We start from the raw sequence: 60,948 nt of genomic DNA, 5'->3' as shown, positions 1-60,948 counted from the left end.
TGATGAATACTTGAACAGCTCAGAGGGGAACCAAAGGCAGATAATTGAGCCTAATATAACATCCTGCAGTAACTACCGGTTTGGAGAGATGGATCAGTAACTGTTGAGGGTCATGCAGTTCCCGAACCCTAAACAACAACATAACAGCTGTCACATAGTATTAGGTGTCACAGAATTATTGCAATATCCACACGTCTTCATCTCAAGCTTATGGCTCTATGGGAACTAAACAAGGCAATGTTGACATTCCATCATAATCTTTACTTATCTTGTTTTTCCCCCACAAATGGACAGTCGCTTTCTGTGCGTGGATTACTGGAGCCAGTTTGTGATGGCAGAAAACAAGTAGTACTTTCTCGGCTGGTCGAGAAGGTTAACTACTAACTGCCACCGCTGAGAGAGGAAAGAGGTTACTATGCAAGGCAAGGCAAAGTTTATTTATATAGCACCATTCAGACACAGAGGTAATTCAAAGTACTTCACAAAAGGCATAAAAAAAGACATTTAAGGTACAGATTAAACTTTAAATTTCAGCGTAAGTTCAAAAGTTCCAATCAGACTTTTGAGCCCAGCGATTACTGAAACATTCATATTAATGCTCAGAGTACTACAGAGCATCGTACAGTAACGTCAGGGAGGTTCAATTACTCTCAGGTGCAGACCAGAGAATGTTACCTGCAAGAAAGAGACAACTTATATGACTGAGATGACTTGTGGAGTTCCTCAAGGTTTCATTCTGGGACCTCCTCTTTTTAAACTGAACATTAACACTGAATACTAAGAAAGTGAGGTTATTGTTTTAAGTCAAAAAGAGGAGCAGGCTCAACTAAAGGAGCACTTATGCACACTTACTTATCACTAACATATCAACACTATGTGTATGTTTTACTTATACAATCTATAATGCCTTTCTGTAAGCATGTTGAGTTACCCTGGCTATGAAATGTGCTTTAGAAATACATTGGCTCTGCTGTGTCAGTATTTGAAGCTTGGTTTTATTTGAATGAGACTGTATTTAGCTTATTTAGGATTTCTTACATTAGTAAAGTTCCAACATGTTCCTGAAAAGCTTAAGTGGCCACAGCCTTCGTAGCTGAATGCTGAAGCCAATGCTCAAGTGTGCTTACGCTGGATTCTGTCATCAAGCAGAGACTCTTGGGTTACAGGTTCGGGTTCGGAATTGGGTTCCAACCTTTAAACCCCATTCAAGCTCTTAACTAACCAAATACTGTTTCTTCAAAGAGATATTAAAGTGATATACAGGCAATTGTGAGAAATTTAACGGAATTTCAGGAAATTGTGTCATTTGTGTTGCACCGGGCAACTAAGCAGATCTGTTTAGCTTTTATTATGGCGTCCATAACTTCTGTCTTTGTGTTGTTGAAGAAAAAACAGACTGGGGTCCATTATACAGACTTACAAACCTGTTAAGTGAACACAAAACATCTCCACAACGATCCAACTTACAAAACAACAATGTTAGCCATCTAGTTAGGACATGAATTTCCTGTCCAATCACAACTTTTTATAAAATTGATACACATAAGGGTATCAAAGATGCTACTTCATATTTTTTTAATCAAAACTACAACACTAATAAAATCATGAATTATAAACTTCTTGACTGTTGCATGTGAAGGAAAATTACATTTAACATTTTCTGTAGGATGAGCAACAATCTGGTTTCCCTCACATCCCACTTTTACCTGCAGACACCAACAAACAGGTTTCTACTGTGGAGGTAAACCGCTAAAGCTTCGAGTTGCCCTTGTGTGAAAAACCCCTTTTTTTTTACATTACATTTTTCTCTAACTTGTGTTTTTTGAAACATTCTTCAAACCGTTTCCCAGCCATGACGTTGCTTCTTCAAAAGTGCTGTTCCAGTGTTCGCCACTTAGCCGTCAATCGCAGTGACAAAGTGACAAAAACACGGCCAAACTCGCGCCGCATCAAAAGGAAGCGGGTGAGCCGATGACCTGAGACACGCGGTACAAGGCTGAAGTTCAAAAACTATGTGCAACTGCCAAAACGTCCTTGTAAAAGACAAAAAATTAATCAACTCTGTAAACTGGAGGTTGAGACGTCCTCTGTTTGCAAAGATTCCGTCTGTTTCGTGCAGCTTCCTTTGGAAAGTCCGGGAGAGGACAGACTGGACGGGCATGGCTTCAATAACAAAGCAGTAAGGCTCCGTGGAGGTGGTAAGGTGCAGTACCGTCACATGGCAGAGAGTTTCTCAGGAGGACAATCAAAGGAGGAAGACTTCACAATTTCACAGCAGCAGCTTCGGTCCTGCTCCGAAGTCTAACCTCTTGACGAGCCTGCACAACACCGCAGAGAAAGCCAGTTAACGCTCATTACCTAGTTTGTTTATGATGGAATGTTTGCTAAAATGGACGGCAGCTAAGTGCACGAAGCCATAGTAGGTTGGGAGTTTTCCCGAACCATCTGGACCCTGAACCTGCAGGTCTTAACCCTCCGGTCCTCTCCAGTGCCGGCAGCTCACCCTTTGTTGTAGAGGCCGTTACTGGAGGGGCTCTCTGATGAGGTCTTCTGGCCTGATGTCCCCCCCTGTCCCCCGCGGTTCACTGTCTGCTCGTGGATGTATTCTCGACATGATGCCAGCTTGGACTCCAGGTTCTAGAAATAGGGAGGTAATCATTCATTGTTAGTTTTGTATCACAAAGGTGAAAGAAAATGAGATCTGAAGAACAACCACCTGAACATTTGTTATAGACCCAAGCACAAAAACTAACATGAAAGTCAATTCATAGCTGCACTGTTCACACTTCAATAATAAAGCCATAGATTTTGATGAGCGCTGCCTTGTTCTCCTTTAAGCTCAATATCAGTGCAGATTTCTTAAACACACAGTGAAAGCAGCGGCTCCCTGCAGCGCCACACGATGCTCAATCACCTCCACTAAAGTGTCATTGATCTTTGGAAATGAATACTAAATGTGTTCCACCCAGACAGTTTAGTTTCGTCCTGTGTCAGAGATGAGAGTTGAGCCTTTACCCCAACTTTCCTCAGCAGCTCTCCCACGATGTTCAGAGCCGAGATTCTCACCGCCGTGGTGAGAGGCGTCGCTGAGAGGCTTTCCCCTGCACAGACAAAGCAAAAGAGTTCAGTCCCACCATGCACCTGTGCATTCTTGCCCTGTTTTATCACCTGCCCGTTCATGCAAACTCAACATTTTCTCTCCAATTCTGTCTTCATTCATTGCAGAATATAAACATTACAAACACGTGAAATCATTCTGTTAACATGATTGCAGCTCTGTGGCTCCATGTTCCATCAAGTGTCCTCATCTCTTCTGCATAGAAGGAGGCAAACATGACCCAAAGATTATTTTGAACATGATGAGAGAAAATCTGACTAATGATAAGACACACATTCTGAGCCGCCCACAGCAGGGGGCGATGTTTACAGTTTCCATCGGCAGTAAACACAACTATTCCTGATACAAATCAGTTCAGTCCATCGTTCTTCTTTTACAAACTTCAGGTGTGTTTTGTAACAATCCCACACACTGACCTCTGCTGATGGACGGTGGAGGCGTGGCGAGGGAGTCGGCTGAGACTGTAGGTGTGCTGGGTGCGGCGGCAGAGGGGAGGAGCTCGCTAGAGGAGGAAGACGTAGTTTTGTCCTCTGCCCTCTTGTCGAGCGGGGTGGGGGGCGGCGTCAGGAGACCGGCCAGGGAAGAGGGGGACGGTGAGGGCTCTTTGGCCGCGGCCCTCAGTGACGGCTTACTGTCCTGTTTCTGCTGCACGGCCAGCTCCTGCTTCAGATCTGACACCAGCACACACACACACAATTCAGAGGTGTGTAATGTAATGTCAAGCACTCTGCCATCCATCCCTGTGTTGAGTTTACCTCTGGCCTCGTCCTTCAATCTCTGGACGGATTCCAGGAGGTTCTCCTTCTCGTCCAGCTCGCTCTCCAGGAAAGCGTTCCTCTCTATGACCTGGTTCATCCTCTGCTCAAAGTCCTCCAGGGACATGATGGTTGCCCTGAGAGAGTGCCAGAGAATTTGAGATTTTATCCTTGGGGACAAAAACTTCACTTAAACAGTAAAGTGAGAGTGACTTCAGTTAGACGCTACGCTTTCCAATGCAACTTCAAAAGGATAGAATGGCGAATCTATACCATGACACGCAATCAAACACGGCAGCTCTACGATAAACAGATCTATTCAGAGTCTGTTTCTTGTTGTAAAAGAGACGAGAAGGAGCAAACATTGATCAGTAAATGGTGCACTGTCACTTTAAGGTTGCATTGACCTGTTATGCCTGTGTGATCACGTGTCACATTTTCAGTATTGTGACGCCTGGACTGCATTGGATTGTGCAGGTGTACCTAAACCTCTGCGTATTTGTGTGTTTGCCCTCTGACCTCTTGGCTCTCTCCAGGTCGTCGTTGGCCTGCTCCAGCTCCCTGATGTATTTGTGAAGCTGGTCCTTGATGGCCGTGGTCTCGGCCAGGTCGCCCTCCAGGCTGGAGATCTGACGGCAGGCCTCAGAGTGCTGCGTCTCGTATTTATCCTGGAAGGGGAAAGCAGCGTGACACAAGCCAACAGAGAAACATGATGTAAAAGGGGAATGATGAAAGATGGGGGAGGTCAGAGAGTTCCTTCACACAAACAAGATGACGATAAGCAATACATCAAAGTGCACCGCTGAAGGCATATTTAATCTTTTCATGTTTGAAATGACTCTTTTAAACAAACACATTATTCATTAGAATGCATATAGCCGGGGGTGCGTGCATATCTATGCATGCATTGCTGCATTTAGCTCCAACAACACACCGTAAATAAGTCATACAGCTGTTCACCACACTAAAGGACACCTTGTAAACATTTCAACTTTGGTGTTTTCAGCTGGAGGTGCAGTTTGACAGCACGTGACTGCAAGAAGATGAAGGAAATCTAAGGAAGTGACCATGGGTCGAGTTTCAACAAGTCTGACGCCAAACACCATGAATTCCCAGCATACTGCACGCATTCATCTGCTCCAACTGCTGCCGTCTGCTGAGGCCCCGACGCACAAACACAAACACGCAGCTCCACTCTCACAGTGCATCTACAAGAGCAATCACAGCATGTATTTGATAGAAGTGAGCCGTAATCATTTCTGTGTGACGGAGCCGGAATGTTCTGAGAGAGAAGGTTGTGAATATTTGGAGAAACACTGTAACTGGGACGGGGCTTCACAGGGAGAGAACAGCCGTCCCCTCCAGACACAGCCAGAGACCTCAGCTGCTTTTTCTGAGCTGAATCAATCCACTGTGAACTGGCGTGTGAGTGTGTGTGCGCGCGCATAAGTGTGTCTGTGAAGCCCTATTGTCGAGCAAATGACAGCTGTAAGATCCTTTGCTATATCAGCTGGTGGACACGGTGAGATCCTGGTCAGCAGGGCCGTCTCTAGGTGGAACGTGATTAAAATAACTGTCTGGGTTATTTTAGATTCAGAATGACCTGTGACCAAACAGAAGGCCCGTGAATGATTGATGATGATAACAGAGATACATAAGACAAGACTGTGGACAGGTAAACAATTATACCCGAGAAATGTTCACAAACAGTAGTGTGAGTATTTTTCCGCTGAAAGTTAATTCTGATATAATTCCTCCATTCTGCCTGCAGTCAGATCAGCAGTGTGTTACCTTCATCCACAGTTGTTCTCGTGTCATAGAGGGTCATATAGGGGTGTGTGTGTCATATTCATTCTCTGTTGGTAATGATGGCCTCACTCCTCTCCTCCGTTACCTTGTAGTTTTCCAGTTCCATACGCAGGCGGTTGTTGGCAGTGAGGAGCTCTCGGTTTCGCGCCTCACACTGCTTCAACTCCGTCTCCAGCTCCACCTCATAGTCACGACTCATCTGCTGGAACTCCTGTAGCTCCTCCTGGGCTTCCGCCGCACTGCAGACACACACATACACACACACACAATCACATGCTGCCTTTGGGCATTTTCACTTGAATTTCTGTGTTTTGGCGTGGCACTGTTTGATTTGTAAGCATCACAATCACACTATTTGGAGCAAAACAGTCAGCCCACGACCTTATGACCCCTAAATGATCCCTGAAGGTCTGTTTGGAGCAAGACCATACACTCGACATTCCCTCACCCAACTATGCAAAGGATCAGCTATAAATAGTTTAACACAAGAACATCAAATTGCAGATATCTGTTTTACAAGAAAACCCTGAATGCATCACCGCTGTCTGTATGGCAGGAATGTCAGCAGAATTCCATTTTAACAAACTAAATTTGGGAAGAAGCTAAATCCAAGAAAACTGAATGTTATTGATTGAAAATTTCATCATGCAGGGTTAGAAAATAACCAAAGTGAAACATTATTGCTCATCTTCCATCACAAACACAAAAGAATTCCTCAGTTTCACAGCAGAATTATCAGCTCAAATAAGAGAATATAATATTAGAACAAAACAAATTCTGACTTGTTGGGTCTTGGTATTGTTTGAGGTATGTCATTAATTGTGATGTGTGACTTCACTTGAAGTTTATTCACACACATACACACCTCTGCTGGTATGTGGCTGCTTGGTCCTTCCAGTAATGCAGCTCTTCTTCCAGGGACCCAAACTGTGGAGTCTCTGGATCCTCCATCTCTGAGCCAGGCAGGAAGCCGAATCCTCTTCTCCACAACCAGACCGGGCTGCGATCCAGAAAGAAAAACTTGAATACATACTATAACACTGTTTTAAGAGCAAATATACACAAACAGCAGTACACAATTTATATCAACCAAGGCTTCTTGTAAATTCGGCATAAGAAACCCCATTCATATTTATACTTTACATCACATTTAATGTTTCTAGCTTCCGCCATTTTACGACGTGTGAATCAGGGAGATAACGGGTGAATAAAGCGAAAGTTTGCGGCTGACTCAAAGTTTCGCGGCGCATTGAAACATACAGTGAAAACACTTCATATCTAAATCGTTAATCTTAATCTATAGATCGTCGCGTTAACCGAGTCATTAGTTCGACTGCAACTTGCTGAACTATACAGAGGAAACTTAATGTACCGCTACCCTAAAGATAGCGGCTAACTCCACTTGTCACCCCCAAATTAGCAGCATCTGCTTACATAAACACTCCAATAAACTGTATGTTTTTTCGCTCCGGTTGACATGAAAGAACTTCTATCTTAGGTATAAAACATACAGCGCTCGTAAAAGTAAATAAATGACCTATTTTTTGCTAAACTGGTGTAGCGTTAACCATTTAAATCCCAGCTGACATAAACATACCATGCACGTTCAACAGTTAGCTTCTTCCAGCGTTGCTAAACCTTTTCCCCAGAATCCGTTTCGCGTGTTGTTGGTGTTTCAGACAAAGTTTATATGTAGAAATCTATATCGTAACGTTTAAATCAAAAATATGACACGACTTGTCCGAAGTTGGAAACCACAAAGTTGCTGTTGCTTTGAAAGACATCGGACAATACAAGTTACATTTCACATTGTCCACAATGAAGGACCATTCAGAAACTAGATGAGGACCCTGTCGCATCTTTCTATTGGTTAAGAGCCTGTCAGTTAAACATGGGAGGGCGGGATCCGGATCGTTGTCCAATCGGAGTGGCGGTATTGGTTGCAATGGCCGGGCTACATAATCCCCGCAGTCTGGAGGTTTTGATGGATTACCACAGATTGATGCTGCCTTCAGGGGCTGTCGGAGAAATACCCACTTTTTATTTAGTTCCATATATGTAACATGAAGACCTCTTAACTGAGAATATAAATATGCTTGCAAATGTAAAGAAATCAACTCCAATGTGACTTAATATTTTAAGACTGAAATGAATTATTGTTTTATCAGCATAAACTGTTGTATATATACCTACATTGCCTTATTCTGCATAAAAGTGTCAAAACTAAAGGTGAAACAAACAGGCAGAACAACAAAGTGAAAAAACACTGTAGTTTTATTTGATTCTGTATAATGTTTCATGATACCGAAATGACTAAATGTGTTTAACATCATATGCATCACACTTTTAATGTTCCATCACCTACCACCCAGCAAGTGTCCCTTCAACTCACATTCGGTATTTATGTCTGAGGTGCCAAGGGGAAATTGAGGAGGGCCTGACTGTTAGAGCACAGCAGTAATCTTCACTATGATTGGAGCGTTTCACTTCCTGTTGGTGGGGTCGGAGGTCAGACTGGGTCCACAACTTCCTTTTCAGAGGGATTAAGACAGGTTATCTGATCCTGCTTAATCCACGCACACCATGACTGCAGAATAAATATAACACACACACACACACACACACACACACACACACACACACACACACACACACACACACACACACACACACACACACACACACACACACACACACACACACACACTCCAATCCTGTGTGTCCTTGCTTTACATGTGGGCTGCGTAGCTCCTGTTTTGGTACCAAACGTTATGTCTGAACTGACAATAAAAAGGACGTCTCTGACCTTAAGTCATCAGACTGAGAGGATTTATTTTGTCATCATCCAACCGCTTTAAGAACAAATCATTCCTGAGTGTGTGTATGCATTAGGACTGGAAGTTTAGTTAGAAATGGAAGTTAACTAGAATTGACTGTCCTTGATATTATGAAGTGTGTTTGATTTCATGATTAACATAGAATGGGTTAATACTGTGATGGTTGTTTGTACAAGGTCATAATCTGAACTTCACTCAACATGTATTTGTTAATTATGGTCATTCCTGAGACTAGAGGCCAAACTAGGGGGGCACTCATTTGAATGAATCGATGTAAGTGGACCGAAGGAATACTGGGAAGAATAACTTTGATTTCAGGATTTATGGCTCAAAAAAAATTCCTTCAGTACCAACCAGTACCAAACTTCCTCACTGGATCATGCTCAAGCTGCCCAAGCTTCATTGAAATTGGGTAATAATTGTTTTCATGCAGATTAACAGACAAACGAAAGCAGGCTAATACATCTCATTTCATTTCAGTCAAACTATACTGTGCGAAGGGGACACTTAACCAATAGGTGTTTTTGACTGTCCAGTCTCACTTGAGGTATCCAGATGCAAATCCGGAAAATATATTTCTCAGTTGTCCCTCTGGGTTCTGAGCTTTTTACGGGCCAGCCGGGCCTCACGCATCTCCTCCAGGGTTTTGCGGGGGTCCATGACAAAGGCTAGGGCCACGGCCGCAGTACCATCGCCATCCTGCCGTGAGAAACACAGGAAAGTGGCCCAGAGGAAGGCGCAGCAGCCCATGAAGGCTGTCCGCAGGTACAATGGCATCAGGGCAAAGTTCAAGAACTGTGGAGAGCCAGCAGGGATGAGAAGGTAAAGACAGGGACAGAGATGATTCGTTCACACACAAGTAATGTTTACAATAAAGGCAACCTGCCTGTGATTGGTCAAAAATAATAAAGTCACTGTTGGCCAATAAGATGAAAGATGTTTTGTGTCATTCTAATGAAGCTGCCTCACCGGTGCTTATGGTTACAAACAGTGTATTTCCCCATTTCCCCAATACATAATACAGTACAGTACTTTAAGTAGGATCTTTTATCGGGCTTTTCTTTAGTTTTTATAAAAACCCACACAAGACTAAATGAGACATTTACCTGTGCGAAAGGCCAGTACATGAGTCCAGTCTGAAAGTGAAAATGGGACATGATCAGTGTTTCAAGGACTTGCAGGACTTTCTAACTCTCATTTCTTATAGTGTTGAACTGAGGGATTTAGACTGGAACTATAAATGTAGTGTTGATCTCTGTCAAGATACTTGGTTTAGACCTGGATGTGCTCAGTTTAATAGCATGTTGAATTGATTAATGAAAGGTTCTAATTTAGAGTTAACATAGTTGGTAAATTTCATCATCATGACCTTCATCTGGCTGTAATCAGGCAAACACATCTGGGTGTGTGAAGGAAGGTGACTTTCCTTTCCTTCCTGAGGTCTCTGTTACCTTCCAAGTGTTGAAGAACTTCTCCCTCCAGTCTTCAAACACGTCCTCTTTGCCTTCCAAGAAGCTCACACCTGTTGGACAGGAGACAGATTTATGCAGAGCTTCGGGCTCGTCATTATGCACAATACACAGACTTTTTTCTCCTAGTGTTGGCAGAGGTGAAGTGTCACTAATTGGGAGCCATTTGCCATTTGGAAGCTAACAAAATTTGCCTTTGTGATGAGATTACAAATATTTACTGACAGGTTACAAATGATCATTGATTCCTTCAGTTTCTTGTTAAGAGAGTGAGATGGAGAAGATACTCAATTCCCTCCCTTCTTAGATGGGCGCTGGTATGAACCTTACCGGTGTAGAAGACACTGGTGGCCAAGGGTGACGCAAAACTTTGATCCAACAAGAGTTTGCGGAAAACCATCCCGGCGGATTTCCCCGGGAAACGTCGCTCCAGCGCTCGTAACCAGAAATAGTTAAAGTTGCCGTGGAAACTAATCGCCACGATGGCCACATTGCGCGTGTGGCTCCAGTCCATCCTCTCCTTCTGCGCGATCAGCTGGTGGACCAGGTCACCGCCAGCAAATAAGCCCCCGTACAGAGTGACATTGGCCAGCCAGGGGAACCTTTTGGCGGCTTCCTTCAGCACGGCTCTCCGCATTTTGGCACCGGGTGAATGGTGGGGAGCAGCCCGACAAAAGTGGCTTCAATTCAGCGACCTGCACGTAAACATGTCGCGAAACTAACCAACAGTGGAACCTGACGTCAGGCAGTCGCAGACATTTCGACTCGATCCATGGTTACACTCCGGTCATATGGCCTCTCAACACTCTGGCGTCCTGGAATTACGCGTGCGTAAATCACGTCTGACGTCTTTGTGAGAAACTCCATTCAAAAGAAGGTCCGTTGGTCTGAACGCTGAACGGCTGCTCCGGTCTCACTTTACTATCCGGTTGGGTCAGGTGCCTTTCCAACAAATCCTGCTCGTCAATCGCTAATCAGACGGATTGTCTCTACGTGTGCGTGTGTGTGTGCGCGCCCCCGGCTGCTTCACTGACATCACCGAGCATCACACCCTTCTGAAAAGCCTCGTTCAAACAATCCGCTGTCCAGGTTTACCATACTGGATCTAATCTCACTTTCACAGGAACTGGAGGTACATGGAGGACGTTTGGCTCCACTCGTGAACAATACAACCAAATACTTCATTGTAGATATTACAGACTCACAGTATGAGTAAAACCAACCTAGACGCAGTTCGTTTGTTATATCTGCCCCACATAAAACAATAGTAATATTAAATCTTATCTAGTTTACTACTACATATGTATATATATATGATTTTCACGATGAGTTGATGTTAAATTGGAGTTTAAATCGAAATGTCAGACAAAGTGTTTGGATTTGACTCATTTGACTCAGACAGTTCACAGCAGCTTCTCTATGACGCCATCAGGCCAGGTAGGGGGTTCTTCTATCTGACGTCATGAAACTTTAATAGGAGAGTAACCATATCTATCTGATCACTTAGCAGTTAAGAGCGCGTCCTCGTTTCTGCTCTGACCTCTCTCATCACTGTTAGTAGCCTTCTGTTATCCGACACCACCGAGCTCCATTTGACTGCATTCTTTCTTACTTTCCAGAAATACGATATCATGACAGATTTCTTTCTGTGTTCTTTCCCAATTAGAGTGGGAAAGAACACTGCTAAAGGTTCTTTCTAAAAGGTTATAAGCCTAATGCACTTTGAACTTTTCAGATTTTCACACGCTTACGTTCTGTTTTTCAAAAGGTCGTTCGTCTGCCAAAGGTTTCAGTTCAAAACCATCTCCAAATTTCACCAGATAGAAGTTTGTCGTAAATCATTGATTAATACTTTCAAAAGAAATAAATAAAAGATAATGGTTATGATGATGATTGAGAATATGCTTAGTTGCTTGCTTACTTCGTTCTGGATATTCATTCACTGGTCTTTTTACTGTTTAAGAACAAGCGACGTTTACTGGACAGGACGAGTCAGTGCTCATTCATAGGTCAGGAGCCCCCCTACTGGACGCTCACGTACACTACACCAAAGGCTTGACAGCCACCTGAGCCAAATGAAAAGACGTCATTTGATCTCCAACAAACACATTCGATGTATGTTACAGATTCATCTGTGCTCCACAGCGCCGCCCCGCTGCCAGGACCTAGAATTACACCTGCAGGACCACCCAGGACCAGCTGAGGTCATGGCGAGCTCAGACCATCAAGAGATCGACTTCTCAGCCCTAGAGAAAGAACTTCAGGCGATGCTGGAATCCGACCAGAAGCACCAAAGAGAAAATGAAGCTAAACATCGCGCCGTCAATCAGAAGGTGGCGTCATACAAGGAGTTCAGGTACCAGCAGAGGCCCTCAATGCTACAACAGGGGCCTTTAATGGCATTCCAGGGGTCCTGGAAAAAATTCCAGGAGCCATTGTAAGAGTCCCAGATGCAGCTTGGATTTAAAACCTAAATTAATGTTTTGAAATTAATTTGGTAGAATTTCAAAACATTTTTCAATTTCAATTTGACTTGAAAAAGCTCCTACTTACAATACTGACTTTCTGTGTTGTCTGTGTCTGTGTTCTCTCTCTCTCTCTCTCTCTCTCTCTCTCTCTCCCTCTCCCTCTCTCTCTCTCTCTGTTTTAACCGGTCTCTCTGCGTCAGAGACCTTGTCCTGTGTTGCCACCTGAGGCCTCTGGATCGGAAGGATCAGAAGGATCAGGGCGGAGCTCGTAGGAAGTATCCCTGGAATCCTCTGGTTTCCCATAGTAAAGAAAAATGAGCCGTAGATTTAAAAACTTGATATTAATAAATATTTTGACATCACAAAAATATTTGAAGTGCCAGTGTCATTGAGGACCAGTGACTGCAGATGAAGTACCTGCAACGTCTCAAGTAATGTAGTTGTTCACTTCTCTCAGACATGAAAGACTTGAGTTGAGCAACAACACCACAGCAAACAACACCGCTGGCAAAGAAGGATAGAACAAACAGATGAGAAAACGGGAGAACACACAAACACACAGAATAATGGGTTATAATAGATAATGAGTGTATGTGTAGTGTATAGATAATGTGTTGTGGAGTTTATTGTTTGTACTGTACACTTTTGTTTTGTACATTTATGTTATTAAAATGAAAAAAGCACTCATACATGTATTCATGTTTTTCAAAATGGCTTTACATAGTCGTTCAATTGGCCAGAAATTCTGAAAGTAACCTCTAATTTCTTAATTAAAACCAATTTCTGACCAGATGAAATAGCCATGTAGTGATGTAGGAATAAGCATCAAACTTAATGAGAGGAGAGACAGCACTTTCAAGATGTTTAATTCGCTTTATTGCAGGTGCGTGTACATTCACTGGAGTTACATTTAATGCAGGATTTTGCCATTTTACAAAACAATTGAGGGATAACGGCTCTCTTTCTACTTGGCAAAACAATTGATTTTGTTCCCTAATAGTCTTAAGGCCACACCCTACATGTTATTCAGGTGATATGTTCTGCCCTTACATGAAGGAATTTATCTTGGGATTTTACATTTAATGGGTTTCTTCTTTTCTGTAGTGTTAGTGATTCAGATAGTTGAAATGTAGCAATGCTTGCAGATAAATCTAGACACTATAGTGAATGAGCTTGGCCTCCCCATGCAGTTTAAGCTTTCCAGACACCCAGTCAAAAACATTGCCTCCGTACCCTGCAGGACCTTGACAGGACTTTTCTGAGATGAAACCATCTGGGAGGGCAGAGTCCCACATGTTTATATTAGTGAGTTCCCCAACAAAACTCTGTTTAGCATCAAACCTTCCCAGAAAACTGTCTGCATCTTGTCCCACGATAAGTTTTCCTCCATCATGCAAAGTGTAACCCTTCCTGAAGATCTTCATCAGGCTTCTTGTCCCATCCACATAGAGGGAAGTAGCTCCATTAGCAGAGTTCCAGCTGACACACAGGTGGGTGTGAAGGGCTTTGAGCTGAGGGACTCTGAATAAGACAGCCTTGTGACCATTGAAGAGGCCGAGTCTAATTGTGACCACACACACACACACACACACACACACACACACACACACACACACACACACACAAAAACACACACACACTGAAATTAAAAATGCTTTGTACTGCAAAATACAAAACCTTGTGGATGTTTTAACATTAACATTGATGTATGAACATTAGGACTAGAATTTGTAGTACCAGTAACAGTGGTAGTATTGGAATTATCATGTCATATTATATATGAATAGACAGGGTATACTCAGTATGCTGAGTCGGCAGCATGTTGTGTGTGTCCTTACCTGCCGTCCTTTAAACGCCACAGGGCCATCTCATCTCTGTGTTTTGTGCGGTATTCAAACAGGAGGACCTCCCGCCGCCCTGTGAGCTCTGTGGCCACAGTCATACACAGGGTGAAGGCTTTCAGGTTCATCTTCCTCATAGGAACCATCTCTGCATAGCTGGTACTGGTTGCTCTGGAGAAAACCAGGGACCTTGTTTTCATTTGCCCTGAGACCAGCAGCAGAGAAAACAATGAGCAAAACAAATAAAACCAGCAGAAATGTCAGGAATATTACATGAACAACAATGAAACATTACGGAAATGTAACCATGCTTCAACATATGTGACACTAGTACAATATCTCGTAATTGTGGTTTGATAGTAATGTGGAATAAACAAATTCCAGTTCTAACCTGACACATAAAGAAGTGAGCAGGGGTTCCAATGTTGTTATTGCAGAAGTAGTATAATGCTTTAGGTTTTACAGATGGTCTACAATGATTTGAGTCTCAAGGGTCTGTGCACAGACCTGAAAGTGGCGTAAATCGGATCTTGCATTTTTGGCAGAAGTGTGTTGAAATAGATGAATATTAAGTTTAGAAATATCACACATGTATGTTAGACTCGGAACTTATCAATCAACCCCTCATTTGACCCATTATTGAATGTTGGGAAATTCTCTTTTCTGGTGGCTCCTAACTCCTTTGTTTCAGCACAGATTAATCACATCTATTTATTTCTTCTTCTGTCTACATGTGATAACTTAAGTTATTTGCAGGGATATAATGGAGTACAAAAAAATCCACATGTTGTTTCATAAAATTACACATTGATGCATGCATAGATATGAAAAATAAATAATTGATTACCTTCCACAGCCATGGAGAGGAGCAAGATGGCACTGGCAAGAATTATCGGTGACGGCATCATTTTGTCAGAGCGATTGTTACAGCAAGGTGTAAAGACAGGTTCTGAAAAGTAAAAAGAAAGAAGCTGTATACCAACCGGTGTGTAGGCTCTGCAATAACAAGTCAGAATGTGAGGGTTCTTTTATAGGTCTATCCCTCTGATCCCTCCCTAATAGAAAATGTTGGCGTGCAAACTTTTCTGGCTATATTGGAGAAGGTGTGTCTTCTTGTTTATTTAGAGCAAACAAGTTCGTTATAATATTCCTCCAAGGAAAGGTGATAAAAAGTAATTGTAGTTGTGGCTGTCTTAAGTTATGTCATTTCATTGAGCCACGAAGAGAAGAAGTGGAGTGGATTAGCTGTCAAAATTAAATAATACTTGATCAAAAAAGCTAATGGGTAGTTATTTGTAATTGTAATTGTAATTTGTAATTTTGGTATAGTTTCTGTTTTTCTTCAGTGTTCTTCAAAGGGCTTTACATCGTCTTTAAATCATCCAGAAATTACAGAAAACTACTTAACCTTCAATTTCTAAGGAAAGATTTCTGAGCAGATGAGTTAGACCGTGTTAGCTCTCAACCTGGGCCGGATCATGGTCCCATGAGGCCCTTTGGTTCTGTGTTTAACTCATAGTTTGTTTGTTTGCTCATAGTTGACACCAGAATATTTCATGCTTTCCTATCTGAATATATACAGTATATTATATATATATAATATCTAACAGTTGTGTATTTGATGTGCTAATAAGACCATTTACATTTACTTTATTTACAAAAACTACATAACAAGCTTATACAATACCATTTATTTTCCCCTTCCATTGCTCTTTGACATTGTTTACAATTACAATTACATTACTGAACTTGTGTACCACCACTGATACACACACATTTTCTATCTCTGTGAGTATTAGAACTTCTGAAACTAAATATTCTGTTTGTTTTTTTGCCCCTTCAGGATAGTGAATGGCTTGTCAAAACAATTGCTTGAAGAACCGGTCTTAATATCCAAAAGCAATAAAATGCTCCGGGCAGCATGGCGACATTGATGATGAATGTTGGAGACTGCCTTTTCCCTTTCTTGATCTTATCTCAGCTCCTTTTTTGAAAATGTTTTTGAAGAGAGTTTCATCGTATTTAAATTAAGATACAGAAATGTATGACTGTAATATGTGAGCAGATCATAAACTACTGTAATGTCAACAGTTAAACGGTTCAGTAGTGTCGTATAGTTATTTCTGATAGATAATGACTTTTTGATGGCCCTGAGGTTTTCAGGTCTAGTCAACACATTTCTCCTTGCAGTGCAACTGGTTGTAACATGTTTGGCCCATGAATCCTTATTTTCTTCTATAGTGTATGTAGCCCACCCCTGGATTAATTTAAAGCCAATTTAGTCAGGTTAAATCTTGGGATCCAACTAGAAAATGAGATGCTAATATTCAAAGGAAAGATTTCTGAGCAGATGAGAGAATGTTTGATTAACAGTGTTAGTTCTGAACCAGGGCCGGATCATGGTCCCGTGAGGCCCCTGGGCATGTGTGTTTTGAATCATTGTTTGATGTTCAACACATTTCATTGTTCAGCCAGAGGCCAGAAATAAAAAAGAAGGTAGATTAAACATAAAGTGAAAAAGTACAAAATGTTTTACTGTTGTTGCTGCACAAACTGATGATCATAACCTGTGTGTGTCTGAATCTGTCTTATTTTATGTCATTTTATTGAGCCACAAAGTGAAGAAGTGGAGTTTTTTGGCTGTCAAAATGAAATAATAGTACCTGGTCACAAGGTCTAGGTCTAACTCAATATTTAAGATCACTGGCAGGACAGGGTCTTTATCTCTACTTTGGGGAAGAGGTAAAGTTAGTGAAATTCAACCTCAACTTTCAGGAACCTTTTGAGTATTGCTGTCCCTTCGTGTAGAGGCTTCGAAGCGTGTGTTGAGTAACCCAGGAAGATTTTTGCAAGCGCACATCGAGGCTTGTGTTGGTGACGTATGTGGTGACGTTCGAAGCCTCGGGAACGGTTTGGCTCGCGATTTCGAAAAATATGAGGGGCAGCGAAACGCAACCGATCTCCCGCTCTCACATGTTGTGGACTTGGGATTGCGCGTTTGCTAGCGAGGACCTAAAATGTCACTGTGGTCGCATCAGTAGAGGTCCAAACGGAACTGGGTGAACCAAACATTGTAAGATTGGAAAACCCCCTAGAGCAGGTATGGCGAACCTGTGGCTCTTTGCCAGCTGACGTGCGGCTCGAGTGCTTTTCTCTTGGTGTACAGAAGTTTCATATTGTAAAATAAACATCTAAAATGCATATGCCTTTATTTGGCAATACAGACAAAAAGCTGTCTGATTTTTATGTCATATTTATTCAAAGGTATTTTGTCATCATGCGATCTTGACAGATGTCTTTAAGTATTGTTCATGTTCCAAACATGAAACATTCTAATGTGAGCGCGCAGTCGCAGAGTGCTACTGACAGAATCACCATAGATGCAGGAAAACGTAAAACTAAACGAAAATATGAAGATGAACACCGGAGGTTTTGCGCTGCTGAGCTGTTGTCTCTCTGTCCCCCGAGGCCGTCTGATTATGGGATGGGTTGGTCTCTTTGTCTACAGTTTGAACATTCTTTATTAGTTAACCTTTAAGCACCCGTGTGGGTTATCAAATGAAGCACAGTGAAGCTTCGGCCCATGAGTGAACCAATCGGATGGAAAGTTTCAATGCTTTATGAAGCTTCATCTTGCCATCACTAAACAACAGGTGAACCAGATATGACCAGGAGTGAAGAAACAAATTAAAGGAGCAAAGTTGACGCAGGAAACATGATGGACCAGCACAAGAGACCAAGAGACAAACTGATGAAAAGGAAACAAGATAACATGAAAACTGGCAATGGACAATGAAAAACAAAGAGTATACATACACTTACAAACAAAGGATAGAGGATCAGGTGATTGGGACAAAACAGACCCAGGTGAAACCAATGAGCAATCATGAGACACAAAGGCTGGAAGTGAAGTAACAAAAATAAGATCAGAGGGGAGAACCAAAACAAAAGAGAATCCAGGATCAGGACACTTGTTTGCACTCACCAATTGTTAGTTTTATATAGCTTGTTTCTATTTTGTTATATATGAATGAAATTCTGTGAAAATGCATACATTGGCAATCTTCAGTTTTTCCATCTGACGAAATAGTGCAGCAGTTTAGAAGTTAGTAGGAATAAACCTTTTTTCACCACAGCAAATGACGCACGACACCGCTGGCATAGAGGGATAGAGCAAACAGATGATAAAACGAGAGAACACACGTTTAAGTTTCCAAAACTTCCCTTCCCCTCCCCCTCAACTCATTTGGGAAGGCCTGCTAACGTTCAAGACACCACTAAGAGGGACCATCTCTGAGATCTATCTAATTCTAAAACAGTGGCTGCCTGGGAGACCGAGCTTGAACTCCATCTAGACAGACTGGTGGGACGTCATACGCAATCTACATAGTGTCTCGTCCTATGCACGTCTCGCGCTCATTCAGTTTACTGTAAGGATGTACACAGGGTACATTTTTCTAAATCCAGATTGCCCAAAATGTATACAGACGTGGAGGACAAATGTTATAGATGTTCGAAGCCTCACTGTAATCTAAGCCACGTGTTCTTTCTCTGCCCCATGCTCCACAACTACTGGTCCAGTTACTTCAACACATTGTCTACCATATTGGGAATGCAAGTTCAACCCTCCCCTCATATTGCCATCTTCGGCACCCCATATGATTCACTCCAATTTATCACCTCACAAAAGGCTTTTTCAATTTCAATCGATTTGTACCTCATATTGCCTAGTTTACCTCAGGGTCTATGTATAATGTTTAACAACAACAATAGTAATAATAATACAACCTTCCCTCGTTCTTTCTCTCTTTCCTTTTCCCCCTCTTTCTTTATAAAATGATCTCCAAAATATCCTATGATTGTATGCGCAATGTCATGTAAAACGGTTGCTTCAATAAAAATATATAGTAAATAAAAGGATGTGTAATTTGGCCTGAAGTGAACATGGCGATGCACGAATTAATGATTTTTGCATGCAGTCATTATTTAATGTCTCATTTATTTCATTTTCTCTTGTATAAATCACAACAGCTGATCTCAGTATTAAATATACAATCAATACAGCCATTAAAGCTTCTTGCTGTTTTACATTAAGGGGCAACTCCACCAATTTCACACATCCAGTTCAGTTCATTGGTCATGGCGAGAAAACAATTGCATGAAGGCGAATCCTGATTTTGTCCTCCCAGATTGAAAATGAGAATTATCTAGCAAGTTTGTGGTTTTAATAGGTAGCTACTGTGGCAGCGACCTGTGGAGCTCCTTGCCATTTTGTGAAACTGACTATGTCAATAATCTCTGTATTGAAATGAGAATCCATTTTTAAATTTTGGATCAAGTATGCATGTCCACACTAACTCCATCATTTAGAACAGAACCAATGTAACAATGTGATATGTACACTCAGTGGAGTTCCTCTTTACAAACAGCAGATATAATGCAGATTATCAGTGGAGGAAGAAAGATTGGTGAATGGTGAATTTACAACACAAATCAGGGAAGGGAGAGAGCAGCCTGAGTCTAGGCTGAGTTCGTCTGTTTAGATGAATGAGGTTTTATTCTGATCAGTTAAGGCGATAATTTTGTACTGCCCAAAATGCCCACAGGTGTGTTTAAAATCCCCCCAAATTCAGTGGATGGGGGCAAAAATTGCCCCATAAAAGTAGCTGATTTCCTACCCCTAATACTAATAATTTGGAACACTAAGCAGGAGTTTGTTTTAACCTATTTGTTTTCTACTCAGGGTTGTAGAAGTAGGCGTCGCCCTGTGGCTCCGGAGGGGTGGTGCAGGCAGGAGGAGGCATGTAGAGTGGCCCCCCCTGCTGGACGTCTTCTGAGCTCTCATTGTCGGCGCTCCTCAGACGGATTCTCCCTCCAGGCCTGAGGCCTCTGATGCTGCCGCTGCTCCGGGGGCTGAATCCTGCCTCTCCACCACGCCTGGGCACCCACACACCAGCAGAAGGAAGAGGGGGAGGAAGAGTAGGGTCAGGAGAGGTGAAGGCCACGCAGAATTTAAAGAGAAACAGTAAGCCCTCAAAGAAAAGGAGAATATCACCAGGAAGCTTAGTTTTAGCTGAGGAAAGTTTGAGGATCAAAAGTTTCTGAGGATGGGGTGGAAAACAGGAACAGCCAGACATAAAAGCAGGAAAAGGAAAATCAAAATCACAAAAGATTAAATTCCTTCATCGTCATCCAAGACACTCAAAGATTAAACTGACTGATGAAGAAGATCGGATGAATGTGATCTGTAACAAGTTTGTGGAACTGTTAACCCTAATTAGAAATGAAAGTTGTTTTTCAAATTTTGGGTAAGAGTAATTTGAGGTAGAGATTCACTTATCCAATTCTGGAATACTTTGGAACGATTTTTAGTCGCATGTCCTCTTGTCTAACATCCCTTAACCCCAGTGTGTCTTCACTTGTTCCGGATGTCGCTGACGTACCTCAGCTTGCTCCTGAGTGAAGCCGCCTCTCTGCTGACGACCTCGTTGACCTCGCCGGCCTCTTCCAGCTCCCTCTGCAGCCTCCTGCGGGCCGCAGCTATGCGCTGCGCCTCCTCCTCCGCCTCCTCCAGCTGAAGCTTCAGCTGTTTCACCCGCACAATGCTCTTCTCTGCCTGCACAGAGAGCAGAACCGGGGGTGGGGGGGAGGATTGTACTGACTGCTGTTGGTCATCACTGTCTTCAAAGCTCAGTTTTGATGCTGATATCAGATTGTTACTGCAATCTGCTCAAATGTCCTTTTAACTAAACTAACATTTTCTCAGTAAATATTGAAGTACTAGTAATATTCAAGCAGAATAGAATCTTACACCTTCAACTCCTTTAGGGGAAAGGCGTTTGTTGCTATTGTAACTTGTGAAAAATTATTATAGTTATTATTATTATAATAATTGTTGGTGGTTCTGTCCAGTTTGGTATCTCAAAGCATGATGGGATGCTGGTTCATTATTGTAAGGACCCCCGTGTACAAACAAATGCATTGTTCTTAATCTCAGTGAAATCTTGCCTTTGTCATGATTGCTATTCTGCTGTTACCTGGTCTTTGTATTGCTGCGCCTGCTTCCTCTCCTCCACCATCTGGGTGGTTACATCCTTCAGCTTCTTCTCTTGCTGACGCGCATTCTTGGCGTTGGCTTGGCTCTCTCTGCACAGCACATTCAACACAATGACATCATCAGGTTAAGTCATACCAAAAATCTTCCTGCTTCTTAGTCTTATAAGCAAAAAGCACATCTGTATCTAAAATACCCTCCTCCCTGTTCTTCTTAATTGTGGGTTGGATCTGAGTTCCATTTCCCATCATGCATCGTTACCTGCTCTCAATCTCCAGCTGCTCTTCAGCCTCCCTCAGTTTGATCTCGAGCGTGGTGACAGAGGACCTGAGCTTGGACCGGCCCTGCTCCTCGCTCTCCTGCAGTTTGGCCTTCAGTTCTCTGTTCTGTCTCTCCAGCTGATGTCGGGCTCCGTCTCTGCTCTGAGAGGAAAACCTCTCTGCTGCCAGCTCCGCACCAAGCTGCTCCAGCTGAGCGACAGCAGCCAAATGGTAAACACACAATGACTTCCAGATAAATGTAATATTTCCATTAAAGTTTTCATGACTTTTCTGATTAAGTCTTGAGTCCAAGTCATTTCTGATTGTGGTTGACTCTTTTACCAGCTGCTGGTTCCTCCTCAGCTGCTCGTTGAGGTTCTCCACGTTGGACTGCTCCTCCTCCAGCTCCTCCTCCATTTGGCTGATCTTGGTCTCCAGATGACGCTTCTCATCAGACTGCAGTGACCTGGACAGAGGAAGGAGGGGGAGGAGGAGGAGGAGGACAGGACAGCACTTTTGGGTGGAACAGTAAATGATGTGTTAGCTTATAAACGGAAGGCATCTTCTCTTAATGCAGGAAAATCTGGATAGAGACCCACTTCCCAACTCTACTGGTGAGCTCCTCTGTCAGCTCGTTTCTCTCCGTCTCCATCTGCTTGCGAGCTCTCTCAGCTGCTGTCAACATCTGGACAGAAATAAGCATTGAGCCAAAAGCACACAGAAGTGGAAGAAAGTTCTCCACAACCACAGTAATCAGTCACCAGTTGAACACACACCTCCTGTAGCTGGATAACATCACCTTCCATGGCCTTGGCTCTCCTCTCAGACTCCCTGGCTGAGGACAGGACCTCCCTCTGGGCTGCATTTGAGTCTTCCACCTCCCTGTGCAGCTCCTTCACCTGGCCCTGCACGGAGAACAGCGGGTCAGGAGGTCAGAATGGTTAGCAGATGGTCACACACACAGAAAAAAGGTGCAAACACATCTCTAACTATTTCACCACATACAATGTTTGTATTGAGAACAGTTTCCTGTTAATCACTACATTTTAGAAAATCCCTGGAATGTCACTTTAACCATCCTTGTTACAAATACAGATTAGGACAGGCCTCTAGGACAAACACATTAACTCCTGTGTAACCTGGCTCTTGCGTAGCTGCTTTAAGGCCTCATCACGCCCCCTGCTGGTGGCTTCCAGCTGGTACTCGAGGTCCCTCTGATCCTCCTCCAGCTTCTTCTTGGCAGCTGATGCTTGGCCTCGCTGCCTCTTCTCCTCCTCCAGCTCAGCCTCCAGCTGACGCACCTGCAGGAGACACAGGAAAGGTCAGTTAAGAACTAAAATGGCCAAACCATCAAATTTCACCCACTGGCATGTGACCGTCTGTCCACCTGTTTGATGAGCAGCCTTCTCTTTTCCTCTCCCATCTCATCGCGCCCCTGGAGCTCCCTCTCATGCTGGGCTTTGAGAGCCTGCCCATTAACCTCCAGACGCAGCTTGGCATCCTCAGCGACCTGCAGCTCATCCTCGAGCTCCTCCATCTGGATCCTCATCTCCTCCACGATGGCCTCTAGTCCACGCTTTGCCTTCTGCAGATCGTGGACCTGAAGATGGATGGAAAGAAGCAACGACTTCAACTTCACCTCATGATATATTTCATTAATTGTACGTTGGACGTTGAATCTTACACTCTTGCCCACGTCGTCTTTGGAGCTCATAAGATCTTCCATCTCAGCTCGCAGGGCCTTCATGTTCTTTTCAGCGTTCTCCAGAGCCATCTGGTTCTCCTCCAGGGATCTGATCAGTGCAAGCAACCTCGTCTCCTTCTCCCTCACCTCCGCCTCTGCTCGATCCCGCTCCTCTGCACACTTGAAGGACTCTGCTCGCTCCTCTGCCAGCATCTGACACAGGTGGAGGAGAAGGCTTCATATTATTGTTGTCCTGCTGCAGCATCTACCCTATCTAAGCCTCCACCAACCCCTCTGCCGCTGTCAGACCTGGTCAAACTTCCTCTGCTTTTTGTCCAGGTTGGACACCAGCTGCCTCTGGCTGTCCAGGTCCATGAGGAGATCCTCCAGCTCCTGCTGCAGGCGGCTCCGGCTCTTCTCCACCTTGTCGTGTGCAGAGGCTTTCTCTTCGTACTCCCCGTTGGCTGCCTCCAGGTCACGCTGCAGATGCTTCTTTCCCTCCTCCAGCAGCTCCACCATCCCAGACATCTCGTCCACCTTCCTCTTGGAGTCGGACACCTGAGAGCAGAAGGTGAAAACAGTCAGATGTTCCTAATGATGTTCCTACTCGCTCAATGTATCAGTGCAGACTGTGTAATTGCATGTTACTGACCTGCACGTTGAGGCTGGAGACCTGCCTCTCCATGGCTCTTTTGACCTCACTCTCCTCCTCCAGCTGGTCCATCAGTCCATTTCTGTCCTCCTCCATCTGCCGGAGACGTCCAGACAGGTTCAGCTTCTGACGCGTTTCCTCTGATAGAAGCTCCTGGGAGGGAAACAATATGAATTCTAAGCTCTCAAAAGCTCTTTTTACACATAAAACCTGCAACATTAGGTTACGTAGGAGACGCATTTAGATGTGGACCAATATTAAAAGTCAAACATCACATCTAGACTCTCCTTGAGCTCTTGGCAGTGGGGCAAGTTCAATACCCAACCGACTTTCACAATTTTTCATGGAGCTCAGAGTGTTTTATGAGCCGCTATATGCACCTCACCTGTGCGTCTTGTAGCTGGGAGCTCAAGCTGGAGACATCTTTACTCAGCTTGATGTTCTTTCCCTCTGTTTCATTCAGTAAACCTGATACACCATCCAGCTCCGACTGACCCAAGCAGAGAGGAAGAAGATTTATATTCACTGTTCATATTTACATTTTTTCAGACTCAGATCTCCAGACATTAATGAGATTTAGAATCAGACTCAGATCTCCAGACATTAATGAGATTTAGAATAATTGTATTGTATTTTCATTTTGGTTAAGCCTCTATTTGGGCTCTTAGGTACTTAGGACTTAGGACTTAATAAACCTAAACCCAGTTTCTGTTATCACTCACACTCATCTTCGAGACTCGCTCGCCCAGTTCGGCCCTCTGCCTCTCGCTCTCGCTGAAGCGTGAGCTCAAGTCTGCCAGATGACCCTCCACCTTCTTCTTCTTCTGCTCCACGTCCTGCTTGGCGCTGCAGAGCGATCGCAGGTCGGCGCTAAGCTCCGTCGATTCTTTTTCCAGAGCCTGTTTGGCTTTTTCCAGACTCGCCCTCACCTGCACAATATAGGGTCAAAGCACCAGAACCAGTTGAGGCTGTCAGACATATGAAATGTGTGTGTGTGTGTGTGCCCATAAATGTGTGTGTACCCTCTTGGACTGCTCTAGCTGCTCGCTGAGCTGCTCCACTGCCTGGCTGTGTTTCTGTCTCAGGTCCTGGATTTGGGCGTCGTGGCTCCGTCCTTCGTCCTCTATCGTCTTCTTCATCATGGCCAGTTCCTGCTCACGCTTTGCCCTGTGAGTCACATCACATCCACCAATAACTATACATGTTACTGTAAAGAGATATCTGGATATGGCTTATAAAACAAGGTAGAGCACCACATTCTAAACATTTCAAGTTGTGAGTTTTATTATTCTTTGAGTGCAAAATAGTTTTCAGCTGTTTGATTGAACACTAACGTCTGGTGTGGATGTATCTGTTGCATATTACTGACCGTAGCTCCTGCTGGGCAGCCGTGATATCCAGGCTGTCCTCCAGTTCGCTGTGCAGGGCATTAAGCTCCTCCCCCAGGTCTCTCCTCGCAGCCTCAACCTTCCCCCGGGCTGCTCGCTCTGCCTCCAGGTCCTCCTGCAGCTCTGACAGCAGAGCCTCCAGCTCCCGAAGACGCTTCACTGCTGCCCCACGCTGGCCAATCTCCTCCTCCAGCCTGTCAGTACAAATACAGAGACTCACTGTAGAAATCTGGGTGTCTCAGGTGTCAAGAGTCCATCCGACCATTTTCCACGACTCATCCAGGCTCATCCAAGTAGCCAGGCCATGTTATCCACATCTCCTGAAGATTGAACGTCTCTCTCTGTACCTGTGACCGTCTTACCGGGCCTGAGTGACCTGGAGCTCTTCCTCCTTGGCAGCAAGCTGAGCTCTCAGCTCGGCCAGTTGGGCCTGCAGGTCAGCCTGCTGCTCCTGGAGGTCAGCCAGCTCCCCATCCAGCTTCCTCTTGGCTTTCTCCATGTCCTGACGACTCTTCTCCTCCTTCTTTAGACGCACTGAGAAAACAATAGACCTCTTTAGAAGAGTCATCCAAAAAAAGCAACAACACCTTCACCAGTCATTGGTACATCATTGAATTGCTCAGTATATCTAAACTGACCCTCCAGCTCAGAGATCATAGACTCGTGTTTGGTCTTCAGCTTGGTGAGGTTCTTGGATTTCTCCTCTTCCTCAGCCAGGTTCGAGCTCATATCAGCCATCCTCTCCTCCAGAAGCTTCCGCTCCTGCAAACACAAACAGAAGCACGAGAACTTTCGCAGACAGTTTCAATCCAGATTAAATTTAAACACAACAGCAAATAAAGCTGCTGTCTTATACCTTCTGCAGTTTGTTGTTCTCGTCCTCCATAATTAGAATGTCCTCCTCAAGCTTCTTAACCTTTCCTTCCACAGTGACCTTCTCCATCTGCAGCTTCTGGCGAGCATCTTCCTCCTCAGCCAGTTGGGATTCCATCAGCTGGAGAAACACGACCGTTACTCATAATTGGCCGACAGAGTTGTTGATTTAAGATGTAAAGCTGAAACATCGGCTGATCAGTGTGTCCACCTGTAGCTGCTGCTCCATGTCCTTCTTCTCCTGGTGCAGGGAGTTGCTGCGCTCCTCCTCCTCCTCCAGCCTGGCCTCCATCTCATGCAGGACCTCCTCCAGCTCCTGTTTCTTGGCCTCCAGTCGCACCCTCATCTCCTCAGCTTCAGCATACAGCTCTGTCTCGGCCTGAAGCTTGGACTCCAGCTGCGCTCGTTCCTCCATCAGCTACAACCACAGACTGAAATCACTTTTTCAATAGTTTTTGAAGCATATGTTTGGCAACAAGCATCTGCTCTACTCCACCTGTTTGTGTTTCTGGGAAATCTCCTTCAGTTCTGCCTCAGTCCTGGCTGCCACGTCTTTCGCCGCCTTTAGCTCCTCATCCTTCTGACCCATTTCCTCCTCTTGTCTGGTCACCTGCAGCAGAGGCTTCACCTGAATGGATCACACACGCACACACACACACACACACACACACACACACACACACAAACACACACACACACACACACACACACACACACACACACACACACACACACATTTGAATAAAAAAATTTGGGAAAAAAAGTGTGATGTGTCACACATTTGAATCAAAAAATGTGTGAGACTTCCTTTTGGACTCTTAGTGCATGTGTGTGCACGTGTATGTGCGTGTGTGTGTGTATGTGTGTGTGTGTGCGTGTGTGTGTGTGTGTATGTAACCTTGGTGAAGAGCCTCCACCACTGCCAGTTCTTGAGTTTGAGATAACAGGCACAGTTCCTCTGGATGACCTTCATGGCACTTAACTGCTGTTGTCGTTTGCTGAAAGCTCTAAACACACACACACACACACACACACACACACACACACACACACACACACACACACAAGCTTATTCACGCTAATTCTGCTCTTACTCTGATGTGTAAAGTATGTGCGTCTGTGTTTCTCTTACTTGCGGGCCAGGAAACCTCTGGCTTGGGCCTGGAAGGCGATGATGACGACGGTGAGTTTGAGGTCTCGCTCCTCCTCCAGCTGAGCCAACACTCCCGTCCTGAAGAACATCTTACTCTGACCAATACGGTACAGGTTAGGATCCAGGTCCAGGTGCTTTACCTGAGAGGAGAGACAGAGACAGAGCTTGTGTTAATCAGCGAGTGTGAAAAATGAGCTGCATAAAGGATTGTAGCTGCGTCTTCTCACCATCAGAGAACACGCCTGCTTCCCATCCATGAAGCCCTTTGGAATCGCATTGGCAGCCAGAATCTCATACCTACAGACGAGAGAGCAATGGTCGCTTTGTCACTTACGCAAACAAACACACATGGTAAGACGCCTCACCTCTGCCTGAATTCCTGGAAGACGATACGATTTGGGAATCCCTGTCTGCAGATCCGGATGCCTTCCAGCACTCCATTACACCTCAGCTGCTCCAGCACCAGGTGGGCGTCCATCCTCCCTGCCTGCAGCACAGCAGCCAACAAGCAACCAGCTTCAGCTTGGTTCTCATATGAAGCCAGTAGCACCGATGATGCCTTCAATGCTTCACACACGCGTCTTACCCTCTTCTCGTGATTTGGGATGATGCAGCGCACAAAGTTAGGCTGTGTGTTGTGAAGTGTGGTCATCAGTTTGCTCAGGGAGCCCTTGTACAGCTGGCCCACCGTGCGGAACATGCCCTTCTTGGATTTGGTCGAACTAGGCACCGAGCTCTCTGACATCTTGGTCATGGTGTCCAGACCCACCACACGGTCCCCTGCCAAGAGAACAAACACCCGGAAGATTTGACATTATAGTAAAAACTGTAAACCTCCCAAAGGTTGTAGGAAAAGATACACATTTTGGAAGATTTAGTTAGGTACTGAATGAAACTCTAACCATCTTTCCACAGGTCTTGGATGAAGGTGCTGGATGAGTTGTTGAGCAGAGCCGTCACGTTGTCATTCAGGGGGTCCATGTTCTTCGTCAGCCAGTCAGCTGCATTGTAGTCAACCTAGAAACATCGAGAAGACAAACTAAGCTTTATGCTTGGTTTGTTTTTTTAAATCAATCAGCCAAATTGCTTCATCAACAGGGATTTGCTCATTGATGGGCGACTTTGTTGAAGGCAAACTGACCTCCGATGTGATTCTCACCTTACCAGCATAGTGCAGAACAGAGAACACCAGCTTATCTTTGAGCTGCTTGGGTTTGGAGAACTTCACGTGGACGGCGTGGGTGTTCAGCAGCTTGTCCACGAAGGAAAGGTCCGTGGCTTTGGGGAACCAGCACTCCTCATCCAGCAGGGCCAGGATACCAGGAGGGTTGTTCTGCAGTACGACAAGGAGTTACTTTTAAGGTTCTACAATGTTTTTGACCTCAAACGTCCCAGAATTACAATCATCGCTTGCATCAATACATCATATTTGCGTTGTGATTCTAGGGGTAGTTTGCATTCTATGGCAACTCAAAGGTGAGTTCAAGTACCGGCCTCTCGATGAGCTCAATGCAGGGCAGCAAGTCCAGGCCAAAGTCGATGAAGTTCCACTCGATTCCCTCCCTCGAGTACTCCTCTTGCTCCAGCACGAACATGGTGTGGTTGAAGAGCTGCTGCAGACGCTCGTTGGTGTAGTTGATGCAGAGCTGCTCGAAGGAGTTATCCTGAGGCCACCAAGCACAGACGCACAGCAGATATGAGCACGACACTGCTTCATCCATCACAGCCGCTGCTCTTCTCTGTTGCTCACTGATCATAATTTATGCTTATTCATCTTTTAATCGACTATGCTTTGACGCTTTAGTTTAGCCAATTAATTGATAGATTTAATGGCAGAAACAACAGAGCTCAAATGATCCAGTACTTAATGTTATGGATATTATGTTTCAAAGATTTAGACATAGCAAAGAAACTGAATGCATGCAAATTGAAAACAATCTATCTTTGAGCTCCTGAACTCTTTGCATTTTCAGTTCGCCTTCCATTACCTCAAATATCTCAAAGCCGGCGATGTCCAGGATGCCCAGGAAGGAGGCCGACTGCTTCTTGCTCTTGTCTAAAGTCTTGTTCACTCTGGCCAGGATCCAGCGAAACAGACGCTCATACATCGCTTTGGCCAGAGCCTCCACGGCAAAATCAGCCTGGGGGAGGCAGGAATGAGAGGTGGATGGAGAGCGCGAGTGATAAAAAGGTGGAGAATAGTGTTTTCCATGTGTATGTGTCAGCACACCACTTGCAGCACCGCCCTAAATGAAGAAACCATGACGTTCCTTTGCTTTACGGTATGTAACATGTGATACCTGCTGCTTGGTCTGCGCCTTCTGCACCACCTCTCTGCCCACTTTGATGCGAGGGGTGAGGATGGCCCGGGTGAAGTCGGTCACGTTGATGCCCTGCAGGTGACACACCTTCTGGGCAGCTGGGGTTGATGGGGAAGATGGCCACAGAGACGGACAAGAGTTTAAATACACATGTGGGGTTTCAGTTGACCTGCATTTTTGTACAATTTGCAAAATTGAAAAAATAGGTCATAGGGATCCTAAAATTCTGAAATTATGCTGTCTTGAGGTGTTTTCGAGGAAACACGACTCACTTAAATGAAACACACATCAGAGCTTTGTCGACTTTTTAAAATTCCACCTTTGTTTTGCGCAAAACAAAAAGAGACTTTAAAGCTCCTTTGTTGGTGTTTTGAAATGGTTACCAGTGTTGTCAGGCATGGTTGCCTGCTCGTTGTTCCTCTCTTTTTCAAACTTGATGTTGCCCAGCTGGAGCACCGTGGAAACCACCTTCAGCATCCCTGAAGAGAGGCGAGGAAGAGGAAGAAGACAGACATGAATTCTCTGAGACAATTCCCAGAAGTTGTTTTTGGTCTTAGTTTCCAGCAGCGGTCCCCCGACCTAATCTCTCCTCCTCGGTGAAGCCCATGATCCCCATGGCCTCCAGGGTCTCGTCAAACAGCTCGTCATCCTGCTGGCCCGGGATCTCCACGTGACCCACCATCAGGAAATGGTAGCTGTTGAAGTTCTCCAGCAGAAGCTCCTCTATAAATACATGGTGAATATACAGACATTTTAGGAGATGTGTCTGTTTATCACCTTACAAATACATATAATTAATACTACTACTGCTAGAAAGATATAAAATGACGTTCATGTGAAAAGCTCAAACTTCCACTACCTCGTATCTTGTCCTTGGCTCCAGCCACCATGTAGTAGAAGATGTGGAACGCTCTCTCTGTGTTGCCCTGACGAATACAACGAGACTTCTCCAGCAGGTCTGATCAGGTCAGGAGAGGGTTAAAGACATAACTCAAGTCCTTTTGGTTTCACTCATAAATCACCACTGACTGCATTTAGACATGATGTGCGCTGATGTCACCTCACAGAATACCACAATGCAAGATGACCTTAACTGAAATGAGATGTAAAGCACACACATACCACCAGGAGCAGTAATGAGCAAGTTTGTCATTTGTTTTACCTTCATCAAGAAAAACATTTTGCCATTTTTTTTCTCCCACGAAACTGTATGAAAGGTTCTAAGACAGATACATAACATACATTACTCACGTGTTATAGTATTTGATATATATATATATATATTATGACTTCTCTTTAATTTGTTATTTAGTGCTTAAAATTATATTTCAGTGTAAGTGCAGTTTTTTAAAAATCATAATGTACAAACAGAGCTAGAAGTAGTAAGAATTGTGTAATCAGAGCACACCAGGTTGCAGGTGGAGTCCAGAGGATACTTCAGCTTGTATTTTTGAGACGGTGCTTATTTGAAGGTGTGCCTATTATCTAAACTGATAAGCTGTTATGTTGTGTTACTGTTTAGATGTTAAAGTTTTTATTCTGAAATGAAATCACAGACAAAACATGCCGTTCATTTGTCCCATGAGTGCAAAGGTCTGTATTATTGGTGCAATGCAATAGTTTGAAGCGTTACACGCGCAGACTTAATTTTATAATACTTACTTTATAATACTTATACTTACTTATACTTATACTACTATACTTATACTTATACTACTATACTCATACTTATACTTATACTTATACTTACTTATACTTATACTATAATACTTATAAAACTTTGTCTTAGCAAGGATACAGGTATCAATGTTCGCCCCGACGATGTATCCCGTCACATCAAAGTTGAGTTTTATGAACTTTCCCTGTGGACAGAGGAGATGACAACTATGTAAGACTGTAACGGTGGGAGAGCAAGCAAGAGTACAAGTTACAAATGGATTTCTAAAAACGTACAAATCGCGAGGAGTTGTCGTTTTTGATGGTTTTTGCGTTGCCGAAGGCCTCCAGGATGGGATTGGCCTGCAGCAGCTGCTTCTCTAGCTCCCCCTACAGACCAAACCAACCCACGTACAGTAACTGCTTATTTTTCAATGTTCCAAATGTGTCCATGTGTGATTTAATACTCACATAGGCCAGAGATCCTGCCTGCTGCTACAAGGGGGAACAGAAGCAAAGAGGAGTTAGAAACCTGCTGAAAATTCCCAAAATTTGTGTTTGCCACCATCCAGTCTCTGTATCTGCTCCTTCATGTGAGGGTCATGGGGATGCTGGAAGCCATTTTATGTGTAATCAAGTTATTGTGTGTTTGTTTCTTATTATAATGTGAACACTAGGATGATCCAGTTTTCCATTAAAGTTGCATAGAACAGCTAGAAGTGGAGGCTGCCTGTACTCACGGGGCCGGTGTCCTTCTTGCCCTTGTGCGAGGAGGCCATAACAGCCAGGTACTGAATCACCTTCTTGGTGTTTTCCGTCTTCCCCGCTCCAGACTCACCTCTGGGTGACGCGGTGCAGGCGAGGAGAAGAGGATAAAATATGAGGACAGGAGGGTCGAGAGACAGATTGTGACGGAGGAGAGAATGAGATGCTCTATGCCAATATTCAGAAGGTATATATTTATTTGAATTCCTCATCAGTGCCAGTCCACACAAGCCAGAGAATAATGAGTTAAGTGTCTAGCTATTATGTCAAGTTGAGTCTCAAGTCCAAGTCCTGTCCCACACGTGCACACATACGCACACACGCACGCACGCACACACGCACACACGCACACACGCACACACGCACACACGCACACACACACACACACACACACACACACACACACAATATGATGAAAAATTAAGACACTGTGTTTTGACTCACGTGCAGAGAATCGACTGATCCTCGCGGTCTGCGGAGAGACAAACCACAAACAGAGAGAGACAGAGAAACTGTTCTGAAATCTCATTTAGTCTGCGATTAACCTTCATCACTCACATCATCTATAAATAGCAGGTGGATGAAAGCTCCATGTATGGCTATTTTGAGCTGAATGGAAAGTAAAGAGTTGGTCCGAGGTCACCGGTGGACCACAGCACACTCCTATACCTTCATAAGAACGTGTATTATTCATGTTTCGGTTCAGCAGTGACTTCATCAGCCATACGTTCGGTGAAGGTACCTTGCATCATGTTCCTGTAGGCGTTGTCTGTGATGGAGTAGATGTGCGGCGGCACCTCGTGGCGCTTCTTGCCCTTGTACATCTCGATAATCTTCTCTGAGTAGATAGGCAACATCTTGTAGGGGTTCACCACCACGCAGAACAGACCTGAGTACGTCTGAGGGGACGCAGGAGATGCAGGAGGTTTTGTCAGAAATCTGCTCCTCCATTCTACAAACCTAAACTTTTCACTTTTTATGATATTAATGTGACTTTTTCACAGTTTAACATCAATACACTGTTTAACATGTGTACTGGTTTATCGTGTGTGTATGTGTGTGTCCTCCTCACATAGATCAGGCTGGAGAAGTATCTCTCCCGCAGGTTGTGGAGGACCGAGGCTTCGTTGAGGAAGGTGAGGGCGGCCATGTCCTCCACCTTGCTGAACTTTAGCGGGTTCATCTTCTGGATGTCGTCCTTGCTGATGGTCACCTTCTGACCGTTGGAGAGCTCCACCAGCACCTAGGGATCAATCCATACTCAAAACCAATCACTCTTTTGCGCACCTATTAACATTAACTTAAACTGTTGGGTTGTAAAACATGACGATACAGTACCTCCTCACCCTTGTCCTCCCTGATGCTGGCAGGCTCGAACCCTTCCCTCTGGGACGGGACCCACACCATCTTCTTGGCCGCCCAGTCGGCTTGTAGCACTTCGCTGCTGTGCGAGTCATTACCCAGGTAGAGGTACTTGCTGTCATCAGTGGGCGCGTCAGCCATGCTGGAAGTGTCACCGCCGGCGTTTGAGTTGACCTCTGGTGATTCGGACGTGCTGTAGCTGAAGGTAGCTTGGTGTTCGCGTGACGTATCAGGGGCAGTCGAGATGTTGTCCGCTGTTTGGCTGGTTGCTGGTTTGACCTCTGGCCTGTTGACAGCAACCAAGGCGGGAATCAGATTTCACTTTGCAGGAGAGTTTGGATAAACAATAATATGTCCAGGGAGGGGAAACAAAACCAACGTCAATCAAAATCTCTTTGGAAATACTGTTGAGTGCAAGTCTTTATGTCTCGCCACACAGCAGATGCTGGAGAGGAAATAACAGCGTCAGTAAAACAGGTTACAGTAGCTCTGTCTCTATCTCTCTCTCTCTCTCTCTCTCTCTTGTTCAGTGTATCCAACTGTTGCCTTTGCATCCGAAGCATTTAGCTCCTTTACATTTGGTTTTAAAGGGCAGATTAAATCGGTGGAGCTGCTGATAATGGCCTGGACTCCTTTCCCTCGTTTGCATCGAGCTCCTTACTCACATAATTCTTGTGTCTGCTTCCTCCTGAAGGTTACGAGGCTGTGCTATCTGCTTTGACCTCCCATTACATAGGAGACAATAAAACATGAAAAGCAACACACTGATAATCAAACAACTGAGCTGCCATGCTGGAATGCCCATGTTTGGCAAGCCCTTTGCTCTCTGTGGCCTTATCCAAAGAGAAGCACACCAAAGACTTAGCGGTGCTTCTACCTTATAAGGTGCAGCTCTTGTGTCCAGCCAAGCTTACCGTTTACACCAAAATGGTGACACATCCCAAGGGGCATCCATGTGTGGCCTTTGGCACACAGGGAAAACAAGGCAGGGAATCTATAACCAGCTGCTTTTGTGAAGAGTTAAGTTCTGCCACGCCATCACAACGTTATGTTTTTCTTCTTTTGTAACTCTTTTCTTGCAGTGTTCGATGGTGATGGTGTGTGCAGGATGGTGAATTATGCTTTATGCTTTTTTGTCATATTCATGTGTTACATTTACATACAACCTACATGCATGTCAATAACATGGTGCAACATGTTTTATCTGATTGAGCTTGTGTTGAAGAGCAACACAAGTTAGATTTGATGAGACGGTAAGAAAAGTTGTTATAGAAAAGTTATTATATGCAGTTTAAGATACGGTATAGAAAATCTTTCATGGAATTCATCCATTCCATGCAACACAGCTGTGAAATCTGGATTCATTTAGTAGTATTTAACTGTGTTAACAAAATAGGTTTTATACTCACTCCGCTGTGAATGCTCAGTGCTGGATGGGCGCTGTACTCCAGGGAATGTCAGGTAAATGAATCGATGAAGACGATGATGGACGATGATGGTTGTCCTGCCTCTTCCAGATGATTTAAACTGGCCCATAACACCTGGGGGTGGAGCAGAGTGCAAAGCCTGCCTCCTTTCCACAGCTGCTGGCAGTGGACATCAAACCAGCCAGTCATGACAAAGGTACGGGTTAATTATCCTGCCTTCGATAAAGGTCTCATGATGAAATTGTGTTTAAAATGTGGAGGACATAATTGCTGCATTAACAACTTATAGTAACTCAACTGTAGTGTCAAAAAATGCTAACTTCACTATGTTTCCTTTCGTGTTGTTCAAGTGGTTTACATCATTGAGAGATTGAGACAAGATTAGCGGATTATATGGCTTTGTGATATGGAATATGGGAGCATATGTGCTGATATCAGTGTGATCAGACCAGATAAACTGTTTCAGGGATGATGGTGTGATGCAGAACATCTCCAACAAATTAGGATTTATGCCCTCAAATTACAAGAACAAGATTTTTTTTTAAATTTTTTCCTATTGATGCTTGTTTGTTAATTGATGTTTGATTTGGTATACATTGTACACTTTACATAGAGAATAGTTACACAGCCTTAAGTAATATCAGCCACAGCCCAGATATTATGCCAGCTGGCTTAGTGGCATACCAAACGGATTAGAGTCACAATTAAAAGTGATTAAATTAAGTTTTACGTTGTTGGTTGTTGTTTTTTACAGGGGGGTATTTCCGGTCTACAAAAGCCGGTAAACCCGAGCACGGAGCACGAAGTTCACGGAAAAGGACGACAGACAACAAGCCGCCCAGCTAAACAGAAATTGCCATAATGTGACGAGAAGTACGGGTATTACATTCAGCAAATAAAGCTTTTCCAACGCGTAATTGTCAATAAGGCAAATATTTTGAAAGGTTTGGCGGAAGTTTTGACCCGTATTTTTGCTGTTCGGTGGTTTGTCGTGTTTCCTTGGTGACGACACCAGCAACTACGTCGTTATTTATGTGTTAGCTAACAGGTGTGTTCCTCCTGTAGCCTAAAGACGTAAATGTCTGCCCGGGCTGCTTCACCGACAGAGACGGACTTCCTCGTGTTTGACGGCTCCTCTGTGGAGGACGTGTCCCACGCCAAGCAGCTGTGGAACTCCCTGTCCCTCCAGCCGCCGCTCGAGTCCCGGCTGGTGTCGGCGGACATCCGACAGAGGCTGCCGGTGTCGCGGCTGCGGCGCGGCAGCACAGGCGCTCAGCCCAAACGCTCCGCGCCGGAGCCGCCGAGGTTCTCTCCTGCCTGGCAGAGACAGGAGGAGAGAGAGCGGTACCTGGCCATGGCCGACCAGAGGAGGGAGATCCTGGCCATGGTGAGGAGGCAGAGGGAGCAGAGGATCCAGAAGGAGCTGTTGTCTCAGGCTTACAGATATAAAGTGACGAACAACAGAGGCAAAATGGAGAAAGGAGAATGTTCAGAGCTTGAGCTGGAACAGGAGCTTGTTAGACAGCTTAAATAACCACAATCATTATTATTACCAGGACCAAAACTGTCACAAATATGAAGCATCACGTATCAAAAGCTTTAATTTCTGTTTTACCTGACTACGTGTATTGCTACATGTATTATTATTAAAAAGAGATTCTCATTGAACAAAAGTGCATATATATTCATTTTTTAATGATGTAATCAGCACACTGCTTAACTTAAGTGAACATACAGCTGTCCATCACAAGGGTTAAAAATATACTATACATTTCTTTCAATTTCTATTCAAATTGACTCTTATAATAGCTTCAGATTAACAGCCTTAGCAGAGTCCATATACACTTATATAGTTACTTCAAACAGTATTGTACTCAAACTTAGTGTCAAGCCTCGGGCCTCTGGATATTCAAATCCCAACAGTAATGAGATAAGATCCGACATGCTGATTGTAGACTAATTTGGTTAAAGCCACAGGTGAACAGAGCCATTGAACCGGGATTACCTCATTTTTTAAGTATGACATCACACACAGAAGAACTACATCAAAAAGATACTTCACACTTGCTTGTAACGTTACTTCTTTGGAGCCGTGTGATACTTGCAGTGATACACCATAAGATGTCAGTGAAGGCAAAGTTATCAGGGGGAAGTGTGTGTATATGCTTGTGTGTGTGTGTGTGTGTGTGTTTGGTATCTGATCTTTTTCTCACATAAGAAAAAACTGGGATAGAGACTGTAGTTTCTGAGCAGTTTCATAATACTCAATTGAAAGCACCACCCTGATGAACAGCTGACAGTCACACACACACACACACACACACACAGCACAGTGACGATTACCCACTACTTAATAATCTGTGTACCACATATACACACACACTCAAGCAGTTTATATACACAGTATATCCTTAGCATATATTTTTGTATTAACTGTATTTCTTTTCTTTTTTAACGTATATTTGATACTATTGCCCGCCTGTGTTGGCCTTTGTAGTGTGGATCATAAGTAAGTAGGTAAAAATGCACAAAAAAGACACTGGGGTCTGGAGTTGGATTGCTTGCATGTGTGAGCAGATTTAGAGTATTGATTGTTTTACACAGAAAACAACATGAATTGGAAAATGATCACCATGGCAGGGGATAAAACAGAAAATGTGTTCATGCTTATTTAATTTCCCTCTGGTTGCTGATTTATTTTGGACCCCAGCCTTATTCTGATCCCTTTGAACCCCTTTATACTGCAGAAATCCACACTCCACATCTCCTCGTGGGGCCGTAAAGCAGCTACAAATACTACCTGTGTAAGACGGTAAACTCTATTCCACAAATAAAACAGTGAATTTATGTTGTTTACCCTCCATACATCGCTGTCTGACTGATTCCCACTGTCTCACCCCAAGTAATTCACCGTAAAGGCCAAATTCTCTCGCGCAGTGCTGCTGTGTAATAACTTGCAACCCCACCAATTTCCTCTCTCAGGGGGGAAACAGATCGCTGCAATATCCATGTGCCAGCTGTTGCTTGCTCAGCTTGCAACACTTCATCAACGCTCATATGAGAGTGAGAAAGCTCAGGGGGAGAATTATGGTCAATGGGAACTGGTGTTTCTGATCTTTAACTGACATTTCATACTGAGCCTCTGGAGAGTTTATGGTCGGATACAAAACGGACCAAATGAATGTTGGGCTGTGAAATGTTGCAAACGTGTTGCTGGAGGTTACATGAATGGTCGGTGGCTGCCAAACAGGTACTTGATTTAAATAATACTGGGATGTACATAATTTAACAAGTTATTGAGGTGACAAATTTGAGGAGCCTATGAGTGTGAAGTCAAGACACAAAGTTACAGTTTTGTTTCAGTCTTTGTGTTTTCCTGCCATTCAGTCAAGATGTACTAAACAATCATCACTGTGAATGTTCCGGAGGTGTTACTGTGGCTCTTACGAAATAAGCTACGTATTATATGCGATGCTGACTGCCAGGAGGAGCTCAATGGAACAAGAAGTATACGTAATAAGCTATTCATAAAACACACCATTGTACAATACAATCTCTTTTAGTGTAATAGTACATTTCATCAGTGTCAAATCTGGGGAAAGATTTTAATAATTCAGCTCTGGCAGTTGATTAGTCAGTTTATTTTTCATGGCTTTTACCCTTGTTGTACTCTCCTGATCCTTGCTTGTGCTGTATTTAAATCTCATATGCATGTCGCTTGGGATAAAAGCATCTGCCAAATATGTAAATGTATTTAAATGTCAAGTTTTGATCTGATCTCATACCTCAGCTTCAGCAGGACTCCAGCTTCTCATAATCTCAAATTCAGAGCTTCCATAGCCGTGAGTTTAGATTTCCTTTTGCTGATCCCTCTGCTTTTACACCAGAGAAGGCAGAGTAAATCCTGGGTCTTTAGTATGCAGCAACACCCCTGTTTAGATGCACCGCACGATAGTGATAATGGTACAGCGGTACGCTAATTAATGTAAGGGAAGCTTTATGAATTATCTTAAATAATAACGCTGTCGTTGCCGTGACTTTTTGAATAAATTACCTCCACTATGAAGCAGAAGTACTCACATTTTACACACAATAAAAAAATAAAACTATGCTGCTTTTGAGTGAAACAGATGGTAGAATAAAAGTTAAGGATTATGTTTAGCTAAATATAGATAATTCCCCATGGAATATCATCAACAACATGGTAAAACCTTCTTCTCTCTCTCGTTTTGTAAATTACCTCAGCAGGAACCCGACAGCAGTGCATAAAAAAGACATTTCTCCTCCTGTGTGTGGTGTTTGAAGGTAGATTATAGTAAGGCTATTGGACCAAAACTAACAAGTCAATTTACAACGGGAGTGCTAATTTCTAAGTGTTTGTGTTCATCAAATCAATTCCACTTCCATCCTCTCTGTTTTTCTCGTTTCAGTCTCACAGCACAGAACAAAACGTGTTGATCGCAAAACTCTCTGCTCCCAAACCCTCAATACAACAATACAGCTGTAATTAAATTAGAGAGCTGGTGCAGTGTGTGTGTGTGTGTGTGTGTGTGTGTGTGTGTGTGTGTGTGTGTGTGTGTGTGTTTGTCTTTATATCTCAGTGGGTGATTTGCTCTTCCATCCAGTGTATTTTACGCAAGCAAATGGCCAAGAAAAAGTTACCTTTATTCAGATTTATTAAATACCCAAGAACACACCCACACACACACACACACACACACACACACACACACACAATCAGACATTCACACACCTTTGAGAGCCCTGCAAGAGGCTCTGCACAATCAGTTGAGTTTGTTTTGTCAGAGCACCAGGCCTTCACACACACACACACACACACACACACACACACACACACAGCTGAAATCAATCTTCTTGGTGTGTGCTCAATTGATTAATTTGGCTCTGAAGGGAGTGTGTGTTATTCATTAACGCCACAGACAGAAGAGTCTGATTAACAAGCTGCCTTCTCTCTCCATGTGCGTGCACACACACACACACACACACACACACAGTTAAATCTTCGCACATTCAACTCTTCAGAAGCTTTCTCACCTGAAAGCTACAGTTTCCTTCCTAGCCATTAGCTGGTCAAGTAAACACCTCCACACTGGTCACTGTTATTGATGAAGAGTCTGATGAAGACCTTAATCAAATAATTTGGAACATTAGCCTTCCATCGATACCAAGGCTGCTATTTTTGTGGTAGCAGCACAAAATGTTATCGGCGCACACGCATTACCTGTGTTATCTCCAAAGCAACAGCTGTTATGGTTTTGATGGCGGGGTTAGCAGTGTGTGTTTGTATGCGAGCCATAGGTGAGTCGTCATCGTCAGGTCTGGGATCAGTGTGTGTCAGAGGGTGTCATCATTCTACATTAACAAACCTAAATGATCATACATATATAATGTGTCCTGTATATCCATGTGGAAACATTTTATACTGCAACTTCAATATTAAATCTGAAATACTGGATCTTAGATTGATGCACGCGAGTGTGTGTGACAATGTGCTGTTGTTGGCTTCTATGAACCTTCTGATTCTTAGACGTCATATGTTGATAGACATCTCTCTCTCTCTCTCTCTCTGCTTTTCACTTTAATCCCCCATTTCCTCTTGGTTTGGGCTTTTCCTATCAAACACGTATTCGATTAAATAATACAGCACTTAAAGCATCAAAGGGAGGCTGTCTGATGTAACTTCAGAGTAATCGTGCACTTAAGTGGCTGATGAGTCTCTGGGAGCTCAATAGTGTTCAGACTGTGAGCAGGTCCCGGCCTGAGCACAGACAAAATAGAGAGAAAGGCAAAATTATGCCAACAAAATGTAATGAAAATATAATAACAAACAGGACCTGAAGTCTAAACCTTCCTGTGGCTGCAGTGTTAACATTGCACCACGTAATATGAAGGTAATGGACAGAACAATCAATGTGGAGATTGATTTTTGGAGCTAAAACTGTGATGTGATCGCCCGCAGAGGGGAGAAAGTCTCAGCAAACAACAACAGCAAAACAACAGGGTATGAGATGTCCTCAATAAAATATCATTAAAGAGACTTTCCCCTCTGTTTCCACTGTCTGAACATGACTCCCTACCCCTGTTCAGGTGGAGAGCCCTGGAGCCCCAGCAAATTTATGTCTGTGACAACGTATCATGTAATACAAGCACAAAGGACGATGAAAACACACTCAGTGCTATTAAACCGCTGGTGCACATAAATCCCACTGACATGTAAAGTTCATCCCAAGTCTTGTCCCTGAGTGTGATTTTAAAGGGAAGAGATATACAGCCGTCCCCTCTCCTGTAAACCCACGCATGCTGCAGGATGTTTTACAGTTCAGCCAGACGAGCCAGTCGCACTTTTAATAAACAAGTTTTGTGGTCACGCTGAGACTTTCAAACGTCCTCGGGGATTCCAAATCGCCGAGCTTGTGCAGGGCCGCGATAGCACGGAGCAATCGGCTTGTAAAAAGGTTTTTACTGCTAATAAAGCGACATCATGTTATGGTTGTTCTTGGATTGTTTCTTGGCTGCAGCTGCTGCGTTGGAGCCGCCTTTGGTAACAACGGACTGCCTGGCCCATCTGTTTCCTCTGTGATCGGCTCCTTAGTGAGCGTTGTGTTTCCCCTCACAAACGTATCTTCTTACTCACAGGCTGATTAGTCTGAGCTGCAGGTGCTGGAGGTAAAGGCTCCCCTGTTACTGACCCCTGGATGGATCTATACCTTCAGGGTGCCCTGCTGCACCCCCCAGCGTGCCTGTGGGGCCCGTACATGTGGAAGAAGAAAACAGAATTTATTTTGGATTATTTATTAAGTCTGGTTTCTAACTGCTGTGGGTGATCCAACAACACAGAGTGACTCATTATGAAACCAACCCATCCAACTCATCATACCTCCCCTGCATGCAACTCCTAACTTTAAAAATGAGCAAAAATAAACAAAAACCCTAATGTCTCCTTTAAACTACAGTAGCACAATTACTGACCGACAAAACTGTGCATCACTACTGTGCGTAGTGCTACATGTTACTTCCTCCCTTGCGACTGTCACCGCGGTCGTTCATTACAAACTCCAGCATCATTAACCAAAGACGTAAAGGTTTGACATTGATCACCCTTGCAGGCTGTAGCTCAGCGGGACGAGGAGGTGAATCCAGGGTGACGGATGGAAAGCTGAGTCCATAACAATAAAGCGTATCGATCGTCAGGCTGTCCCATTAGAAATGAATGGTATTATTATAAATGCCTCCTTGTCCTTGATGGAAACAGATAAGCCGTTTCCCTCTTCCAGTATAAAGAAATTCTGTGTGACCGCATTATTTATATTAATAATGGCAGATGCACTTTAAACAATGCATGCGAGTAAATATAGATATATGCAACATCTTATTAGATTTCTGAAGGTCTCATATTGTTTAATGGTATGCTGTCATTACTACGGAGGCTTGTGCAGCACGGAGGCCGTTTACAGATCTGCCTCCACGTAAAGAGATCACAATAAAAAAGCTCCATTAAGTCGAGGAGTAACAAATGAATACACACTGCTGCATCAATTACACCCAAACAAGGAGTCATCATTTGTAGCCTGTGCAAACGTATCAACATCAGGTGTGATACATGATAGAATCAGTCTAGCAGGTTTTTGCTTTGAATGTTTTGTGAGGAGGGGGAAACTATGAAACAAGTCAAAACAAATTGTTTGTGACAGAGGCGAGAGAATCGACAACATCCGGACCACAAACAAACTGAAGTCGTGAGTCTGAGCAAAAAGTGTCAAAGATTCATTGTGTGTACTGACATTTAGGTGTATTTTCATCAAATTATAATTGAAATTATCCATGGTTTGTGTAAATTGATTCTACTCTCTACTACTGTGTATATTTTATATATTACTTATACTATATATATGTATATAGACTCCTTATGCTTCCAGCACCTGGTTGAAGTGTTTTCTGGGAGCAAATCTCACCTGTGTGATTTCCTCCATGTCACCGAGCCTCATCACCTCCTTCCATACGACGACGTCATGTAAATAAATGAAGATGCGGTCAACAATGGGCAGCATTTGATGAATTTGATGGATGATGCATTCGGGCAGCTTGTCACCATCAACCTGCGGTTTGTAGAGCGACTGAGACAGCTCGTTTATTTCTGTGATGGAAAAGCAAGGCTAGTTAACCGCCAAAATCTGGACAGATTTGTTGTTTGTCCACAAATGGCAGAGGCGTAAAGTTTGTGGCAGCTCACTTTTTTTTTGTCTCCTGGCTCTTCTCTCCTCTCAGTGCATTTTTATTTAAGATAAGATGACGATGAGCTCTTTCCTGCACCAGCAAAAAAGTTATGACAATATATGTGGGCGATAACTGTTTCTCTGTTCTTACCTTAGGCAGATTGTTTTTGTCTCTATTATTGTAACAGAACTGTAATAAATTCACCAGACGTCAGCTCAGAGTTTCACACTTTAGCCGACGCAGGGAGTGACTTAATGATGTTGAGGCTGCAGCTTTTGGAAATTGCATTATTATCTCCACCAAAGAGTTTCTGTTTTTGCTTTGAAAGTTTGTGGAAAGGTCCGTCGCAAGAATGTCATAGTTTGAGGCAGATCCAGATAATAATTTCGAAGCTAAAACATCTTTTAACTTAACATTTCTATTAGCCCATAGACAACCATTCAGGCTGCTTGTCCTGTTGTAACAATAAGTTGCCACTAGATGGCAGCACAAAGTCAGGACAGTTGAGCCAGCCTTCAAATCAAAACACTCACTACCATTGGATCTGGATCAGTCAAATCCAAACTGTTTGGATGCAACTTGAATCAGTCCAAAGTTCCAATCAGAAGAGTTCAGACATTATTGATTATGGATTTCCATGAATATTTACTATCTAATAAAGATAGAGATCAGATATGGGAAGGTTTTCAAGGTGAATGAGTCCGATTATAAAACTAAAATGTAAACAGAAATGCGGATGTTTGTAACCCCACGATGCTGGAGGATTTACTTAAAACGTACAAAAATACCTGACATGAAAAATGAACGAGAGCTCGAACTGAAGAACTAGGAAATGGGAGGAGTGGACATGCTGGCTGTAAAGGGATCAGCGCCAGGTGAACACTATCTGCAATCAGGACAGAGAGGGCAGCACAGAGCTACACACACACACACACACTATGGACCTGTGACAGTTTGGGCTCTGAGTACTTTCTTGTTTAAATATGAAAATGATTCATTTGTCCAGAGTAAATGTAGAAACCACAGCGAAGGTGGTGGAGTTATTAAACGTTTGTCAGGTCAAACATAATGTAGTTATTAAAGTAGAGTATATTTGACCTGACAGTAGCAGTAAATGTGACGGCACTGATTTAATAATGTTCCACCACGTAGAAAACTTTATTACCAATATAAAAATTCAAGAATATGATTAAATTCAGCGTTTGCCTGGTTGCAGCATCTACGTTGATTGTTGCTCACCAGAGACGGAGAAGCTCCCGTGTCAGCACGCTGCTCTGTGTGACTGTGTGTCGTCGCGGTGAAAGAGAGTTCCTCCATCTGTTATAAATCTTCCATCTTCATTTACAATGTCCGGTGATGCAGTGAAACACAAGCTTTAACTGCTCTGCTAATCTTCCCACTCTGCATCTCTGCTGGCCATTACAGCTCCCAGAGTCCATCCATCACGTCCGACTCTGACTCTATTATGGATCAGGACGAGGCTCCCTGACACGTCGGAACGGGACCCGGAGGGGACAGGGAGTCAATAATGGCACGTTGGGCCACAGCATAAAAAAGAGATGGGTAGAATGGAAGCTTATAGATCCATGAACGCATCACAAGGACTGTACATGAAGCTGAGTCAGATATGTTCACCGCTGCCTCAGAAAGTGATTTTCCTATAACCTTTGAACCTGACACCTCTGTGCTCTCATGGATCTCTGTCCTATAGTAACCTCCAGGTGCCTTCTCACGTCAGTTGGCATTTTGTGCAATTTTGCATCATAAGCTGAGCGACTGTAGTGGGGATCTACATGCAGATTCCAGCTCCCGTTTACCTCACAGAAAGTGCTGACTGAACTCTAGAAAACAGAGCAGGTGATCCGATGGAATTTACTGCTACAGCGAGCACATTCCAGACTCCACAAAGGCTTTTCTATCACGCTGGAATGAAACACACTCTACCTGCCGCTCAGTAAAAGATATTTTTTACTTCTTTCACAAGGAGAGACTCCATTCTGTCAAAGGTGGCTGCACACATGACACGCATGCAGTTCTCTCCTTGTAGCTACGATGTCTCACCCTGATGTGCTATGGAGTCTTCTTTATTGTGATAAAGTGAAATCAAAGGACAGTATAACCTTGATGGAGGTACGAACTCTCTCTGCAGTTATGCTTTTAGTCTGTAAGATCACCATGAGGTTAAACTATGGCATGAGAAACGGTCCAAGAAAGTAGCAGCAGCTCAGAATGGATCCCTCTCTACCACTGCAGTGGCACAAAATCTTGCTCACTAATCTAAATTATTTAGTCATTTTTTACTATGAAACCAAGCAAGACATAGCATGAATCATTATGCCAATAATCGGCTGTACACTTCCTCAGCGGTCTCATATTGGCTGTTTTAGATGAAGAAAATGTCTCTGTGCTTCTGTGAGAACTTTATAATCACTCACTGTGTTAATTAATCTTCTCCTGCACGCACGCACGCACACACACTCCCTCTGCACCCTGAGAGTTCATTTTGGCTCCTTAATGAGGTCCTCACCTTGATTCACCACCAGGTGCTACATGATGAACAGCGTGTCAGCTGGTCTGCAGCCTCCAAATGTCACCTGGGCTCCATGAAGTTCTTCACGGTTTACTGTGAAGCACTGCAGCAGAAGTTCTTGAGACTAAAAGCGGCACACGTGAATTCCATAATGAGCCTGAGGAGTGTGTTCTGCTGTTGGAGGATGTGCAGGTCATTCAGGGCTCAGCGTGGTCTTTGTGTTTGTGATTGTCTCGGGTCAATATGCTTTGGTTCACTAGCCGGTCAAACAGGGACAGTAAATAAAAGCGTGGTGAGGAGGAATCAATCAGCATCAAGCCTCCCCCATCTCCTCCTGACCTCCTGCCCTTACAAACAAGTTAGGACTGACACACACACACTGCGTCACACACTAGTATTTGTTGCAATATAGTGAACTTATTGCAAAGCCAGTGGTTGCCGCTCTTCTCCCTCTGGTAATGATACCAGGCCTTCTTGGCAACCGCTGTGGCTCAGGTCGTGACCTTCCCACCACACATCACCACTTCTACCTCCTAGGACAAGAATCTATCATCAAGTTAGTGAATCGTCAATAACAGAATTCAGGCGACTTTGTTAATTGTTTTAGACGTGTATTCTCAAACTTTCACAAATAGTTAGCGGCTGCCATCCATCCTCTTAACTACCACTACCTCTCCCGGTCATGGCTGGAATGCCTCCCTAGGGTGCCGTCCAACAGACAGCCTGGGCAGATGCCTGGACCTCCTCAGCAGGCTACTTTCAATGGGAAGGAGTGACGCTCAATAAGGATGAGTCCTAATTAGCTTCTTCTGCTGGGGGGTAAGAAGTCAGTAAATCCAGAGCTTTCCCTTCAGGATCAATGGTGCCTTCACCACGACCTCACCGGCAAGGAAAAAATACGACTTTTACACTTTGCTGTTCTACTGAGCTCATTCTGGCAGTCAGCATTGCATATAATACATCCTCTGAATAGTTCTTGCACATTCACAGTGAAGATATCTCAGTATGTCTTGATTTCGATCGGTCCATGCATCCCCCAGTGTTGTGCGTCAGCTGGACAGGGGGTCGGAGTTCAACATAAAGAGTCAAATCTGTGAAGGCCGTCCTTTACAAATTCTGTACTTTGGGCTATATATATATATATATATATATATATATATATATATATATATATATATATATATGAATAATTTCAGTAAAGCCCTTTTAAGTTTGACCTCCTGGGCCCTAAGCAGAAAACGCTGATTACACAAGGGCTGATGGTAAAGTGCCTCATAACGTTTGGTAAGTATGCGATCATCTCTCACGCCTTTGACGAACTGAACTGCATCCAGTAACGTGGAAAGAAAGACAAAGAATCCGGGTTTGTAATACATAGATAAATATATGTAAGTAAATACATTCAGACAGAACAGCGTTTCCAGTTGTCACCAGTATGTTTACATCAGTGTATTGGTGCCCAGAGAGTTCATGACTGACAACATCAGCGCTTCACAGCAGGAATCAAACTGGACCAAATCAGATCCCAGTTTCACTTCCTGTCGCTACAATCCATCGCATTTTACACGAAACCAACAGGCAAATAAAACAAGACAAAGAACATCAGCAACCACAGCCGAAGGGTTTCTGTCCAAGCTGATGATACGAGGTGAACATTTCCCAGGACCTTGCTTTGTTTTTGTGAATGCATGAAATAAAATGAAAAGAAAGGACAATAACAGCCAGAGTGACATCAAACCCTACTAAGAGTTTACTTCAACCCACTATCATCTTTTCATACAAATAAATGTTTCTATTCAATATAAAAGTAAACTTGGGTAAGGAATCTAAACGATTAACTTAGTTTAGTTTGGAACAGCAGGAGAGAAGTGAGTTAAGATGACAAACCAGTAGAGTCAAACTCCCAAGTTTCCAAAAGCTTTGAAGCCTAGATAAAGTTTTAAGTAGGTTGCATCTATGTTTAACTCTCTCAAGTGTTAGGACCTTTATTTATTTATATATATATATATATATATATCATATAAAGATAACAGCTGGTGTTTCTTCTATTTCAGGTCTGTTGTGTATATGAGCCGGAGGAAAACAGTTTGAACAATCAAGGAGGTCATGTTGAGGTTTGGATGCGTGTGTGTGTGTGTGTGTGTGTGTGTGTGTGTGTGTGTGTGTGTGTGTGTGTGTGTGTGTGTGTGTGTGGTTTAACAAAGTGTGATTAATCCAAATTTGGATAAATTCAGCTTTAGTTGGTTTACACAATGAATTTTCATAAATACACCTTGGGGGCTGTTTTTTGCTTTTCAAACATTTGTATATAACCTTGTCCGATATCAATTCCATGTTTCTCTGCACTCAATTGAAAATATTAAACATAAAGTAGAAAAAAGTCAATGCAAATCCACTTTTGATCAATAAACACAATAAACAGAGCAGGTATCATAAACAGGGCGTGGCCTGGGCACCGGCTGTTTCAAAGTGCTACGTGTAATATTTTGTTTTTTGACGAAATTAAGACCAAATTTTCATTCTCCCAATTTACAAGATGCATGAAGCATTTTAAAGACGAAATACTTTGACAAATACCAACAAAATGAGATGATACTGTATATTAGCTGAGTGCTCTATGATGATACTTACATTAAACTCTCTAATGTCATCTCTCTTGATATCAGCATTATAAAGATCTATCTACCAACTGCGAATAAGTTAAAGGAGAAGTGGAATAGAATTATTGACCAGGCTCCATGCAAGTAAAAATGACTCCCTTATTGTACAGTAATTCATAAAAGAATCACTTTAGCTCATAAAGTCAATGATCCCACGATCAATGCTCCCATATAGTGATCCTTGTTATTAATGTCTTAAGATGACGACATGCATCTCTACATCATTTACTGGTGTTAGAATACTACACATAGCACCTTGATCTGCCCTCCATCTATCCCAAAACAACATTAAGTCACAGTTCTCAAGGTCAAATAGTTAACACTCTGTTTTTAACAATTAATATATTATTCGTTCTTAATATAGAGAACATATGAGTCCACTCTTTCCCCGCAGGTTTCCTCTTCCTCTCTGCTTTCTCTTCTTTAAACAGAAAATAAGGACTGCTGTGCTTTCCTGTTTTGGCGGTGAAACCTGTGGGACAGTTCTGACCTCATGACTCCACCCACCACGATGACGACATCTCCAGTCCACAGGACCGCCCCGCTCCCATGGGTGCCTCCGCCCTCCTCTCAGCACTGCTCCTCCCCCAGGGAGTCTGTGTTTTCCCCCAGGTCTATGGTGGTTGATGCGGTCCTCTTGCCCCGACCTGGACCTGGTCCTGGTCCTTGACCTGTGCCCCCAACCACTAGCCCGGCACCAGGACTCATCCTGGGGATCCCCCCACCTCCGTGGCTCGGGTAGACCTCCACTGTGCTGGAGATGGACTGGAGGGAGCGGTCGCGAAAGTAGTGGAAGGCCTCCTGGTCCAGGTAGTTCTGCTCCTCGCGCAGGCCCTGCTCAAACAGCTTGCGTTTGTGGCGGAACTCGATCACTGTCTTGGTGTAGGAGTTGAGGGTTGTGACTGAGGCGGCCATGCAGCAGGTGAAGGAGCCCCACGCCATGCTGTTTGGAAAGAGACACAGAGACAGATGTGATGGGGTGAAGAGGAGATGAAATCTCTGCCAAGGCAAATCCTCCAGCAGTGCCTAGAGCTCAGAACAAACTCCCTCCCTCTTTCTCCTGTTTTTCTGTTTCACTCTGAATCTCAGCTGTCTGTTCTGGTTAGTGAACGCCAAATATCCCCAATGTCTTGACGCATTTTGACAGAAGTGCCACTTAGCTTGAGTCACAAATGACATCTTTGCCTATCAGAACATTGAGATCAGGTGTGTCTCCTCAAACATAATGAGGAAACACACAAAACAAGAAAAACACATAAAGGCAACATTCGGATTCAAATTCAAACTAAACCACTGTTTTAATTATGAGTGGCCTTCAGGTGACCCACCTGAGCCCAACGTTCTCAACTTTTACCAGACAACATCAGCCTCTGTGGGAGTGAATCCGCCGTGGCTAAGTGAGCGGACAGATGGAGAAGAACAAATGAGGCCCGTCTCAAGGACTTAAAGCACTCAGAGTCTGCAGAGCTCTTCAGCCTCTTCCCTCCCACAGCCTCAGCCTCAGCCTCAGCCTCCACTTAACGTTACAGAGCATGTCACCGATGTTACTGCTAATTGAGGGAGTGATGGCGCTCAGGGGGAACGGCTCTGATATTAGGCTGTTAATAGGAGCGCTTACAGTCGCTCTGCGGTGAGACATAAACCGTACGCAGAGAAAATCTAAAGCAGACCTTCTACAATGTCAAGCAACATCACCACATCATCAAAGTTAGACCTACAAAATGTATTTGTTGTGCCCTAAGACCGCATTATAGACACATCTACACATTAATATAGTCAATACAAGTTTTATTGTAATTGTACTTTCTTGAAACTGAACTGTTACCTTTAACATCAGTCACAATCCGCTACATTCTGCTTTCCATGCATAATATTAATGCTTATTGCCCCATGAAGCAAAGTCAATTTGCAGTAAAGGTGTTCAATAAAATAAAAGACATTGTGAATCCACAGTAAAATTCCAATTAAGATAAAAAAATGTAACCTTTACATCGCTAACCTTCTACAAACACCTGGTGATAGATGCAGAGCTCTACAGGAAGGAGGAGCTTATAAGTGAAGTTGAAGATGCCCTCATCTGAATGACTGACAGGAAGAAATCTCCTATTAGCAGAAATGAGGGCAGTCTGAAGGTTTGAGAAGAGTTCTGATTAACAAGGCTTTTTCTGTGTGTGTGTGTGTGAGAGATTTATTCATCTCATCCACTCAAAATGTCTGGTAGCTGAGCCAACTTTCCCAACAGCTGTTGACTGGACTGAGCAAGGAGGAGAGAGCGGTGAGGGTCAAGGCCGGTCTTGTCTGGCTAATTACCCAGGAACCAACAGTCCCGTCCCTCCCTGAATAGCTGAACACAGACTATTCAGCGTTTACATAATGCTGCGAACATCTGCATCCACTCAACGGACTGCAACTAACAGCGAATGTAAAGAAGAGTTAGACAATGTATAAAGCTCAAGTCCTCAAACCAACCAGTAGGAGTCACTGATGTGGCGACAAACCTTCCTACCTGCACACACAATGGTTCCCTGGGTAACGCAAGACAAAACTGTGTGTGTGTGTGTGTGTGTGTGTATGTTTGTGTGTGTATGTGTACAAACTCACCAGAAGGACCATCCGTAGTCCCAGCTATGAGGCCTCCAGTCTTCAGGACCCAGACTTACTGTGATCTGGAAGACCTGAGTGTACATCATGTGGGCCACCATACCCAGAAGACCTGCAGAAACACACACAAACACACAAAAACACACACACACTTTAAAGGACACTGTATCTCTGAAATCGCATGAGACTGACGCCCGACTCCCATTCAACACTTTGCACTGTGGGGTGTAATGAACACTGCAGCCTCTAGGGGCCACTATAAGAAGGCTTTATAGATTTAAAGTAGTTTTTACATCACATGCTGTATCTAACCCTTGGCACAAGACAATTTGCCATGGTAATTAACATAAACAAAAATATATTCAATCATCTCACTTCCATGTTGTGGCTTAATCATCAGTAATAAATCAGAGACCATGTAATTAACATAATTACCGATTATACAATATCAGTTGATTTAACGCACCAGTCATGAGGCAAACAATCAATTAGAAATAGGGACATAATCACTCATAAACATACAGTAAATCAAACGGGCAAAATACAAATAAGTCATTATGAGAGAGTGGGGAAAATGCACAGGTGATGCATCACAGCTGGTTTTCCCTGTGTGTGTGTGAGAGAGAGAGAATGAGTCACGTGGCTGTGTGAAATGTGTTCCAGCCACGTGCCTTTGTTTGTAATCACTCTTACTGTGTGAGTGCGTGTGCGCGTGTCACAGTAAATAAGGCTCGGCTGCTCCAGATTTTCTCTTCAACATAAAATCTGTTATTTCTCCCTCTCCTTCAATCCATGATGACAGACATTCTAGGAAACATGTACGTGTGTGTGTGTGATCTGAGTAGCTCTGTGTAGATTTTCCGCATTATAATCTTATTCTTATTCTAATTGTCCATATTAAATCCTTGTTGTTGCAGAATTCTTGCAGGGTCATAAACATCAGATGGAATGTGCTCATTTTCTTTCATTGCTTCTGTAATAAGAAATGGAGCTCTGTAAAGATTTTAGGGGAGCATCAAACTCCCCTTACTCAGAAAATAGAGCTTCACAGCCAGAGCGGTACACAGAGCTGGAGGTCTGCTCACCAATAAAGGTCACATTTACACAAACAAACCCACAAAACACCCAAAGTACACTTTTTGTGGTATCAAATGAGAGGCGCATTTATTATTAACTATGAAGTTAGAATAAAAATACGCTATTTTGTTTCAATTTTTGTTTTCAGTCTCTGGACGCTGTAGGAAATCTGTGACCACTGAGGAATTCTCCAAAACTTCCAGATGGCCGACTCCCCCTGGGTGTGTGAATGTAATTTAAACTTTGTTGAGTTGCCACATTTTAGTTACTGCCAGGAGAAATTTAATAAGGACATAATTAAAGTGTATCTTTATATGAATGAAACTGCGTGCGTGTCTATTTACTGCCTGCCTGTCTGGAAGTGTACCCGTTTGTACATTTGTGTGTGTGTGTACAATGAATATGCCTGACTGGCTGCATGACTGCCAATGGGTGTGTAATTGGATTTCCTTGTGTGTGTGTGTAAAAGGGACATATTAACAAGGCCAAAGCAAACAGTGAGCTGAGCCAGCAGACATCTCCAATCATCCTCAGCAACAACTGGCATTCACTCAGAGCACACACACACACCCCTATACATTTGTGCATGTTTACATTTGTGTGCTACTGTATTTGTCAGTATGGGATCCATTGAGGAAAAATTTACCATTTACACATTTTACACACACACACACACTCCTTCTCTCAGCAGTAATGTCTGTGTTTATTAAATTGCAGCTGGACCTTGCAGTCATTACTCACTGCTGACCAACAGTCACCAGCTCCAGGCAAAACACAAACAACAGAGAAAGTAGAGAGAGAGAGAGAGAGAGAGAGAGAGAGAGAGAGAGAGAGAGAGAGAGAGAGAGAGAGAGAGAGAGAGAGAGAGAGAGAGAGAGAGAGAGAGAGAGAGAGAATGGGGTAACAAGGGGAGTAGTCAGAAGGTATAAAACATTTTTTTGTAGAGAACAGAGAATGATGAAACAGTAGCACATGTGGATCAAACATCCGTTATCTTAGAAGTCTGGCCTGTAGATGAAGTCATGTTTGTTATGAGGTTGTCATGGTGAAACCCCCTAGTGAGTCAAACAGGTGTGTGTATGGACCTGGCCCATATTTCCATAATGTGAATGTGTATTTCTTACAGGGGACAAAGAAGCTTCACCTACAATGGACCCAGATGAATGTAGATGTAATACATATCGTGGAACTTGGCCTTGGTTAATGCATGAGTCCAGTGGAAACTAAAGCATTGAGAAAAAACATTAACTACCTGAAGACTCCTGTTAACCTACGCCAGGTGGAGACACGAGTAACTCACAGTAAACAGTCCAGGTTAGCTTTATCAAAGATATTCACCGTGTATGAACTATGTGTCATTTTTGGGAGGATTTTCACTGTGATAAGTTTGATGGCAGTCACTTAAAGAGGAAGGTAAAGGTTGAGTTAGTCTGTGACAGCCCCATTTATCCAATTTTAACAGAGCACATTCCTCACACATCATTTGTTGGTTGAATGGTAAAGCGTCTGAAAAGGATCAGACCTGAAGGACATGAAGGGTTAGTTTGCAAAAATACACAACTCCCTTTTTATAAAACTGTAAAAGAAATAAAATAATTCTTGTGCATTCCAAGTAATATCAGTATCAACATTGGTTATATGAACCCACCCGACCCAGCTGAGCAGTGATGGATGGATGGATGTCATCTGCATGGTGTTGTGTGTTATGGACCTACCTGACAGCACGGTGAAGACGGCGGCGAAGGCGTTGAGTTTGAGTCCATCAATGACGTTGCTAGAGTGGAAAAGCTCCAGACACATCAGACTGAAGCCGACGACCAACAGCAGGATGTACAACACCTCTGACACCACCGACAACCACAACACACCTGCGCCAAACACACACACACACTTAGTTATTGTCACGGTGTGTTAATGGCCCGCCTTGTTAATGGCGTGCATGTTCGGTGTTAAGGGCGTGCATGCATCCTGTGTGCAGGCCAGGTTCTACACTAATCTACACCAACAACTATCATCAACCCTATGTGTAGAAAAAGCAACATTTAAGGGGGAATCTTCAAAATGTATTGTTTGAAACTACGACCTGGATTTCCCAGCAGGATGAAGCAGTGATCCACTAAACGAGCACAGATGCATTGTGGCTTTAAATAAACGTGTCTCAGATGAAAGTCTTACAGCGTCTGTTTGGAGCAGGTGGTGATATTTAGACAACGGGCAACGCCACTCTGGGATTTGGAACACGTCAGGTTGAATACAGCAATGGCATGTGGGATGTGACTCCTCTTATTCCGTCTCACTTTATTTCGCACGCTGACATTCACAGTTTTGTTTGAGGTTCTCCTGCTACCCGGAGGTTGACTTTTTTTTTTTGATCCTTCAAAGGTGAGGGGACGACGGCGGTCGTCAAGTTGCACAATCCCACCGTCCTTTTTCAAGAAATGGAAATTGGAGGAGAGCTGTCATCCGGTAACAGGAGCTGCCCCCAGGATCCACTGTGACTAACGGCTTCCTCAGCTTTCAACAGTTATCATTTCTAAAAAGGCATAAGTTCTTGTTGAATCGTGAGACTCAGAGCGCAGAATTAAACAGGATTATCTGGCTTTGCTTTGCGGGGAATGCAGATGAGGAAGAAATGTGACTTTCAGGCTACATTTTCAATTTAAACTTAAGTGAAGCGACAGGGATTAGACGACCCAGAACAGCCAATATTGATTGTTGACTTTGCTGTATTAGTCTGCTAGAGGTGCGTATGACGCACACCTCTCTCTTGGCAAGGTAACACAACCTCGCTTTCATCACAACTCTGGAGCTTCACGTACAAGCTTGTTCTGAAGGGCGACACAGAGACTTGGGTTCACTTCCCAGGAGCCTAAAGTCCTCCGGGCACAGCAGAGGGATCTCGTCCTTGTTCCCGTGACCTGTAAGACTTCTGCCCATAACTTACTGTAGCTTAATGATGTATAAGCAGGGGGAGACTCTGCCAGAAACATGAAAGGTAAAGTAAACATCAACGCTGTGTTATGTGGAAGCAGTCTGGAACATCATGAAGCGTTCCTTAATGAGAATAACCTTGGCGTGCTCACCTGCATTGCTGTGTCTTGCGGTGTACAGGACACAGCAGTGGGCAGGTATAGATAACAGGAGGGCAGATTAACATACTGCATCCTTGAGTCTAGAACAAGGGCGACCCGCTCATTTGTGCAATGCATCAAATCGTCCGACGCTGCCCTCCGCCAAACACAAAGCGCTGCTCCTCCACTTCCTCCAGATGGCATTAACAGATGAAACCATCAGAGAACTTTCATTATTAACTACCTGCTCCGCATGAAGCTGGGAATAAGAGGCTACACCCACACACCAAAATATTCTCTTTTTTTCTCCTTCCAGATGCTCAGCTATTCTTTATGAGCCGGGGGATATAAACACTGAGATCTGTTTCAAAGGGAGATATTATGCTTTTTGTAATTTTCCATCCTTATTTAGTTTGCAGTATTGAGGAGCATGTGTTGGACGCCTTCACACTGGCAAAAGTTGGAAGTCGTCACTGATAGAAACGCATCCAATAAATATACTTCAATGATCTTCCCAAAGGTCACGGATGGAGACAGCAGCAGACTTGTACGCCTGCACGGGTCTCCACATACTTCATTTGGGTGTCAGCATATAAGGACGCATCTCCCACAGATCATCTCTCCTGTGCAGTGAGTGAGCGAGCGAGCGAGTGAGTGAGCGTGGAGACAGACCATATCTCTGCTTCCTCCCGCTTCTGCTTGCACACACCTTCATCCATCATAGAGCTCCGCGTGGATGCAAAATATAGACTCTGCATGCACACTGACTTACTCCAGCAGTCAGAACGGTCCTGAAAGCTTCATTCTGATTGGTCTTTTACTTCATTAACGTGTCGTTTTAAATTCTAAATGATGGATTTAATATTTAGTAGATTAGAAAGCCACCTGTTATGTCAGCATCCATGTTTCACAGTCAGCCTTTTTCACATCGTTTGTGTCAAGGGACTGTATCCAAAATGACCCGTTTTCACTCAGTATGCACAGCTGCACTGCAACAAGGTGGTACAAGTGGATCTTATGTGTTTCTCTACATGAGATCCACTTTACAATGAGCCCTGAATGAACGTTGGTGGATGAATGTGGATTTCTGGATAATGTGTCCCCTGTGAAAATGAACGAGCCGCGTCCGATTCTCTCCTTTGATTAATCAAAATAAGATCGATGCCACATTAAGTGGACGCAGAGAATCGATACCCCTGGTAGCAGAAGGGGTCGTTCTCTGGAGTGAAATGAAGTAAAGTTCCACAGCTTCTGAAACGCAAACCATTATTCAGTCCGTTTTGGGCTCGATTCCCCATCCTGACAACCAGCAGCCAGACGGAAGAGGACAGAGTTTTTTAACATGCCTCTTAAGACTTCTTCCTGCTAGATTTGTCTAGTTTCCTGCACTAATTTTAAATAGTTAATATTTAACATGTTCAATATTCATGATCTACTTTGACACCAAGAAGTCCCCCAGAGTGTGTGAGAAGGAGCCAAGTTATAAATTCCTTCATTGTAATACGACAATTTCCACTTTCCTCCAGCTCAACTCTGCGACACACTCCACAAATTCATACACTTCATATTTTTATCCTTTTGTTTTTCATCGCCAGAAGGTGTGACATCACGTTTGTCTCAGTCGTGTTCAATGTGAGTTTGAGACGTTGAGCCACACTGGGAATTTCATCATTCTAAGTTGTCATGTGTGAGGTTTCATCTTTAACATCTTGTACTTTAGTGTTTAATGGAAGATTTGTGTTGAATCTCCCCTGCAGGCACACACACCTAAACACTCTCCCTCAGCTTCTACTGTATCTTCCGGAGCTCTGAACAAACACTGAAATAGATATGTAATGGATGGATGCGCGTGGTAGATGATGTGTTTTGGTGTGTGTTTGTGTGGTTCTCCCTCAGCCTGGCGAACAGGTGGGGAGCTGTAGGGAGTGGCGCCGGTGCTTAATGACCGTCATTACTCACCTCTCTCCGACGCCGGGGCCAAATCAATGAAGCTCCGACACTTCTCACCTGAGAGAGAGCGAGGGTGGTGGGGGTGAGAGAAAGAAATGTGAAACGAGGTGGGGGATTAGAGAGAGAGAGAGAGAGAGAGAGAAGGGGGGGGGGGGGCAAATCAGAGGGTAATGGATAGATGCAAGGGTGTGTAGGATGAGTCGATTAGCGAGAAGGAGAAAGGAACACAGGGACGGAAATTAAAACAAGGATGAAAGTCGGGGAGGCAATATGCCAAGGGAGAAAGGCATAAAATGAGCATTAGTGTCAAGGAATCAAATGGATGAGATAACACCAGGCTAAAGGACACCACCAACTTTATATTTCAATTTCAAAAGCAGGGCAGACACAAAGCAGTGACTCTGGCTAACAATGACAGTCACCGCTGACTGACAGGAGGAATTAATTTGTCAGTGTTCACTTTTACTGACAGTTTCAAAACACACTTGTGCTTTGAGCCTCATTTCTTCTGTTCAGTCTACATGAGGCACTGGGCAAACGCTGTAATGTGTAAGTGCTTTACAATAGTGGTGATTACAGTGAGAAGAAGCAGACCAAAGCTGCTGCACATTATAGCATCCACCGCAGCAGAACGACTCCAATTCAGTCGAATCAACACAAAGAAAGAAAGAAAAAGCAGGAGGGCAGGATCAATAGTTACATCTGCTACCACAGGAACAAATCAGGTTAAAGACAAATAACAATTAATATACACCACAGATGAGGCCTGAGACAATGCGCAACACCTTATAATAAAATAAAGTCACTTAAAATAAAAGGCAGCAAAAGATTAAATGTTCCATTATTCGATATGGGATTCAGCAAAATCTCATATCGAGTAAAAGCTTTCACAATCACAGTCACAGTGTGTGTATGTATGCGAAATATACAGTATAGAGAGCATGTTGTGTGTGTGTATGTGTGTGTGGCTCCTGTGTGAGCTGCAGGGAGTTGATCAAAGCTCAGTGAGGCCCTGCAGGTCACAGATCAGCAGCTACAACATGAGCCATAACTCAGGTTCTGTAGTGTCACAGGCGTCAGGCAGGCTCATCCATAACTGGGCTGACCAAACCGCCCTCAGTGCATCTGACAGGGCGCACACACACACACACACACACACACACACACACACACACACACACACACACACACACACACACACACACACACACACACACACACACACACACACACACACACACACACACACACACACACACACACACACACACACACACACACACACACACCTTACCCAGGCCCAGAAAAGCCAGATAAGGATACAGAGGGTTATAAATATAATCAGTGTCGTCCCTCATGCAGGTGTGCAGACTACAGGAGGTGATGGAAACATTTTCCATAATCACACTGATTTGATTGGATGGATTACATTTATCCCCTGCTGGGAAACGCAGAAGCTTTGGAGGGATTTGACATTATGACAGCACAAACTGTAAAATAGTAGAAGAGATGCCATAACACCAAAAATACGGTTTTGCAACAGATCATAGAAAGATCAAAATCAGAAGGTGGTTTAACTGAAACGACAAACATTCCTCAAATGGTACTGTCCTCTATCTTGGCAGTGTGTGTCTCTTATCACAGTGACCCTCAGGAGCATTCAAACAAAGCATTCAAAAATTGGGTTGTTAAAATACACAATTTCCAACCCAGTCAGTCTTTACACAGACGATAACTCACTGTACTTACAGTAGAGACCTCAGTCTTCACTTCAGAGTTCCTCTCAAACTATACAGTAAACTGGAATAAGCGTTACATGTTCCCACTCTCTGAAGATGCTTGATATTCTGCACATAATCAAGTTAATTACTGTCTTTTGTATTAAATGGAACTTTGGAACTGGAAAGATGACATCCATAGTGCCATGTCACAGATCTAAATGTTGGGGAACTGCTGCAGTGACAAGATAATAATAATGATTAATTAATATTAATGATGGCTGCAAGGCTTCTGTATATGTGCGCTTTAACAACTTGTACATACAAGATCCAAAAACCAAACCTAATCAAACATCCCAAAGCATGAGAACCCGTTCAGGCCGTATTTGGCCTCCTGATTGCACACTATTTGGCAAACAGGGATTGAAAACTCAGTTCAGGTGTGATGCAATTAATTTGTTCCAAGGTTATAATTCTGAGGAAGTAAGGAGACAAAAACATAAATGGATGTGTTGATGACTCGCCGCTTGGCCGCAGACACGGAAGATGTGCCGAGCCCGAAGGTGAGCAGCACGCCGTCTGATTAAACATGAATCTGAAATGTAATTACAGACTGACCCAGATTGTCTGTGACCCCACGACTCCACCAACAGCACAATCAGTGTTTCCCTCTGCACACAATCGGACCATCTGCTCTGCTGATATGTCACTGCAGTCAAATCCACAATGATGTCATAAAAGTTATCTTTCGGACAGCAAGAATTTCACTTTTGCTTGCAGTTAACACATTTTAACAGCAGAATATGTTTTCTGTTCTCTACTTTTTTGCTGTTTTTAAGACCCATCATCGACCCCAATTTTCTAAGGCCAATATCCCAGCTTTTACAGTGCTCACAGTCTGACTGATCATTTATTATCCGCTTCCCTCAGCGCGTTGTGATCCGACATCATACAGGGTTAACTGTGTCTCTGATGGGTTTGAATTCTTTCCAAGGCCACTGCACCATTAATTTGATTGCTGTTTCTGTTTGTGGCATTCATCTGTATCTGCAAAGTAAGATCAGAACAAAATCAACCTGACTCACTGAGTGCTGCAGCACCGGGTCTATTTGTTGCTATGACCACTTCACAAAAATGTGTTAACATTTAAATGGAGCTTTCTACAAATTAAAGCCTCTTCTTAAAATATTTAAAAAATCTTTCTCCATCTGAATTATAATCCGTCTAATACCGGTTGAGAAATTTTGCTTGAGTGTCGAACGACTAAAGCTTTCCTTTCTTAGCCACTTCCCAACTGTGTCAGTGCAGAGGAAATTGCAAGAGAACAGATCCGAATCCCAAACAGCTGACTTCCCCTATAGATTTTACACTGCAAGTTACAAGTTGGGAAGTTAATGAACACTAATTAGCGATGGCTGTTTCCATGACTTGGAAATGAGCTGCTGCTGCTCTGTTCTACTCCTTCACTCCTCCGCCATTACAGCCAACAAGAGAGCTTCTTTAAAAGGGGTTTCTGTTCTACAAAGGCAAAGAGTAGCACAAGAAGCAGAGAAGAGAGTGAAGTCAGAGAGGAATACTGATGGAAGAAAGACAGAGGGGGGAATCACTCTGTACCATGGAAATTAAAATAACTGTGCTCAGGCTGAAGTCTTCCTTTATCCTCCAATGGAAATACAATAAAGTTTTAGTGTGCACAGTGAAGGATGCATAATGACTTCTATGGCTCTGCGTACTTGTGATCAAAAGTAAAATGTGATTGAGCAGCATGCATGCACATCAACACTCTTCTTATGACGTTTACAAGTCTGAATACATCCAAATCTGTTTAATCAGGGGATGAACACATGGATCTTAAAGTGAAGCCGAGAGGGAATCAGCGACAAAATGACCTCAATTCTGTTTGTGTTCACAATGGAAGTGGATTGGGATGTTTAAGACTCACAAATCTGCATATAACATTTGTTGTATTTCGATGCAAAAAGTTCAATTATGTATTTATTTCAGAGGGAAATCTATTACATTTTTCCTGGTGAGTAAATCCTCCCTCTCAACTCATCCTCCTGTTCAATCACTGCCGGCAGCAGAGACGCACATCAGCAGGGAGAGAGAGAGCAACATGCACCGGAATATATAATTATTCTGATGATTGCGGCTCTGTAGCGTTTTGCCCTTCGAGGCTCACATTGCTGAGGGGAAACCGCTGAGCTGCTGCAT

General features: G+C 43.6%; 6 protein-coding genes across 6 annotated transcripts in view; 1 reads left to right on the top strand and 5 right to left on the bottom strand.

Moving 5' to 3' along the window:
* Positions 1-419: 419 nt before the first annotated feature.
* Positions 420-7,501, bottom strand: LOC142992729 (nuclear distribution protein nudE homolog 1-like). Its single transcript, XM_076143261.1, has 9 exons — positions 7,280-7,501; positions 6,548-6,682; positions 5,768-5,921; positions 4,393-4,541; positions 3,874-4,010; positions 3,535-3,789; positions 3,016-3,101; positions 2,504-2,637; positions 420-2,318 (listed from the first exon to the last, which is right to left on the bottom strand). The coding sequence occupies exons 2-9, from the start codon at positions 6,631-6,633 to the stop codon at positions 2,270-2,272; spliced, it is 1,050 nt and encodes a 349-aa protein (XP_075999376.1). The 5' UTR covers positions 6,634-6,682; positions 7,280-7,501; the 3' UTR covers positions 420-2,269.
* A 520-nt stretch (positions 7,502-8,021) lies between these two features.
* Positions 8,022-10,960, bottom strand: mpv17l (MPV17 mitochondrial membrane protein like). Its single transcript, XM_076143111.1, has 4 exons — positions 10,319-10,960; positions 9,971-10,041; positions 9,626-9,655; positions 8,022-9,314 (listed from the first exon to the last, which is right to left on the bottom strand). The coding sequence occupies exons 1-4, from the start codon at positions 10,623-10,625 to the stop codon at positions 9,099-9,101; spliced, it is 624 nt and encodes a 207-aa protein (XP_075999226.1). The 5' UTR covers positions 10,626-10,960; the 3' UTR covers positions 8,022-9,098.
* A 2,349-nt stretch (positions 10,961-13,309) lies between these two features.
* Positions 13,310-15,310, bottom strand: LOC142992309 (C-reactive protein-like). The gene is made up of 3 exons (XM_076142675.1): positions 15,145-15,310; positions 14,295-14,502; positions 13,310-14,016 (listed from the first exon to the last, which is right to left on the bottom strand). The coding sequence occupies exons 1-3, from the start codon at positions 15,203-15,205 to the stop codon at positions 13,608-13,610; spliced, it is 678 nt and encodes a 225-aa protein (XP_075998790.1). The 5' UTR covers positions 15,206-15,310; the 3' UTR covers positions 13,310-13,607.
* A 4,722-nt stretch (positions 15,311-20,032) lies between these two features.
* LOC142992604 (uncharacterized) lies at positions 20,033-33,735 on the bottom strand. The gene is given in 41 exon segments (XM_076143092.1): positions 20,033-20,234; positions 20,741-20,913; positions 21,335-21,443; positions 21,613-21,821; positions 21,954-22,077; positions 22,211-22,296; positions 22,388-22,516; positions 22,751-22,912; positions 22,999-23,211; positions 23,296-23,508; positions 23,605-23,853; positions 23,948-24,100; positions 24,333-24,437; positions 24,670-24,876; positions 24,970-25,114; positions 25,317-25,529; positions 25,698-25,869; positions 25,974-26,097; positions 26,192-26,329; positions 26,420-26,626; positions 26,705-26,836; positions 27,107-27,215; positions 27,341-27,501; positions 27,589-27,658; positions 27,727-27,848; positions 27,948-28,141; positions 28,264-28,378; positions 28,521-28,694; positions 28,852-29,025; positions 29,350-29,502; positions 29,662-29,780; positions 30,066-30,161; positions 30,262-30,405; positions 30,542-30,640; positions 31,481-31,544; positions 31,636-31,728; positions 32,043-32,178; positions 32,548-32,575; positions 32,846-33,002; positions 33,176-33,346; positions 33,442-33,735. Coding segments are annotated over 41 exon segments (6,009 nt in total). The 5' UTR covers positions 33,607-33,735.
* A 1,988-nt stretch (positions 33,736-35,723) lies between these two features.
* hoatz (HOATZ cilia and flagella associated protein) lies at positions 35,724-36,506 on the top strand. Its single transcript, XM_076143182.1, has one exon. It carries the CDS (start codon positions 35,971-35,973, stop codon positions 36,424-36,426), a length of 456 nt encoding a protein of 151 aa, XP_075999297.1. The 5' UTR covers positions 35,724-35,970; the 3' UTR covers positions 36,427-36,506.
* A 10,562-nt stretch (positions 36,507-47,068) lies between these two features.
* Positions 47,069-60,948, bottom strand: part of gsg1l (gsg1-like) — a 17,181-nt gene continuing 3,301 nt past the window's right edge. The window contains 4 exon segments of the mRNA XM_076143020.1: positions 47,069-49,260; positions 50,919-51,030; positions 53,711-53,863; positions 57,026-57,073. Of these exon segments, the coding sequence (XP_075999135.1) occupies positions 48,888-49,260; positions 50,919-51,030; positions 53,711-53,863; positions 57,026-57,073 (686 nt within the window). The 3' untranslated portion in view covers positions 47,069-48,887.

Source organism: Genypterus blacodes, unplaced genomic scaffold (genome assembly GCF_046128005.1).
Source record: "Genypterus blacodes isolate CSIRO-AG114 ecotype Tasmania unplaced genomic scaffold, CSIRO-AGI_Gbla_v1 ptg000022l_1, whole genome shotgun sequence".
NCBI classification, from domain to species: Eukaryota; Metazoa; Chordata; class Actinopteri; order Ophidiiformes; family Ophidiidae; genus Genypterus; species Genypterus blacodes.
The sequence above is the reverse complement of the archived record's forward strand: the minus strand, read 5'-3'. Positions and strand labels throughout refer to the sequence as shown.

What these genes read in the sequence shown, in the direction of transcription:
- LOC142992729 (XM_076143261.1), bottom strand. Translation starts at nt 6,633, where the DNA reads ATGGAGGATCCAGAGACTCCACAGTTTGGGTCCCTGGAAGAAGAGCTG. An exon ending in GACCTGGAGAGAGCCAAGAG is followed by an intron (nt 4,011 to 4,392) that starts GTCAGAGGGCAA and finishes GCACTCTCTCAG; the next exon opens with GGCAACCATCATGTCCCTGG. An exon ending in ATTGAAGGACGAGGCCAGAG is followed by an intron (nt 3,790 to 3,873) that starts GTAAACTCAACA and finishes TGCTGGTGTCAG; the next exon opens with ATCTGAAGCAGGAGCTGGCC.
- mpv17l (XM_076143111.1), bottom strand. Translation starts at nt 10,625, where the DNA reads ATGCGGAGAGCCGTGCTGAAGGAAGCCGCCAAAAGGTTCCCCTGGCTG. An exon ending in AGTTCTTCAACACTTGGAAG is followed by an intron (nt 9,656 to 9,970) that starts GTAACAGAGACC and finishes TTTCACTTTCAG; the next exon opens with ACTGGACTCATGTACTGGCC. An exon ending in TGTACTGGCCTTTCGCACAG is followed by an intron (nt 9,315 to 9,625) that starts GTAAATGTCTCA and finishes GGCTCTCCACAG; the next exon opens with TTCTTGAACTTTGCCCTGAT.
- LOC142992309 (XM_076142675.1), bottom strand. Translation starts at nt 15,205, where the DNA reads ATGATGCCGTCACCGATAATTCTTGCCAGTGCCATCTTGCTCCTCTCC. An exon ending in CCTCTCCATGGCTGTGGAAG is followed by an intron (nt 14,503 to 15,144) that starts GTAATCAATTAT and finishes TGCTGGTCTCAG; the next exon opens with GGCAAATGAAAACAAGGTCC. An exon ending in TGGCGTTTAAAGGACGGCAG is followed by an intron (nt 14,017 to 14,294) that starts GTAAGGACACAC and finishes GGTCACAATTAG; the next exon opens with ACTCGGCCTCTTCAATGGTC.
- hoatz (XM_076143182.1), top strand. Translation starts at nt 35,971, where the DNA reads ATGTCTGCCCGGGCTGCTTCACCGACAGAGACGGACTTCCTCGTGTTT.